At 55.0% G+C, this 60867-nt stretch overlaps 3 protein-coding genes across 4 annotated transcripts; all 3 read right to left on the reverse strand.

The window, feature by feature from the left end:
- Window positions 1-3571: 3571 nt before the first annotated feature.
- On the reverse strand, window positions 3572-5252 carry LOC125927640 (somatotropin). The gene is made up of 4 exons (XM_049638136.1): window positions 4956-5252; window positions 4626-4742; window positions 4305-4466; window positions 3572-4029 (listed from the first exon to the last, which is right to left on the reverse strand). Exons 1-4 carry the CDS (start codon window positions 5037-5039, stop codon window positions 3829-3831), a joined length of 564 nt encoding a protein of 187 aa, XP_049494093.1. The 5' UTR covers window positions 5040-5252; the 3' UTR covers window positions 3572-3828.
- Window positions 5253-13298: 8046 nt separating this feature from the next.
- Window positions 13299-17039, reverse strand: CD79B (CD79b molecule). Of its 2 annotated transcripts, none has more exons than XM_049636364.1 (6): window positions 16923-17039; window positions 16209-16253; window positions 15036-15338; window positions 14673-14791; window positions 14356-14397; window positions 13299-14243 (listed from the first exon to the last, which is right to left on the reverse strand). In XM_049636364.1, the coding sequence occupies exons 1-6, from the start codon at window positions 16987-16989 to the stop codon at window positions 14145-14147; spliced, it is 675 nt and encodes a 224-aa protein (XP_049492321.1). In that variant the 5' UTR covers window positions 16990-17039; the 3' UTR covers window positions 13299-14144. The 2 variants fall into 2 exon arrangements, with proteins under 2 accessions (XP_049492321.1, XP_049492320.1); XM_049636363.1 differs by having other exon boundaries at window positions 16209-16256.
- Window positions 17040-21688: 4649 nt separating this feature from the next.
- Window positions 21689-50205, reverse strand: SCN4A (sodium voltage-gated channel alpha subunit 4). The gene is made up of 24 exons (XM_049636366.1): window positions 49848-50205; window positions 49639-49757; window positions 49411-49500; window positions 49009-49137; window positions 48444-48535; window positions 46562-46858; window positions 45640-45703; window positions 45257-45398; window positions 44267-44476; window positions 43499-43652; window positions 41376-41614; window positions 39460-39633; window positions 38368-38724; window positions 32854-33342; window positions 30840-30972; window positions 30039-30193; window positions 29334-29507; window positions 29087-29209; window positions 27505-27783; window positions 27181-27234; window positions 26775-26912; window positions 26161-26265; window positions 25250-25520; window positions 21689-24485 (listed from the first exon to the last, which is right to left on the reverse strand). The coding sequence occupies exons 1-24, from the start codon at window positions 50118-50120 to the stop codon at window positions 23260-23262; spliced, it is 5487 nt and encodes a 1828-aa protein (XP_049492323.1). The 5' UTR covers window positions 50121-50205; the 3' UTR covers window positions 21689-23259.
- Between the last annotated feature and the right edge of the window lie 10662 nt (window positions 50206-60867).

Raw genomic sequence — 60867 nt, forward strand, 5'->3', positions numbered from 1 at the left:
TTGAGAAGGGGAGCAGAGACATCAATCATATACAAATTGTAACAAAGTAGAGCCTACAGAAAACTTTCTTTCACCCAAATCAGCTTTTAAGATTCATGAAAAGTAAGGAGGACTTGGTGTTGTAACCCTGGGGCTTACCGTCCAGGTGCATTTCCATTCTTCCCCAATGAAAGCAGAAAGGTATTAGCTATCCTTATGAAAGGAATGGTAAAAATGCACTGCATAGATCAATTACAGAGAAAAATTAGCTTTCAGTGAGAACAGACCTCAGTAGCATATGGGGCTTGGGAGCAACAGGTGCCAAGGGATAACAATGTTATTTTTTGCTCAGAGGTCTGGGATAAACCTCCATCTTCAGTATTGGGTTTTCTCACTGGTAAAATGTTGGTATTATAGGGACTAGTACAGGGGATAATGAGGCTCCAAGCCTTATAATCTTCTATTCTGGTCTGGATGCCTTGAAGGGTTTCTTTATATAGTATTAGTTCTGGGAAGGGTTTTTGAGGTATCTACTTGAATCCTGACCAGAGGTGTGCTGTGGATTCTGCCAATATCAGCTGAAGATGTTGCCCATGAAAAGGACGGTAGCTGATCCAAGAGGAACAAATGATATGGCCCCCAGATTCTGCTGTAGTGAGTCTGTTTTCTGTCAAACCCAAGGCCAATACACTTCCAACAGGCACAGTTGCACCAGGGGCAGTCTGGTTCCAAACAGGAGTCAAACTGAAGGCCAAGCAAACACTCTCAGATGGGATAAGGCCTTAAAACAGATCCTGAATAAAGTCTGGAGAACTCAAACACAAAGACAGCGGAGCTCAAAATCCAGGTGAAAACTTACCCTCAAACTCCAGGGTCCTCCAGCCAAGCCCAATTGGCTCTGTGGGTGCCAGCACCTGTTTGCTGAGCAGCCTTAGAGTTGTTGGAGGCTCTTCTCTGGACTAATGTTAACCTTAAAAATAAAATGCCTGTTATTTTGCTAGCAAAAATGGGTTTATATGGGAACATCAGAGCATCACAACTCAGAACAAGCAGGCTGCAGTAAAGCCTTAGGCAAGTCCGCAGAATAAAGGAGAGATTCTGCTCTCCATAATAGAGGAAAGGAGGAAGTTGGGGAGGCTGTTATAAACAAAAAATTCATTGGAGTAAAGTGAGAACTGGAAGTATGGTGGCTTCTCATTGGCTGAGCTGTGACTGTTTCTCACTGGCTGCGCTGTTGCCGGGGCAGGAGGAAAGACCTTCTTCCTCTCGCTGGGTTAGGAAACTAGTTTCCACTTAAGGTCCTTCTCTTCCAGTTGGGTCTGCAATTGCCAAGTGGTAGGGCAGAGAGCTCCCCCTGCTGGGCGCCCAATCCCATTCTAAACTAGGTTTCCTTTTTTTAAATTTTCACAGAAGAAATTCAGGTGAGAGTAAATTTAGGTCATTTTAGATTACAGTAAATTTACAAGATCGCATGGAGTCAGACAAACATTATTGCTAGAAAATCTCACTAATCTTACTTTTGGGAAGAGTTTTCATTAGAAATTAAAAAAAAAATTTTTTTCAATTGGGGTAAATTAGACATAACACAAAAATTACCATCTTAACCATTTTTTAAAAAAGCATTTTATGTTTAAGTAATCTCTACACCCAACTCGAACACCAGGGGCTCGAACTCAACCCTGAGATCAAGAGTTGCATGCTGTAGCATCTAAGCCAGCCAGGTGCCCCCCGACCCCAATCTTAACTATTTTAAGTATTCAGCTCAGTAGTGTCGACTACATTCCCATAGTGTCTGTAGGACCCTTCATTTTGCAAAATTCCACCCATTAAACAACAGCTCGTCATTCCCTCTTCTTCCAGCCCTGGTAACCACCATTCCACTTTCTGGTCTTTATGAATTTAAGTACCTTGCCGAGAGAAATCATACAGTAATTGCCTTTTCGTTACTTGCTTCTCAGAAATTTTTAGTTAGAATTAGAAACGGAGAGCGCCGCAACTGACCCAGGTCTTCATTTCCGGTGGACCCGGCTGTCTCATCTTTGTGGTCCCTAACTCAGTGGTTCTCAACTGCGTTTGCGCATTAGACTCACCCGGGGAGCTTTAAAAACCACTCCTTCCTGGATCCCTTCCAGACCAATTAAATCCGAATTGCAGGGAGTAGGAGCGCCTGGGTCTCTTAAGTGTAGGACTTGGCTCAGGTCCTGATCTCACGGTTCATCTGTTCGAGTCCTGCATCCGGCTCTCTGCTCTCAGCACAGAGACCCTTTTGGATCCTGTGTCCCCCTCTCTCTGTACCCCTTCTCCACTCTTGAATGTGCACATGCTCTCTCTCTCAAAATAAATAAATGAACTTTAATAACAAGTATTTAAGCATTCCATCAGAAAACAGGGAACACCCCCAAAATTCAGTGCAAAACAGCTGATTTCTTGAGTGCTGTAATGTGTCAAACACTTCAGAAACACCATTTTATCTAATCCTGACATTAGCCTTGTAAGGCAATTTATTATCATCTCATTTTATACGCGAGGACCCTGGGTCCCCAAGAGGTTAAGTAATCTACTCGTGAGCATAAATACAAGTCCAACTATTTCTGATTTTTGCCCTTACAAGTTACCCCAATCCACTGTTCTCAGAAGAAATTGCTCAATGACAGCTTGAGGAGAAACTGTGTTTGGATTAATTTTTGTCCTTAAACATGTTTTCAATAGGGATTTGTCACCGATGTTTAAAAACTAGATTTCACATGTGCTGGGGTGCCTGGGTGGCTCAGTTGGTTAAGCAACTGGGTCTTGATTTCGGCTCAGGTCATGATCTCGCAGTTCCTGAGTTCGAGCCCCTCATCGGTGTCTGTGCTGACAGCATGGAACCTGCTTGGGATTCTCTCCCTCCCTCTCTCTCTCTACCCCTCCCTGGCTTGTGCTTGCTCTTTCTCTGTCTCTCAAAATAAATAAATAAACATTAAAAGGAAAAAGTCTGGACGTCCTGTCTGCCTCGAAAAATCAGAAGGTCTGGCAGCCCTTCCCACAGTCCTGAATGGCAACAAGGTTCGATAGGTCCCACCTTAGCTGGGTCCTGAGTTCTCTTGACTTCCCCGGTACCCACATGCTGGCATGTGTCCCTGACAAGGAAGTGGAGTGTCAGTTATGATTTATCCCTTCACACCAAGCCTTCATTACTTTTGTAATTGTCTGCCTGGCACCTGCTGGCCCTGAATTTGCAACCCCAACTTAGTCTTTCTTCCACTTCCCTTGCCACCATCCAGATCCCAAATAGGCTGGTTCTGTTTTTCCCAAAGCCATTTTGCATTGTTCCCCTTTCCTAAGAGTAGGTGGGTCTAATGTGTGTTCGCCTTCAACTTTGTGCACAAAAGTAATTCTAGGATTTCTCTCATAATTTTCTCCCATGTCAGGATGTTTTGCCTCTGTACTTAATAGCTTATTTTGCTTTCCATTTTTTCCCTGCTCTTGGGGGCTAGATTTGGTGTTGTGGTGCCCGCAGGGGAGAGAGGAACACCTCCAGGTACTCGATGGGGGTGCTCCTGACCTATGACTGCCCAGAGAGCTGGGACCTCAGACCTGGGCAGGGACCCGATGTGTGATGGAGAGGAATAAATGTGTCGGTTTCTTTCTAGCCCAGGAGGAATCAGGTCAGGTATCATTCCCAGTCGGCCCCCACAGGATGTCTGCGGCTGTCTTCCCAGCCTGGACCTTGCCCCACATAATAGAATGACACCTACTCAGATGATACGATGCAACTTAATTTTATTAGGAAAGCACAGTGAGCACTGGAGTGGCACTTTCCAGGGTCAGGGGAGGCGCTGGGGAGGGGGCAACCGAGATGCCCACCAACTAGAAAGCACAGCTGCTTTCCACGAAGCGGCGACACTTCATGACCCGCAGGTACGTCTCAGCCTTGTGCAGGTCCTTCTTGAAGCAGGACAGGAGCCCATAGTTCTTGAGCAGCGCGTCGTCACTGCGCAAGTTTGTGTCAAACTTGTCGTAGGTTTGCTTCAGGATCTGCCCGGCCCGGGGGCTGCCATCTTCCAGCTCCTGCAAAAAGGGGAAGAGGGACGGAGAGGCCCAGTCTTTGGCCACTGCTCCTTCCCTGTCCCTCTGTGGGTGGCCCTCCCCTCCAGGGCTCTAACAAGGGCACGGAGGATTCACGGTGGGGAAACGAGTAAGCTTTCTCAGGGGTCAAGGCTGGACTGTTTACTACAAAGAAAGGGGCAGCCTCTCCCAGTGCACGCAAGCCCCCACCCCTCAGTTAAGTCAGCCTGGCTGCCGCCAGGCCCCAAAGAGGGGACCCGCAGCGCCGCGGTCCCCACCCGCATCAGGGCTTGGATGCCTTCCTCCAGGTCCTTGAGCTTCTCGTAGACCCGGTCCGAGGTGCCGAACACCAGGCTATTGGTGAAGACCCTGCTGAGGAATTGCACGGGCCCGAGCCACGACTGGATGAGCAGCAGGGAGAAGCGGAGCAGCTCTACGTCCTGTGGATGGAGGGGGCGGTGGGCACGCCAGCCTCTGCCCGGGGGCCGCCCACCTGCCTCCCTGCACACCCTCGGCCCCAGGGAGAAGGCTGCCCAGGGCCTGACTCCTGCAGACGAGGGAGGCCCCTGATCCTTGGCCGGGCGCCCCTGGCCACTCACGGATCTCTGCTGGGCCTCGTCCTTGCCCGTGGGGGCCGGGATGGTCTCCGAGAAGCAGAAGGCAGCCTGCGCGTTCTGGATGGAATACCTCTGTCCCTCCGGGATGTACGCCCGCTCCTGCAGAAAGAATGCCCGCCCGGGTCTCAGCTGCACGGTCCTCATCACTGCTTCATTCGGAAGCTCCCTCAGTTTGTGCTCAGCTGACAGCCTCTTCACTTGGATGAAATAACCCTGAGCTCCTCAGTTTCCTCCCATTACGTCCCAGGGGTGATATTCACACCTTCTTGCACCCCACCCCCCCCCACCGGCGCCCATTCCTGGGGAACTTACAAACTCTTTGTAGGTGTCGGCGGCCAGCTGGTGCAGGTGCTGGGCCCGGAGCACGGCGTTGGCAAACAGACTGGACAAGGGCATGGCTGGGAAGGCGCCCACCTCCTGGGGCCAGGGCAGGCAGAGCAGGGCAAACGCCAGGAGCACAGAGTTCCGAGGGCCTACAGAGAGGGACCCAGAGGGCGAGGCCGTGGCCCAGACAGCAAGAGGCCTCTGTTTCCCGTCAGCCGTTCCCCTCCCCGCCCGGGGACGGAGAACATTTAAAACTTGGCCAAATGTCTGGGCATAGATGTCTCTGCTCACATTCAGCAGCCCCAAAGCCCAGGGTTAGTGTCCCCATCCACATGCCGGGCCACCGCCTTGTGCCTCAGTATACACTGAACCCAAAGGGATTTTAGGGGCACTTACCTGCAGCCATCACAGCTGGGGATGAGCCGTCCACAGGACCCTGAGCGGTTTGGGGAGCCGGGTGCTGGGATCCTGGAATCAGTCCCTTGCGGGCCCTTTTTATACCCTGGTCCCTTCTCTATCCCCCTCCGCCCCCACTTATTTTCTCTATACATTTATGCATCGGGCCACTGGCCGGCCTGTGCTGATGGATAATTTAGAGTCTCCTCCCTCTTGTCCTGTTCCCGCTCTTCTTGGGGTCATGTCCCCCAGGCCTTCCCTGCCATCTTCCCCTGTCTGCTGTCACCAGCCCTGAGGGTTGTGCACACAGGGTCTCAGCTTGAGAGAACATCCGATCTGTACTCATTTCAAGGGGGAGGCGGCAGAAGGGAGTAGCCTGAGTTCAGGTGCGTTCTGGCAGGTACCATCGGGGGGTTGTCCACTCAGGTGAGGAGGACCCACCCCGGCCCCCAAAAGGGGGGCTATGTCAGGCTGGATGTGCTGTGAGAGCTGCGCTACCTTCCCTCATTCTCTATTCCTATTTTCCTCCCTGCACGGTTCCCCTCCATCTACCAGACAGAATGTGCGTCTGGGGAAAGGGAGCCCAGAACAGCCATGGATTCTGAGGTTTCTGGGCACAATTCAGTCCCAGATTGCCACCTTCGTCGCTGTCACCATCCCCCTACCCTTTACCACCATCTGACCACCTGGTCCGGCCCAAGGCAGCTGGTGCTGGCCTCGACCCCACACTGCCCTCCCATTTCTCTGCCGTGGGGGCTCCTCCAGGTGGCTGAGGCAGAGGACCAAAACCAGAGACATCACTCTGCTCCTCGAACATGCTACAGAGATGCCAACCAAGAAGCAGAAGTCCCAGGAACAGACCCAGGCCACAAGTACTTCCCCCTGGCAACCCAGTCACCATCAGAGGGTCTCAAGATCAGAAGAGCCCATGCGGGCTTGGGTCTCATTCCCAGCACTGAAAGTCCAGGCACAGCACCCTGAAAGATGATCTCCCCAACCACCCTAGGCTCCTCTTAGTCTTTCGTCTACTTAAAAAAAATTTTTTTTTAATACTTATTTATTTTTAGAGAGGGAGAGAGGCAGAGAGAGAATCCCAAGCAGGCTCCGTGCTGTCACTGCACAGCCCAATGTGGGGCTCGAACTCATGAACCATGAGATCATGAAGAGCAGAAATCAAGAGTCAGATGCTTAACCGACTGAGCCACCCAGGAGCCCCTTTCTTCTAATATTCATATAGAGCTCATGAGGGTGCGACAGCATGCCCATGCATTGTCACATTTGACCCTCGCGGCCATCTCGTGAAGGAGGTATTATTACCACCCCATTTTGTAGAGGAGCTGACCGAGGCTCACTTGCACGAGCTGCCTCAGCCAAAGCCGACCTCCCAAACCTTGCTCTTCCTATGTTGCATCATCCCAAATCCTTTCTCCTCAGCAGATTGGGTGGGCCAGTCAGTTATTTTATCTTCTAAATCCCTCTGAATCCAGGGATCCTGCCCCTAATCCCAAGGGTCCCTCTGCCTCATTTCATCCTTCCCCTAAGAGGCAGATTGTTGCCCCTCATTTCCCAGGTGAGACTGGCTCAGAGACTCGGGGTGCATGTTGGAGACCAAGTGGTAGCGCGAGGCTGGGGCCGGGAGGGCTAGGTAGGACTGCTGCCCTCCAGCCTCCCGGTGCCCAGGGTTGGGGCCGTTGCAACATCCACAAGTTACCAGCATCAGATCGCCCCCGGGGCTCAGAGCGGGAAAGAACACATTTCCCCTCCCTTTAAACCTTCCACTCCTTGAGTCTAAGAACATTTAGCACTTGCCCTGTGGGAAAATAAACAAGTGAATGAGGAAACCCTTCTAGGGGCCGTTGGTTATGGTATTGGCAACTAACATCGAAAAGTCACACCCTCATGGCCCAGAAGGGGAGTGCTTGCGTCTTGCCACCTCCCATTTTTGGGATACAGCTTCCTTTTCATCCATCATTCTGGAGCCATTGTCCAACGGTGCCCTGATTCATTATCTGCTAGGGAAGGCACTGGGACCCATGGAGCTGTTCTCCAGGCAGGACAGAGGAAGGATCAGAGTGGGCTGTCATTAAAGATATAGGCCTGGGGCACCTGGGTGACTCAGTCGGTTAAGCGTCTGACTTCAGCTCAGGTCATGATCTCAGAGTTCTAGAGTTTGAGCCCCACATTGGGCTCTCTGCTGTCAGCACAGAGCCTGCTTCGGATCCTCTGTCCCCCTCTCTCTTTGCCCATCCCCAACTCATTCTCACTCTCTGAAAATAAACTTAAAAAAAAATTATAGGCCTGAAGAAGAGGGGGAGCATGGAGAAGGCTTTCCTCTCCTCCTTGCAGCTCTACCAGAGAGGAGGGGCCAGGAGGGAAATGGAGGAAGCTCTCTGAGCCCCACACAGCTTTCTGCCTCCCCACCCCCATCTTTCCACCCTGTGGAGGGGAACTGATGTGAAACCCATCATGACCAGTTTCTAGCTAATGAGACTTGTATGTGAACTATGGACCAGGGGGGAAGCCTCAGACCTCCCCTAGGAGTGAGAGTCCAGGAGCCCAAGTTGGGGACTGCTTGAGAAGCACACAAGGTGGGCACAGGTGAAAGGTGGCTGAGGCTCTGTCTGCATAGGCAGTGTACTGCTGAGAATAGGTGGAACTAGCCAGATCCGGGGAGTGTCTTCTCTCACCAAACCAACTTCTGTTGACCCCAGAACTAGATCGGCTCACAGGACTCTGGGGGTCCCTGGGGATACACCTTTACAGAAAGATTTACCGTGGTGGCAGTCACTGGACCCAAGAGGCAGGCACTGAAGGCTATGGACTTGGGATTTTCCCTCCAGGACTGGGGAGTCACCCATCCTTTCCTGGGGCACCACGGGGCCAACCCCCTGGCTTCTCCAGGTTCAGAGACTGTCCAACCACGGCCTCTGCATGGTGGCTGAAGGGAAGAGGCCATGATTAGCATCTCTGGGGGCAGCCAAAAAAGGCTCAGGATGAACTGCCCATTATCTTGGAATCTGTGAAATTCAGTGTGTTTGGAAGCCCTTCCTATTTCCAGAATTGAAATCTGGAGTTTTCTGTACCTGTTGTGGAAGCTCACAGATTTGCTTTTGATCTAAAAGCGGCCTCTTTCAGGGTTCAGGAGCCCCTCTGAGGTTCAATCCGTGGGGTGCGAGGCCAAATTTTTGGGGGTCTTACTTACCCTGGCTGTAGAAATAGCCTCAGAGGGACTGGTGGCCATTTTTTCCGTTCCCCCCCACTCTGGTCACTTGACGTCCACTAACTCTGTCCTGCCTTCCTTGAGGCTGGAGGCTGGGATTGCCCCTGGGACATACTCCACCTCTTCTTTGCTTCCAGCATGAGTCTGAGCATCGGTCGATCATTCAGCGTGGGGTCAAGGGCTCTAGAGAATATTATATGGGGATTCCCAAAGGCTTCGTCAGGGGAGGTGGGGAAAGGATCACTATTCCTGAGTATGCCAGGCTCTGCACTGGCTGATAGGAGCTGGAGGCCCATTTCGTATGAGGACATGCTCAGACTCAAAGAGACAGAGTGGTTTTCCCACGGTTTCTCTGCTCTAAGTGATAGCTGCTGAAGGCCCCTATCTCCGCCCCCCCCCCCCCCCCCCCCACCGCCGTGTCCCCACCCTCCAGCACGAACTCTTTAGAACTCTCATCCAGGAGAGACAGTGGAGCTGTGGGGTGTGGACAGAACGTTCCTCAGCACAAAGCTAGCAGAGTAAGGTCAAGTCCCCATTCAGAAGATGTTCAGTGAAGTTGGGGGGAATTGAACGGAAGGAACTTCACCCCAGAATGAGGTCCACGGACACCAAGAAAAGCGGCAGAAAAAACAACCCAATGTAGCCCGATTTAATGAACCAAATCACATCATCCTTCACATGTGTATTGCACGTTTCAGTGTACATCACGTTTTCACTTCCTTTATCTCATTGGACCCTTGGGTTTGCCAGAGGGCCCAAGCATGGAGGAAGGGCCTTGGAGGGCTTGGGGGTGGGGGGTCGAATGGGGGTGGGCACTCCTGTGGGTCGATAAGGTTGTTGTTTACACTGGTTGAGGATCTCTGAACCATCTAGAAGTGCATAACAGCCTACATAACTAGACCTATTAAGTCATTTCCACTTTGGGGACTATTCCCCAGGGAGACAGTCCCATTGAAAAAGAAGCAGTAAGTACCCGGCTGTGTCCAGCAGCTGTGGGAAGTCTGGGGTGCTTTCCTGACCGGTGCCCTTCACTGGAAATCATTCTACTCTTTTTGCCTTATTCTATGCTTATTTGTGAACATCTTAGCCCCCTTGTGGGACTGCAAACCCTTTGAAGCTGGATTCATCCCTCTCATCCACTCGTTCGTTCACTGCCACTCTTCTTTGTGCATTACCTGGTTCTAGACGTAGCTGTCGCTTTTTCTGTATGCCAGATACTGTACCAGGCAGATGGGCATACCCTGATGAATGAAAGACATGATCCTTTCTTGGCTAAAGCTTATAGTACCCGGGGAAGAGAGACAATAGGAAACAAATAAATACATAATGGTAAAATATATAAGGAAATTTCATCTTGTGAAAACTGCCATGAAAGAAATAGCCAAGACATAGAGACGAGAGAACAGCCTGGGGAGAGGGGGAAACTGGCAGGGGGGCACAGCCCCAGACCCAGGAACTCAACAAGCATGTGCTAGGTGGATTTGAATGAATGCAAATGCAAGACAATGCCAAGGAAAGAACCCAAACGCCCACCCACCCAGAAACGGTAAGGTAGGCCACGTTGTGCCTCAATGTCCTCCTCATAGAATGAATTCAAATAACTAGTGCCAAAAATATAAATAAAAAGTACAAGATCTTGCAATGCACGGCACTACATCCATGAAAAAATTTAAATGAAAAAAAAAATAGGCAAGGCAGTACGCAGATGCTGATCACAAGTCCACACAAATATTCTGCACGGACTCATGACCTGCTGTGCCTGAGCCCTAAGCGGGTCCTCACGAGGTGTTTAGCACCGCCTCCCCCCGCCCCCCTGCCCCCCTGTTTTCGCCATCTGAGAAAGTGGTGTTAGGTCGGAGAGAAAGAGGTTTTTTTGGTTTTTGGTTTTTTTGGCTTTTTTTTTTTTTTTAATTTGAGAAATGCACTAGGATCCTTCTAAATGTGTTTTTAACACCCTGTACTCTATCTTCAGGATTTAATGCTAGCTAATTTTTGTTCTCTGTGGAGTCACCATTTCCAGGTGAAGGCTTTGGAGCTGGAGGAGCAGCTGAGGTATCCCAAGTGGGTTTGTTGCTTTTTTTTGTTTTCTTAATTTTTTATTAATGTTTATTTTTGAGACAGAGACAGACAGAGTATGAGTGGGGGAGGGGCAGAGAAAGAGGGAGACACAGAATCTGAAGCAGGCTCCAGGCTCCAAGCTGTCATTGCAGAGCCTGATGCAGGGCTTGAACCGGCAAACCCTGAGATCCTGAGCTGAGCCGAAGTCAGGCGCTTAACCGACTGAGCCACTCAGGTGCCCCTGATGCTGTTCTGTTTTTGTTGGCAGCTGAGTCCCCAGCAGATTCGGAAGGTGCCAGAACCAGGAGCACTGTGGCGAGCCGGACACATCTGGTAATTCCACAGGGGTGGGCTCTCATTCCAGCCACTGGGGTCATCTAAAGAGAACACTCGAGGACAGAATCTGGGAATCCCAAACCCCGTGTTCCAAGATGGCCTTTGAGGCCCTTCACAGAAGACCCAGACACCTGCTAAGGGACAAACACTACCTGCCAGTGACATTCAAACAGTGGCAGCTTTTCACATTTTGTTTTGTTTTTCTCTTACCTCTGATTCTGCTGGAAAAACACCCAAACCCTTGAGTCAGAGCACCCCAGGCCTAGCAGCACCTGCGTCGATAAAGGCCGGAAGTCAAGCTAGAACGAAGAAGGAACCAGCCTATGCTTACACCAGGGCCCCGAGGGACTGGGCTGGATTCCCCCAGTGGGCAGTGGGGCATGTGCCCACCGAGGCACCTTGGGGCTGTATTCTGGGGAGGGGGAGGCCTGGAGAAGCCGCCCAGAGCTGGCACCCTGGAAGGATGGCCCAATGGTGTGATCTCCAGCCCAGCTGGGAAGGGAGTGGGTCCTTCAGGGTGTTGAGACTTGCGAACAATGGGAAGTATTTAAAGATGGCCAGAGTTGTCCCAGGATTCTCTCCTCCCTGGTTCTCCTCCTTCTTTACTTCCTCCTCGGTGTCTCAGTGCTGCAAAGTCCTCCGAGGGAGGCAGCTGTGATATAGCGGAAAGAATGCCGGGTTTGGAGTCAGAAGGTCTCTGTGTGATTTTGGCCAGTTGTGATCTTCCTGGGCCTTGATTTGCTCATTTACCAAATGGGGATAATGCTGCCTCCTTCCAGGCTTATGCTGGGGCTCACGCAAGAGTATGTACATGAATATGGAGGTATTCAGTACAATCTTATTGACATTTAAGAGGTGCTCATTATATAAGTATTTTGGGGGCCCAGTAAAAGATTTTGGTTCACGTCCCGTATCCTGATTACAGCGGTGGGGTTACACAAATCTGCACATGTGCTAAAATTCATCAAACTGTACACTGAAAGAAAACATAGTCAATTTTACTACATGGCACAATTTTTTTAAAAAAACAGCATCTGGCTCAACGCCCTTCTCTCAGACAAGTTCTGATGATTCCCATTCTACAGATGAAGCAACTGAGACCCGGGGTTTTCATCATCCCCACCAGGATCATCCAGCTTCATCTCCACTGCCTCAGTCAGTTCTGGGGGCCAGGGACCCATAAGATAGAGACGGCGATACCCATGGCACAAGCCCCTAAGACAGAAAAACAGGCCAGGGAGGTCTTCTACATCATAACCATGGGGGCAGATACCTTTTAGGGGTGTCTGGGGAAGGAGGCAGGCCTTGCTGCTCGAATAGTTCCCTGCCAACAGTACTGCAAAGCATTACGGAAACTCAGTTATTCAGAACTATTAGTCTTTTCGTAAAGTCAGTGCCTCCCTAGACTCAGGGCAGCCCCAGGCTGGGGGAGACCCTGCTTGGGGGAGAAGTGAAGACTCCCTCCCACCCCCAGCCCGGCTGCCAGGGTCCCTCGTGGAGGTAGAAGGACAGAATTAGCGCCCCTATGCAAAGCAGCAGGAGAGGAAGGGCTCTGGCTCAGTGGAGGCAGATGCCAAAACAAACCAGTTTTCTCGGGCAGCCCAGAGACCAGGGAGGGAGAGGGCCCTACCTGGCCTGCCCAGCATGGCTTTGAGGGAGCACCACCGAGCGATGCAGAGAATGACTGTTGGAAACCCCAGGGCCAGGTACCTCAGCCCCCTGCTCCACCTGGAGTTCCAGGGGGAAGCTAGTAAAAATTGATGGCTGCCCTTATTGGCCCCCACATGCTGGGCTTGGTTCTCCAGTTAAGTTGGCAGCACCCTGGGGGCAGAGATTTCTCTGGCCTGAAGCCAGAGCATGAGTGGCAAAGAGGTGTTTCAGGGTCCCCCCAAGGTCAACAGGAAGTAGAGCGAGGCCTGGCTTTGCACATAGAGGTTAATGGCACCTGAGATCCTAGCTGGGAGTCGTTCCCAGTCACTCCTGCAGCTGGCAGGTCGGGGCCCTAATTTGTAGGGCCCTAGGGATCATTTTGTGGGGAGCTTGGGGCCCTAGGGGACCTCTGATGTGGTGCTGGGAAAGGCTGAAGGAGTCACCTGACGAAGGACCCCCAAACTTCACCACCGCAAAGCCTCCCTCTTTAGGAATCTCTCTCTTGCATGGCTCTGGGTCAAACTTAAAAACAAAATTTCCAGGCTTGGTAGGGATTCATTTATCTGGAGAACACGGCCAGCATGGGCAGCACAGGCCAGTAACAGGGCTGGGGCAGGGCCTGGGGATATTTGGGAGGGCTTCTTGTAGGTGGAGGGCATTAAAGGACAGTAGGGTTGGGATGGGTGGGTGAGGGCAAGCTCCTCCAGGGCTGAGACCCCTGCCCTACAGAGCAGGACCCAAGCGCTGCTCGTGGGCTAAAGAGAAGGCAGGATGGGGGCATGCCCGCCAATAAGGGCTATTAGCTTTTCTCCAGGCTGGGCCCAGCTAACGGAAGATGGAAGGCATGTCCACAGATCCCAGCCAGGCCTTCAGAGAGAAGCCCTTGAGCACGGGAGAGGTCCGTGAGCCCTATGGCAGTCATCCTCTCCCGCACCCCATGGGCCCACAGGGGCCCAAACATTTGTGCCCAGAGAGACTCTCACCCACTCCAAACCCATAGATGTCACAAGCCTGTGTGTAGTTTCACGACACACCGTTTATTACATAGGACAATGGGATCAAGGCTAGGAGCTCCCTGGGGTAGCAGAGGGAAGGAGAGAGTGGGAGAGGCAGGTGGCTCTCCCTGGCCCCTCTGTGGCCAAGTGGGACGGGCCACCACCTTTCCCAGGCTCTGCAGGAAGCTGGTCTGCTCTGAGTCCATTTGCAGTTTTCGGATAAGCCTCTGTCTTCCCCGTCCTGAACGTGGGATGGATCCCCACATAGCACCCCCAGAAGGCTGGGTCCAGTCTGTCCCCAGAGAACTCCTCACTCCACATCACCGCCCTGCACCCCTTCTACTCTGGTCTCCTCGGTAAGAGCTGGAAACCAGGGGCTAGAGGGGCAGGCAGATCTGGTGGGCCAGCTTCGGAGGCTGACCGAGGTCCGGGGAAGAGATGAGCTGGGAGCTGGCAGTGGCTCTGAAGCTGTCCACGAAGGCCCAGCTGGCTGGGCCCAGAGGCGTGGGGAGGGCCGGCCCCTCACTCTTGGCCTGGGTGCTCCCCCACTGACCACTTCACCTCTCCCGTCCGTAGAGTCACTATGTCCTCATAGGTGGCTGTCTGGTCAATGTTCAGGCCCTGGAGACATGGAACGGTGCTTAGGCCTTGGTTACTCCTTGACCACGCCAGTGGACGGTGCCATCAAGCACCCCACAGCCCCCAGCGCCGCGGGGGTCCCCCCGTCCCTTACCTCGTAGGTGTGGTCTTCATCCATTCCGGGCTTGCTGTCATCCTGGCGGGGCGAGGGATGGAGAGCAGAGTGTTAGCTTCCCTCCCCCCCCATCCACTGCTGGGCCAGGCCGGGGAGGGCCAGGGAGACTGGCCCGGGGGGAGGGGTTGGGGGTGAGGGGCGAGGGGTGAGGAGGTGAGGTGCCCTCTGCCAGAACAACCGAACGAATGAAGGAGAGTTTGAACAGGTGTCAGTGGGCAGGCTGTGGGCCTGGGGAGATGGAGACCCTGCCCACGTCTGGCCTGCCCCATGGCCGCCCCCCCGGCCCCCGTGGTCACCTTGTCCAACAGCAGGAAGATGGGCACGATGATGAAGAGGATGATGAGCAGGGTCTGGATCATGATGATGCCATCTTTCAGTGTGTTCCTCCTCTTCAACTGTGCTATGGTGCTGAATCCTGTGGGGAGGTGGCAGGGGGTGGTGAGGCTGGGGCCCCCTCTTTGGGCCTGCACCCCTCAGGACCTCCTCAGCGGCTCTCCTGGGTGTTCTGTGGCCGCGGCCACCTTCACCATGTGGCCCCCCCCCAAGGGCGGCAGGCCGGGCTGGGGCAGGGGTGAGGGTGGCTCAGTGAAGGCTCCATGGCCCCATCCCCCCTTCTCCCCCCCCCCCCGCCCCGGCTGGAGGGCAGGCCCCGAACACACCCATGACTCGCAGCTCAGTGCCACAGCCCGTGCCGGGGGACGCCTTCAAGCAGTTCTGCTGGCAGAAGTAGATGCCGTTGTCCTGAAACTGGATGCCCTGGATGGTGAGGGTGGCAAAGGTGCCGTTCTGGCTCCTTAGGATGCGGGCGTCTTCCAGCAGTGGCTTGGGCTCCAAGTCCGTCTCCCGCTTCCGTAGCCAGCTCACCGCTCCCAGGTCCTTTGTGTAGCACCTGATCTCCACCATGGCTCCCCTTTTGCGGGCTATGAAACGTGGGTTCTGCCAGACCCGGGCACAAGTGCTTCCTGTGGGCACCGAGGCCGGGATCAAAATCCCGCTCTGCATCTTCCCGACTGCCATCCCAACCACGGACCCCCGCCCTTGTCTGTCCTTGCTTTTGGGTATAGGACGGTCATGAGGCAGAGGTGTGGAGGAGATGAGCCATGTGAGTGGCCAGAGGCCAAACCACCGGGTCCCGCCCCTTCCTGATTGCACCACCCCCCTGTGCCCCAGCATTTGATTTTCCTTTAGAAGGGCTCTGGAACCTTCCGATTTCTTTCCATGCCTATACAGCAGCCTGATGTAGGCCTCTCCTGCTGGGGTCCAGAGGCCCATAGGACAGCCCCCCACTTGGCCTGGTGCTCTCCCTTCGTTTTTATTCCTATATCTTCTTTCTCTCCCACATACTTACTCCAAGAAGCCTCCCTCCTGCCTCGTTCCCAGTAAGCGAACCGTAGGAATCCCTGAGGCCCTATGGCCTGTCAGAGCCCCTAAAGTTACAGACTCTTTCCCGGGCTGAGTCCGACAACCGCCCCCCCCCCCCCCCCCCCCCACCCCCCCCCCCCCCCCCCCACTAGACAGACCCAGCCTGAGTCCCCAGTGGAACTCCCTCTGGCTCCCCGCCTCCCAGCTTGGGTTTAGTCACACCCCTTAGTCTCTGGGACTGGAACACTTATGTCTAATGAGGATGACAGCTGGCAGGAGGGGTGCTGGGGGGCCCTTGGAGCCAGGCCTCTGAGATGGAGACCCTAAGGTAGCCTAGAGATGGGTGTACCGGCTGGGGAGATGCAGGGGCACAAGGGCACAAGGGGCAGCCATGGCACGGACCCTGGGACTGGGACCAGCACTGGACGCAGACACACTTGCCCCCAGAAGGGGCAGGGGAAGTGGCTGACCTTTGGGATCCTGGTACAGGTCTTCTGTTTTGGCTGCTGGCACACCTGCTGGGTGGGAGGAAGTAGGCGGGGCTGGGTCAGGGCTCTCCCCTGGAAAGTGGCTGCCCCACCCCTGGGGCCCCCAGCATTCCTAGACCCACTTCCTCCTCTCAGAACATCAGCTTCGAGACCCTTCAGCCCCACCGTAGCAGCGCTCCGGAGAGACTGGAATGGAGCAGGGTCACCAGAAATCCACTTCCCGCCCCCTCCTTCTGCCTTTGACCTGACCAACGGCCTTGAGCAGGCACCCTGGATGAGACCAGGAGGGAAGTCACAGCTGGATGGCTGTCCTGTCTTCCAGCCCAGGGGACCATTTCTGGACCATGCACGTCCCAGGGTCTGGTTGGGGGCAGCCTCTCTCCTGTGTCGCCCCCACACAATGCCCTCAAGGGACTGGGGGTGAACCACGTCATGGACACCAACCCCTCACCTCACACCCAGCTCGGCCTGACGCCCTCCAAACAGGAGAGGGGCTGGGGCCACGGACCCCCTGAGCTCCTCAGCGAAGGTGATACGCCAGACCCAGGCCCCGGGGCAGTCAGAGGGAGACAGGAGGCCGAAAGTGTGAGAGACAGAAGGGGGAGGTTGGAGAGAGCAGGACACAGAGCGGTGGAAACAAGCAAACAGGCCGTGACAGAGAGCGAAACCACGGGTCTCGTTTCGGGGGTGCCGTACCTGACAGAAGCAGCAGCAACACCACCAGCCAGTTGCTGGGCATGGGAGACAGCACCAGCTCGGCCATGGTTACCACTCCGTCTCTGTCTCTGACCCCGAGCTGGTGACGAGGACAGAGGCTCCTGGGGGGGAAAACGTGTAACTGCCTGGGCTGCAGCCGGTCCCCTCCCCGCCTCTTCCCCACCAGGCCCCTTCCTGCCATGCAAATTGGGACCCAGGGGAGGCACCAGCTCTCCGGGGACCCTGGGGGAGGGCGGGGGCGGGAGGGCTCTCTTGTCAGCTGTGCTGCTAAGGCTCAAAGGGCATCACAGCTGGGGTCCACCACGGTGGTGGTGGGGGGACCCTGGGAGGCAGGAGCCTCTCAGTCTTCTGAGGGTAGCTTGTGCGTCCCTCCCCTTGTCCCCACCCCGCTGATGGTCATGTCCTGGAGTCCCCCGGCCTCCTATTGTACAGTTCAGATTCCCAGGCACTTAGCTGAGTACACATGGGTCCTGTGGGTGAGTGTGAGCACAGCTCCTTGGCTCGGGCTCAACCTGCGCTCTGCAGGAAGAGAGGCACCAAGGGAGGATGGTACAGGGGTGTGGGGGGCAGCTATGGGCCCAGGCCCGGCACCTGGAGAGGCCCAGAGTGCAGCCTCTTGGCTGGAGTGCAGGCAGCCATGTTGGGGGTTGACGTAGATTTGACCCTGTGGAGGAAGGGAGCCACAGAGGTTCTTGAGCAAGAGCCAGGTGTGACAGCCACCTGGGACAAGACATGGTCCAGACCCTGGCAAGAGGCCTCCCTTCCTCACCTGGTGAGAGAATTTGTTCTCAAAAAGGGGGTGAACTTAGGTAGGTTAGGACAGCTTAGAAAAAACCTACAACTCAGCTAATCAAGGGACTCCCAGGGATTTGTCCATAGCTCTCGGGTCTTGGGCAGGGGGACAGGAGGCTAGTGCTGGGGAATCTTCAGATTCTGAAACTAAGAGGCTCTCTGGCTTTATCTTGCCAGTCAGTAGAGTGGTGGATGAAACCATAGTGTTCTGGAGATGTGTTAGAGAGATGTGGAGCTGCCTCCCACGCCAGGGTTGACAATGAGAAAGGCAGGGATCTGGGTGGTACCCCCTTAGTCCTGGTGGGCATAGGCCCCTAGTAGGGGCTACCCCCAAGGAGTGCCAGCCAGGACCAGAGCTATAGAAAATGGGGACTGGAGAGTTAAGTTTTCATCCGAGGTACAGCTCGTTCCTGGCAGTCCCAGATGTTCTTGCTGTTCCCAGATGTTCCAGATGAAAAAAAAACATTTCTCTGAAAAGGTGTCAGATGTTCAGTTCGCAGAACAAACAGCCCAGGAATATAAACATCACCTGAGGTCAGCCTGGGGACCACAGTCCCCTTGTGCTGGTGGCGGTGGTTGGAGACCCTCCAGAGGAATGGGGAGGGGGGGAATCCAGGGGTCTTTGCATTTAATAAAGTACCTCCTCATAATGGAGGCCTTGGTTAGCTTTGGAGCTAGTGTCCCCCCGACGTTGGGAAGCTAATGGGGGAAGGCTTGGGGTACACACCTGTGTGTGCGCACGGGTGTATGCTCACACGGGTGTGTTGCCTGGGCTGTGTGGTGCGGGCCCTGCTCAGGAGCTGGTCCCGGGGCCCAGGGTGGCCTCATGGGGGATGGAGGCTGGGGGCAGTTGGCATCTTGCAAACACATCCACACATCCACGTCCCCCCCGTGCGCAAGGATGCAGATGTGTCCTTTGGACTTCATTCCCATTCATGCCGGGCGGGGATCCGTTTTCAGGAGCGGGTGGAAGCAATGCCCCCCCGCCACCCGCCCCCTGCGCCTTCGGGGTTATTTGTCACGGTTGGGGCCGTGCTGTTCCCTCTCTGGTGACAACAGTACAGAGTTCTGTCTGGGGCTAGTGACGTCTTTTCTTTCCTGGAACAGGAGGCCTTATAAGCCCACTCCTGCCTCTGCCCCCGGCTTCCCTGGGCTGCAAAAGACCCCAACATCTGGCAGCCCCCACTTCACCTTTCCAGGAAGACAGCATCAAGACAAGAGATGGGGGCATGCGGAGAGGGGACGAGGGGCTTAGGAGTTTGAGGAGGCAAGAGGTCAGGGACCCCCCCCCCAGCAACCCTGGGAAGGGTGGGAGAGGACACAACCTCAATTTGGAAGGAGGGGTTCAGAGTTCTGCCCTCCCCTCGGTCCACGCTTCCTGGCTCTGTTCCGCTGGCTGTTTTGTGGAAGAGGCCTGCTGGCCAAGAAGGTTTGATTCCCGGCCCTGCCGTGTACCAGGTAGAAAGCCGCCCCACGTTCCCTGGTGCTTCTCAACAAGGGGTGATCCTGCCCCCTCCCCCCGCCCCCCTGGGAGCACTCGGAAAGGTACTGGGACCGTTTCAGTGGTCGCAGTGACCAATGGGCACCGCTGGCCTTCACGGACCAGGGGTGCTGAATTCCCTGCAGCGGGAGGGACAGTGTCTCACAAAGCAGATTTCTTGCTCCACATGTCAACAGCGCCCCAGTTACGCAACACCCATTCTTAACCCTCAGAGCCCAAGTTTCCTCATTCGTGTAAGACAGAAGTAATCGTAATAATCCATTCTTCACTTCGGGACCGTCATAAGCGTGGAAGGGAATCCAGTATCTGAGCGTTTGGTGAGAAATCTGGAAGCACAGTTTACCCTCAGGAAGGTGGGGAGTAGCACTGATAACTGGCTCTCCAAAGTGGATAATTTTGAAATATTAGCTTATGTTTTTCATCCAGTATTTTGCCTCTTTTCCTCCACTATTCAAGGCTCAGGGGAAGGGTGGGTCAGGGCACTGCGCGAGATCTCCTGTCCTTGGAGCCAGACAGAGCCCTAGGCACGGTTTGCAGAAACTTACAGTGAGAAGGAGCCCCACCCCCACCTCACGGAGGGAGGTCAGCACCCTGGTGGGGGGCTCAGGACCCTGCAGGGATGCTGAGCCCCTCTCCCCACACAAAGAGAACAGCAAGGTGGGAAGGGGCCTCAGGAAGACGGCTGAGGGATGTCAGGGTGGCCTGTGATGCCACGTAACCTCAGGACCCAGGAAAAGGGGGTGCAGGAATCTTGTAAAGGAGTGTTTACTAGTTTGAACACATACAGCCCTGGGAATCAGAAATCAAGTTGTAGAAAACAAAATTGTATATGAAATTATATTTCACCCACCAGGACTGTGGACTCATCTCACTACATCATATTACTCATTGTCACAGGTCCATAGGGACCCTGGGCTCTCTGAGGTCAGGGTTCAGAGGCAGGGTCTTTAGGGGGGTATCTCTGAGGAGAGGGAGGGGTCACACCAAGTGTCCCTCAGGCACCTCTGGGCCTTTGGCGGGGGTGGGGGGGGTGGTGCACAGAGAAGTGAAGGGTCCAGAGAGGAGGGACTGGGGCCACTGGGTCCCAACACCATTTCCTGGGCACCATCACGGGTGGGGAGAGGGAGCGTGGTGCTGTTAGGAGTGGAGGGCCACGGCCCATGACCTTACCTGGCCTCTTGGACTCCAGCTAAGAGGTGGGAGTTGTAACCTTAAAAATAAAACTGCCAGGTATTTTACCAGCAAAAGACAGGTTGATTCCGGAATGGCAGAAAATTGCAATGCCAAACAAGCAAGGAGGGCAAAACCGCGGGCATGTCCACAAAGGAGAGGACGCGCTCCTTTACAGAGGAAAGGGGGACTTTGGGAAGGCTGTTGTAAACAAAAGTCCATTGGTGTGAAGTGGGAGCTGGAAGTATGGTGGCTTCTCATTGGCCGAGCTGTGACTGTCTCTCATTGGCTGGGCTGTTGCCAGGGCAGGAGGAAAGCTTTTCTTCTCAGCTTCAGGGATAGTAAATTGGTGTCCACCTGCAAGGTCATCTCTGTTGGGTCTACAATGATGATGAGTGGTGGAGCCTGAGCGCTTACTCTGCTGAACCTCACGACTCCATTTTAGTGAGGTTCCCCTTTCTTAATTTTCAGAGTCCAAGCCTCCTTTTGGAGGGGGGCAAGAAAGAGCTGGACTGGGCCAGAGGGGGAATTGGGGCCCTCTCCCCACCCTGAGGCTCCCCGAGCCTTCCTCATTCGGCTTCAATCCCCACCAGCCCTTCTTGTCCTTGCAGCCCTCAGACCCTGTCAGTGTCCACATGCGGAGGTGCGGAAGGAAGAAGCTCGCACATGAGAGGCACCAGGGGGAGGTTTATTATAAGAACTGTACAAAGGAGCCTGCCTGCCAGCCTGGCTTGGGCCTGTTCCCACCCAGAGTGGGAATGGATGTGGACGTGTGGGGGAGGGGGCCACGGGCAGGGGAGGCTCTGCAATCTGGATGCAGTCCAATGGCAAGTATCCCGTCCAACGGATGCTGAGGCTCTTGGGGCCACCCTAGTTTGGGGCCTGAGGAGGGAAGGGGCATGGGCAGGGTGCTGGTCAGGGAGGAGGCTGCCCTCTGTAGGATGCACCTTCTGCAGGAAGAGACAGAACTTGTGCAGGAAGATGGAAGGAGTGGGGCCTCCTTCCACAGAGGACACAGGCAAGAGACAGGGAGCAGGGCTGGGACAAATGGGTGTGATAAAGAGACTAGGAGGAAGGGAGAGCGGGTAGCAAGGAGGCCAGCGAGCAGGGCAGACAGAAAGGAAGGCTCCAGCCACAGGAACGCACGAGCGTGTATGCGCGCGAGCGCGCTCGCACACACACACACACACACACACACACACATTGTTTTGGAGGTTTTGCTGCTTCCTGAGTTTTAATCAAACTGTTCACAAGAAACAAGAAGAAAGAGAAGAGGAACTTAAGGTCAACAGGGACTCAACGTGCAAACCTGCCCACACACGTTCACATTTATCCACATATAGCACAGGCACACCACACCAACAGGCCTGCACAGGAGACACACACACACACACACACACACACACACACCAGTCAGACTACAGGGGCATGCTGACATGGTACACACTTGCAGAGACAGGACGTAGCACTTCACGTACTTGAATGCACACACACAGCTGTACACATAGGTGTGAGGCAGACACAAGGCACACACACAAGTGAATAAATCCAATGACACCTGTGCAGGTGTCTCCCTGCCTCCTCTGAGCTCCGGGAGCCAGCAGAGGCCTGGCTGGTTCTGCCATGCCCGGATCAGTGGTGCCAACAAAAATGGAAGTTGGAAGGTTGGGCCTGAGTCAGGAGAGCTGTGCATGTCCCAGTGTTGAAATCTCTAACACGGGAGCAACAACAACACTCTTAGGATCACTTTGAGGATGGGGAAGAAGAGGATGAGGAGGAAGGAAAAGAGAGATGTGGTGGGGGATGAGGGCATCTCAGGGCTTGGTGAGGCTACAAAGAGCCCTGTGGCACTAATGGAGGAGTGAAGAAGGGAGGGAGGAAACAGAAATCTACCTCCAGAGCTCCAGGGTCCCTGCCCCGCCCCAGGTCTGGGTGTTCAGGCCAAGAAAGCCTCCAGTGCAGTGATGCAGCTGACAACACCCAACCTATCCTAGCCATCCGTGCTTCCTAGAAAAAGACAATTCTCAAGTGGAACCCTCTGTCCGCTCTTCCCCTAGGGGCCAGCCAGGGGAGCCAGGGGCCTGCACAATGGACAAAGCAGGAAATGGTTTCGGGGGCCACAACCCCAGCCAGATGCATTAGGATCCAGGGGCCAATCAGACTTGGGGAGACATTTCTGGACCAGTGACGTTTCCCTTCTCCAGGGAATCCATGAGCTGGCAGGATGAAGCTATGTCCCAGCTGGGGGGCGGACTGGTAGGCCCCTGGGGTCAGGTGTCCACTCTCACTGAGGTTAAGACATCTTTATCCAGGGAGTGCCTGGCTGGCTCAGTCAGTGGAGCCTGCGACTCTTGATCTCGGAGTTGTGAGTTCGAGCCCCACATGAGGTGTGGAGATTACTTAAAAATAAAATCTTTAAAATATATCTTTATCCAGGAGGGGTCTGGAGGGGGGGGGGGCTGAGCCACTTCCTGAGGAGAGGCCTATAGCCCTTAAGACTCTGGTGGCAGGAGAGCAGCTAACCCATCCATCGTAGGCTGGCTCCTCCCCAACGTGGGGGGCAGAGATTCTGGTGTTCTGACCTCCCCCCAAGAGGAGAGGCAGCAGGGCCCACGAGGAGGTGAGGACAACTTGAAATGAGAAATCATGGAAGCTGGGGCCTCAGGCCCAGTGTGGAGCCTCTGAGCGCAATTCCCATTTTCCATGGCCTGGGTGTCAGCCCCAGCGTGACCAAATCCTGTCCCCAACAGAGAGCCGATCAGTCGCAGACTCAAAGCCCTGCTCCCTCAGTGAGCAGGCACCATGAGGGAGCTTTGGGGCTGTGCCAGGCTCAGCTGGCCACCTCGTTACTGCCTAGACGAGAGATTCCTTGACCCCCGGGCGCACTGTCTGCCCTGGGGATGGGGAAGGAGGGAGGGCAGCGTCTGAGGGGCTGATGGGTATGAGTCCTATGGAAGGTCCAGAGTCCCCTGATGAGCCCTTTTCCTCACCTGTGCTCTGCACACTGCTGTTCCCATTCTCGTGGCCATACATCTTGCTCATGGTGTTGGCGATCAGGCCCTCCTTCTCAGGACCCCCATCCCCACTGCCATCCTGGCTGTGGCGGTACATGTAGGATGCCTGCTTCACAGTGCGCTGGAGCAGGTGCCGGCGGTAGGCCCTCTGGATCTTGATGGCACACACCTCCTCATGCTTCCTCTTGAGGGTGGTGGTGATGGGCTCATAGGAGACTTTGGAGGGGTTGGCTGCCATGAACTTCTCCTCCATGGTCTCCTTGAGGGCGTCCATTTCCCCAGAGTCACCTAGGACTTCCTTGGTGAGGGCAAAGAGGATGTCCAGGCAGTGGATCTTGTCCCCTGGCACCATGGGCAGGTCCAGCGTGATGAGCTTGATCTTGTTGGGCTTGGCGATTCTCAGTGGCTCCTGCAGGGTGTCCACAAAGTCAGAGAGGCGGCTGTAGGCAATGAACTGCGTGGCGTCAGGGTCAAACTTCTCCCACGTTTCGTAGAACATCTCAAAGTCGTCCTCGCCAAGGGGCTCGCTGCTCTCCTCAGTGGCCACGTTGAAGTTCTCCAGGATGATGGCAATGTACATGTTGACCACGATGAGGAAGGAGATGATGATGTAGCTGCAGAAGAAGCAGATGCCGATGGAGGGGTTGCCACAGTCGCCCCTGACACTGGTGCCTGGGTTTTCGAGTGTAGGGTCACAGTCAGGGGGCCCGCTGTTGAGGATGGGGTTGAGGAGCCCATCCCAGCCAGCCGACGTGGTGATCTCGAAGAGGCAGATGATGCTGTTGCCAAAGGTCTCAAAGTTGAACATGTCGTCGATGCCCGACTCCTTCTTGACATAGGCAAAGTTGGACATGCCGAAGATGGAGTAGATAAACATGACCAGGAAGAGGAGGAGGCCGATGTTGAAGAGGGCAGGCAGGGACATCATGAGGGCAAAGAGCAGAGTCCGGATGCCCTTGGCCCCGCGGATCAGCCGCAGGACACGCCCGATCCGCGCCAGGCGGATCACTCGGAACAGTGTGGGTGACACGAAGTATTTCTGGATCAGATCGGAGAGCGCGAGTCCTGCAGGGAGGAAGTGGTGAGGACCACTGCCCTTGGGTAGGAGGCTGGGTCAGGGAGTAGGGGGCATGCAGGGCTCAAGGGGGCCTAGCCTGGTGTGCTCTTCCCCATAAGGGAGAGGTAGAAGCATGGTCCGAATGGCATGACCCATTAGGCCGGGCTCTTCCAGGGCCCTGGGGCCAGGGGCCACATCTCTGCCCTGACACAGCTAGATGGGGGTGGGATATGCCCAAGGTGATGGGGTGAGGGTATGGCTGACTCCCAAGGCTATTTGCAGATGCCACAGATGAGACAGAGGGAGGACAGCTCTGTGTGTGACTCTGGGCATGACATTTAACTTGTTTGTGACTCAGTTTCCTCATCTGTAAAGCAGACGCGGCAACAGTACCTGCCTCCCAGGATAGCACAGTGTCAGGTGTGTAATAACTGATCAATAAATATTAGCTAGTTGCTATCATAATTACACACACGTCTCCGCACTTCCCCTGTGTGTATGGATAGTGGCACCATCTTATGTCTTCCGCTTAGCACATGGGCACCTGAGTGTGCATCTACCGGTCAGGTAAATGTTTCTAGCTGTGCATTCACGTGTGCGCAGGTGACGGACTGCCCGTGAGCCCACCCTGGGTGACTTTGTGAATGCCAGGTGCATGGGCACACGTGTGGGTGTAAGTGTGCGTGTGAGCTTTCCAGGTGCACGAGCAGGTGCACGAGAACGGGAGCACCCGGTCCTCCTGGATGACTCAGCCCGGCCTGGCCCCGCTCACCCACAATGGACAGGATGACAACCACAAAGTCGAAGATGTTCCAGCCGACGGTGAAATAGTACTGGCGCAGGGCGAGCATCTTGAGCACACACTCCCCGGTGAAGATGATGATGAAGACCATGTTGATGTTGTACAGGATGTCCACTTTGAGCTGGCTCTGGTCGTCTGTCTCCACCATCATGGTGACCATGTTGAGGCAGATGAGGATCATGATCGTGATGTCGAACACCTGCTTAGTCACGCAGTCGTACACCATGCCCTGGATCTTGTTCTGCAGCATGGGTAGGAGTGCAGGGGTGCACGTGGGTGGATGTGGGGGGGCAGTGGTAAGGACCCACACAGGATGTGGACAGGAGGGAGACACAAGATGACACAACAGCATGACAGAGAGACAGACAGAGAGAGAGAGAGAAGAGGTGTGTCAGAGCTTGTGGCAGAGTTGGCCAGGGCAGTGGGGGAGAGGGGGCGGGATCCCTCAGAGCAGATCATCCTGTGGGGTCTGTGGGTATCTTCCTCACTCTAGGACCGTTCCTCCCATAAAGGTCCCCCAGCAACCTCTCATCCTTCTCCCAAAGTCACTGCTCACTCAGGAGGGTCCTCTTCCTTCCACTTCTAGGGGCCCTTGCCCCTGAGGCCACCAGCTGGAGGGGTGGGCGGACACTGGGGGGCTGTGGAGGGCCAAGTGAGGGGTAAAGCAGTGACTGGGGTTTATCAGGCAGCTGCCGCTCCTGCACGCGGTGCCTCTGTGCAGTTATAAAGAGGCCCCATTCCTCCTGGCTGGTGACCCCAGCTTCCCTGCAGGTGGACCTGGCCTCACACCAGCGACACAGCCTGGTGGGCAGAGTGCAGCCTGCATTTTGCCCTCATTGGTTCATAGAGGCTTCCAGAGGAGGGGCTCAGAGGGCTGGTACCTGGGGCCGAGGAATTGGCTTCTGAGGCTTCTTGGAGCCAAGCTTCTTCATGGCATTATAGTATTTCTTCTGTTCCTCCGTCATGAAGATGTCTTTCCCTCCAAAGTATAATGAGATGGGGCCTGTAAGGTTGGAGGTCCCTCTTCTCTGCCTCCAGGACCTCCCTACCTCCGGCACCACCCTTAAAGCAACCCCCATGCCAGGAGGGGGGACCTGGAGGGGCCAGAGATGGGGGCTGAGGGAAGAAGTGAAGGGGGACTGAGGGGTCTGGAGAAGGGAGGGAGGGAGGGGAGGGAGGTGACAGACAGAGGGGAGAGGATCAGCACTGCCCCATAGCTTGTTTGGGGCCAGATGCTCTCCATCAGTATCGTGTTGGGTCCTCTGAATGGCCTAGTCAGGCAGGTAGCATCAACCACATTTTTAAATAAGGTTCTTAGAGGTCAAATCACTACCTTCAAAGTCGCTGGGTAGGATGTGAACCCAGGCTTGCTGCCCCAATCACGCAGCCAGCCACAGCACAGCAGGTGCTGAGGTGGCATGAGTGAGTATATGAAGGGACGGGTGAGCAGAGGGAGGGAGGACAGAGCCCCGGGATGGCCGGGCTGGATACTCATCTTCTTCTTCTGCTGGTTGAAGTTGTCGATGATGACGCCAATAAAGAGGTTGAGGGTGAAGAAGGACCCGAAGATGATGAAGATGACAAAATAGAGGTACATGTAGATGTTCACCTCATACTGTGGCTGTTCCTCCTTCTGCAGAGTCCACAGGACAGGACGGGATGGAATGGGGAGGTCTGGGGGGACATGCTGGCTGCCCCTTGCTTCCCATCTCACTGTGGGCAGAAAGGGCCTGGGGCCCAGGGGTGGACCCTTCCACCCACCCCCCCAGGCTGCTGAGTTTGGGGGCTCCTGAGGAGGCGGCACGGGGGTGGGGATGGGCAGAATGTGCCTTTGTGCGTGTCTGGTCTGAGTCCTCTTCCCTGGCTGGCTCACCAGCCGTATCTCAGGGAGCCCCACTCACCTCCCGGGAGTCCACAGCTGCATACATGATGTCCATCCAGCCCTTGAAGGTGGCCTGTGAGAGTGTGGTTGGGCGTGAGGGGAGGGGCTGCTTCCTGTTTCCACCATCCATAAGTCTCCCTCCTCACCCCTGCCTGGTCCTCCCCAGAGCCCCAAGGGGCAGGCATCAAATAGAGACCAGAGTGGTCTAGATAGTACGTCAGGGTCCCACAGCACCAGAAGCAGGGTGGGCGGCCTCCTAACAAGGAGCAGTGGGCTTAGGGACAATGACAGTCTAGGAGCACCTCCATGCCAGTTTTGTGCAAGGGCAGCAGGTTACACTCACCACCTGCAGGAGGGAGAGGTAGCCTAGACCCACATTGTCATAGTTGACCTTGACGTTGAGCCAGCGGACCTGGCCCGTGTGCATCAGGCTTTCACACTCAGACTTGTTGTTGACCTCAGAGATGTCAAACCTCTCAGAGGTGGTGGTATTGATGCAGTAGTAGAACTTGCCGGCAAACAGGTTGACGCCCATGATGCTGAAGATGAGCCAGAAGATGAGGCAGACAAGCAGCACGTTCATGATGGAGGGGATGGCTCCCAAGAGGGCATTCACCACCACCTGGGGGGCCGGGGGAAGGGGTCATTGCCAGGTCTTTACCCAATCCCCTTTAGGACAGGGCCCTCCACCTACACTAACAAGGGGACCAGACAGGGCTGGGCATTGTTATTCAGGGACAGCTTCCTGGAGGAGGGTTGATCTGGGCCAGGCCAGGGGGAGAAGTCTGCTGGGCTGTATGTTGGGGGTGGGGGTGGGTGATGGGGAACTGAAGAGTAGGGTTGGGGGTGCTGCTGGCCTAGTGGTTGAAGAGGGCTCTCTGCTTGGCTGGAGCCATCAGCCCAGAGTCAGGGCACTAGGCTTCTCTGGAAGCAGCCTGGCCACGGGTCACTAGGCAGGAGACAAACACTCCTTCCTCAGCCCCCATAGGAAACTCAGCCCCCGTGACCCGGCCCCCTGCTCATCTGCTCATAGCATCAGAGACACAGACACAGAAAAGAAGCCACTGGGGTCTTCAAAGCAGAAGGAACCTGAGACTGGAGCCCTGTGGCCAGGGCTGGCCACACAGGCCAACCTCACTATGTCAGGCCAGGCTAAATCTGAGAGCTGTCCTTTTTCAAGGAGAGGCTCTTTAGGACCTCCAGATAGAGTAGGTGGCACAAACCTGGTGATGCCTGGGGTAGCTCTATTCTTGGCTGCATGGCCATGGGGAGGCCATTTCCCCTTGGTGGGAAAGGATCCCTGGTTTTGGTGGGGTGGGGGTGGGGGTTGGGGAGGTGTCCAGCATTGGCCAGCCCCTAGCATGAACAGGAGGGAGTCACCTGGGCTGAGTGCACTGCTGGCCTACAACCAGCTGCTTCACAGAAGTTTGTCCCTCTGAGTGGGTTTTATTCCCAACAGACCTCTCTTGGCTGGGGAAATCCCATTTGTCTTGGCCAAACCCTGTATTTACTGTCACTTCTATTCTCAAGGGCCTGAGGGAAGGACGGGCAGGCACAAGCACCTGCCGGCTCATCCAGGTCTCAGAGCCCTGGCAGGCCCCAGTCTGAGGCTCAGAGGGACACCTATACACCCCAGACCTGCTTTCCTTCTTCTTCTCTCAGGCCTCGGTGCCCTCATGGCCCCTCCTGGGAGCTGATGCAGTCTCTGCTGCCTCCCAGTGATGGCAGAGATAAGCTACGGAGGGGCACTTGGGTGGTGTGGGATGTCTGGGGGCCCTCAAGTCTGGCCTTCAGCAGAGCCCAGAGCCCAAGGCCTCTCCTTCCCCAGTGGTGGCTGGAGTATAGACCTGCGCCCCCTTCACCTTGCCCTGCACTGGCTGCTCCCCCGATCCCTTGCCCTACTCAGAGTCCCCCTCAGTACCCACCCTCATGCCCTCAAATCGGGACAGCGCCCTCAGGGGACGCAGGGCTCGCAGCGTCCTCAGGGATTTGATGGGTCCCAGCTCCGAGTAGCCCAGCCAGTTGGCCACCAGGCTGATGATGGAGACCTGCAAAGGAAGGGTGGGGTGATCAGGAGGTGCAGAGCCTCCGAGTCAGGGCTCCCTAAGGTCCTTGGCCACAGGAATGCTTCTGGATCTGGCCGCGGGGCTGGGGGGTGGGGGGCACACTCACATCCACAATGAGGAAGTCAAGCCAGCACCAGGCATTGGTGAAGTACACCTTGAAGCCGTAGGCCACCCACTTGAGCAGCATTTCCAGGATGAAGATGTAGGTGAAAACCTTGTCGGCATACTCCAAGATGGTGCGGATGGTCCGCCGCTGCTCGATGTAAATGTCCTCGAAGGCCTGGGGGCCAGCACAGCCAGGGGTGGCCGGGGCGGGGGGCTGGGGCAACAGCCACGCGCCCCCCCCCAAACCTGCCCTATGCTGCTGCCTCCCAGCAGCACTGGGGGCCAGGCCAGGGGCAGGCTGCTGGCTTCTCGCAGACTCCCCGGGCCCACCGTGGGGGCAAGTGAGCTCTCCCACGGGAGGAGCCCTTCAGCTCCCCTTCCCCAGGGGCAACACTCAGTCATCTGCTCGGAGGGACTTCACAGTGCCACATCTTCAACCCTGGCCCCCTCCCCCCACCTCAACCTTCCCAGGGCCTTCCCGCCTCTGTGCTGGTTGGCACCTGTTGCTGGGGGTGCACTGGAGCTGGACCCCATCTGTCGCTATAAGAAAATTCACACATTCTACCTCATATCCTGCAACCACAGGTAGGTCATTTTAGGATTCTCTGGGGGCCCAGACTGCCCAGGTCTCGTCCCTCCCACGGTGTGGAAAGGAGGGAGCCCTGGGAGGTCCTCTGCCCATGCCCGTCCCCAGGGCCGTGCCTACCAAGGCCCCGCTGCTGAGCAGGATCATGAAGACAATGAAGGTCTCGAACCAGTTATGCTCGACGATCTTGAAGCAGGCCCTGCGGAGGGTCCACCACATCTTCCCGCGGCCCTGGGAGATGTCCACGTAGAGGAAAGGGCAGCGTTGCACACAGGCTGGAGGAGGGAAGGGGGCAAGGGCGCCATGTCACAGGACTGGGGGCGGCCTCTGGACGCACAATCAGCGTGTTCCCACCACCTTCCCAGGTGCAGCCGTCCTCATCTTCTCCGCCTCTCCCAAGCAGCCTTCAGGCTGCCCAGCCCAGCCCCAGTGTTTCTGCAGGGCTATCTCCTGAAGGGCTGGGCTGGGCAGGCCTCTCCCCGGATAAGGCCAAGGAGGAGACTGGTCTTAAAGCAGCCATTCCCAGGCACTTGCTTTGGGCCGGGTCACACTCAGAGCCCTGCGGGGATTCTGCAAGGCAGCCCTCAGGGGCTGCGTGTACTTGAGGTTCAGGGGATCAGGGGCTGGGAGGCATCCCAGGCTCTGACACCCCTCCCTGGGGTTGTATTCCCTCTGGGGTGTGTCAGAACAGGCGGCATCAGGTGGGGGGGTGGGGAAGGCTCTGCATGGTTTCTGTGATGCACAGAAGATGTCCTCCTGAGATGTCCTCAAGGGCACAATTGGCTGTGGCCAGGCCAGGGCTGTTGTCCACCACCACCCCCCCGCCCCAGGCCCCTGGCATGGCCTGTCCCTTCCAGGGGCTGCCGGGCTGGGGGAGGCACCAGGTGAGGTGGGGGTGCATGCACACAGGCTTGTCCTCACCCTCTGTGAAGCACTCCTCAGGCTGCTCCCCTTCGGGGTTCTCTTCAGCCTGCTCCTCGGGGTCTTCCTCGGGGGGCTTATAGTCGGCGGTGCTGCAGACGGAGGAGTTCCCATCGAGGGGCTGCGGTGGCTGCTGCAGGGGCCACAGGGTCACATGACCCCTGGGTCCTCCCACCAGGTGCGCGGAGGAGGTCAGGATGGGAGACCAGGAGGCAGAGGAGAAAGAGGGGGTGGAGCAGACCTACTCATTCATTCATCATTCTTTCATTCATTCATCCACTCAACCCTGGATTATAGAGCCAGCACTGCGGCCCTTGCAGAAGAACCACAGTGACCATGGCACTTAGATGTGGATCAGGGCAGGGCTGAGGCCTGGGAAGGGATGGTGAGGGCACAAGGAGGCAGGGGAGGGCCTCAGGTAAGGGAGGAGGCTGGAGACAAGCAGGCTGGGGGGTGGCTGAGCCAGGCTGGGGGTCCTAGGAGGCACAGGGTGGGATAGTAGAGGAATGAGAGGCCTGAAGGGACTTTTGAGGGAGCAAGAAAGGGGCCAGGATGGCACTGGGGCTGCCACAGCCTGCAGGTATGAAGGTCTAAGCCTTCCCATTCCCAGGGTCTGTTGGGCTGAGGAATCCAGAAAGAAAGGAAAACTCTCCTCAGCTGAAGCTCCAGCCTGGGGCCAAAGGAACCTGGGGGTGGGAGTGGGGGGTGGGGAGGCTGGTGCTCTGGCCTGGCCGGGGCTCTGCCACATCCTGCTGGCACTGTCCCAGGCCAGGCTCCTAGCCCTAGGCTCCCTCATCAAGGGGACCCCTTCATGGCTGGAGGTGAGGCCTCTGAAGGCCCCTGCAGGCAGTTTGGGGGGCAGTTCTGGATCCAGAATGGTGACCAGAAAATTACAGAGGTCCTTGTGCCCAGTTGACAGAAAGAGAAACTGAGGCAGACATTAGTTCACGCACTGAGTCATTTGTCCTGCCTGTGTGTCCCAGCTGCCACAATCCCCCTTGGAGCCATGCTTGCCCCTCTCAGAGTCCCCAGAGCCTTGGCCCTCCAAGCTCTCCAGCACTCCCCCACCCCCGCTCCTCAGACCGAGGTTGGTGCCACATTTCCCTGGGTATTTATAGCTTGGCAGGCATACGGCCCCCTGGTAAGACAGCATGCCACATATTTAGGGGGAATAAGGAGTCAAGAGCTTTTAGGGCAAAGTTCTTTCAGGCTCCAGTACCCAGCCAGGCCCAAGGCCGATAGGGTGGGGGTGGGCAGGGGGCTCTGCCCTAGCTGATCTGCTAGCCCTTCCCCTGCCAGGCGAGGGGAAGCCTGGGGGCTCAGAACCAGCTCCCCGGGGAGGTCCAGGCAAGGCCCTAGCCTCAGCCTGAGCTGCTGGGGCATGACTACCAGTCCCTCTGTCACCCCTGCAGGGGAGGGGCAGGAGGAAGGGGCATCTCCTGGGTGGGTGGGTCAAGGCTCCTGCTGAGGCTGTGCCCAGCCCTCTGCTCTCCTTATACCCAACCTGATTGGCCCCCAACCCCCTCCACCCCTCAGACCGCAGACCCAGCACTTTGGCCCACACTGGGAGATTGGGACTAGCCCCAGTGGGGACTAAACAGAAACACATGATAATGGCAAGGACTTCAAGCCCAGAGGGGGATTGAGAGAGGCCTCTGGGGTCCCAATCCTGGAGCTAAGGTGTCACAGGTAAGAACATCCTGTCCAAGAGCACCACCTGCTGGTGAGATGGGGCCCAGGTGGCATTGCAGAGCGAAGGGACACTAGGGAAGGCCCATCAGAATCACTGTATTGACAGCAGTAACAGCAGTCACCAGGCACAGAGAGCGTACCATGTGCTTTATACACAGCATCTCACCAAATGCTCACCGAGGTAGGTGCCATTACCCTCATTTTACAGATGGAGAAAGTGAGGCTCAGAGAAGAGTTGGGACTTGTCCAAGGTCACACAAAGTTTGAAGCCATATCTATCTCACCCCTGACCCCGTCAAGCCAGGCCCCGTGATGGGCTTACCTTGCCATCCTCAGGCTCTGAGAAAGTGTCAGTGTCCTCCTCCGTGGGCATCTCCAGGTCGGACTCCTCGGAGGCAATGGGCACGTGAATGGTCAGGTAGGGGTTGTTGATGAAGTTGAGGTGATCCAGCTCAATGCTGGGGGGAGAGCCGTCCACCAGGCCCACGTGGCTCAGGATGTGATTGTCCTTCTTCAGGTCCTTGTCATCCTGCTCGGGCGGCGGCTCCTTCTTCTCATCCTCTGAGGCACTCTCCCCAGCCTCCTCTGCCTCCCCGGCCTCCTCGGGCCCCCCGAGGCTGAGCATGATTTCCTTGGGGCTCAGGATCTTGCCGCGCAGCAGCCCCAGGAGAAAGGCTTTGGCAAAGCCGATGCCCCACTTGATGCGCCCAATGGCGATCTGCAGGTTGTTCATCTCACCGTCCTCATCTGAGGCTGCCAGGCTGTCGGCGCTGAAGGAGCTCAGCAGCAGCGCCAAGAAGAGGTTCAGGACCTGGGGGGCAGAGGTTGGAGGAAGCTCAGCTCAACCCCTGGGCCCGTGAGGGTGCCGCCTTCGGCCAGCCTGAGGGGCCTCAGGCCTCCAGATCAGAACGGCCACATGCTGGGCGTTTGAAAGAATATTACCTAATGGGATTCTCACAGCTGCTTGGGGAAGTGAGGAGTGTTACTATCTCCCCGCTTTGTAGATAAGGGAACTGAGGCCTAGGCGCACGAAAGGATTCCGTAAGACCATGGCAGAGGCAGGATTTGGGGAGGCCCACTGGGTGACAGGGACTCTTTCCATGATCCTGTCTTCTAACTCCACTGCTGGGGAATGCAGAACAAAGAACAGAGCTCATGTCTCTGAGTTTCCAGGACTTATTGAGACCCTGAATCTGTTGAGCCTTCTTTTTTCTGTCTGGTTTATTTATTTATTTATTTTTAATGTTTATTTACTTTTGAGAGACAGAGAGTCAGAGAGACAGAGTGGGGGTGGGGGAGGGGCAGAGAATCCGAAGCGGGTTCCAGGCTCCCAGCTGTCAGCACAGAGCCCAGCACAGGGCTTGAACCTGTGAACCGCGAGATCATGACCTGAGCCGAAGTCAGACGCTTAACTGCCTGAGCCACCCAGGCGCTCCTTTTTCCTGTCTGTTAATAGAGGCTGTGCTCCCTGGTGTTCATATCCCTGTACGCTATTGCTCTGGGAAGGGCATTTGACCTACTGTTATTCACCCCCTTCTCTTTCTTTGGGATTCCCTGCTCCATCTAATTTCCTTCCCATATTCCTATTGAAGGCCTTAAGAGGTGACTGGTCTACCCCTCTGGTCTCTAGCTTTATTTTTCAGGGACAGGCATGTGCTGAGTCTCTCCCACTGCGGTGTCGTGGCTCTCCAACCTAGTAGAGACAGACATTCGATCAGTGCCATGAATACAATGCAGTGGGTTTTCATGGCAGTAGAGATGGGGCTGCACAGGCTTTGAAACCATTCTGCTTGGGGTAAAACCCCAGTTTACTAGCTATGTGTCCTGAAGCAAATCATATCACTGCTCTGTACCTCGGTTTCCTCATCTGTATGATGGGGATGATTCCAGTGCCCACTTCCCGGCATTGTTGTCAGGATTAAAAGATCAATAGAGCACACAGTAGGCACTCAAAACTTGTTGGCTGTTATGCGTGCAATGACAGAAGGTACAAGGTACACAGAAGACTATGGTTAACTCTGAGGCCAGCTCAGCATATTATTAATAAGGAGACTGAGCCCAGAGTGGTGGAGTGACTTGCCCTACGACACACAACACAACCAGGACTAGACCCAGGCTTCCAGTCATTGCACATCTTTAGAGGACATCATTCGTTTAGGCTACAGTGTGAATGGTAACCTCAGAAGTTGCACAGTATGGTGGCCCTACCATCCACCACTCTATCCCCCCGCCCCCAGGGAATGAGGAGGAAGGTGAAGTTCAGCTGGGGTGGCAGGGCTGGGTCGTACCGGGGGCCTTGGGTCAGGGCTTGGTGTGTGAGTGGACACGAAAGAGTAGGGGAGCCTGTACATGTCCACATGCCACCCTTGACCAACTTCGCCATGCGTCTCTCACTGCCTGGCTTTCACCGGGTCCTCCAAGGTCTTTTTTTTTTATTTTTTTTTTATTTTTTTTTATTTTTGAGACAGAGAGAGACAGAGCATGAATGGGGGAGGGGCAGAGAGAGAGGGAGACACAGAATCGGAAGCAGGCTCCAGGCTCTGAGCCATCAGCCCAGAGCCCGACGCGGGGCTCGAACTCACGGACCGTGAGATCGTGACCTGAGCTGAAGTCGGACGCTTAACCGACTGAGCCACCCAGGCGCCCCTCCTCCAAGGTCTTTTTATCATTGCCTTAAAAATCATGTTAGGATAAGATCTTTAAAGTGCGTGCGTGTGTGCGTGTGTGTGTGTGTGTATACATATATAACTCTCTTGGGGAGAACATGCGAGGGGGATTCCTCCCCATCTCTATACTCCCTAGAGACTTTTCTGCTTTTGCCCCCAACCAAAATTTATTGGTCTTTCTTTCCCTTTGTCGGGGGGAAGCATCCAGTTGCCAGAAACACATCTGAGATGGGAATTAGCTGCTCTCTGGGTCAGCAGGGTTTGCACACGGCTCCTTCCTGGGACAGAAATAGCTGCCTCGGGCAAGGCGTGGGGAGGAGGGCTGGAGGGAAGGGGGATGGACACCATGTTCCCCCCAGGGGCTCTGAGGGGCGGGTTACCTATGACCTCGGTCATTTCCTCTTCTTCACAGTAACCCAGAGGAAGTGCTCAAGTGCCATGATGCAGGGGACATGGGTCCCCACACTCTCTGGCAGGATGCCGCAGTGTCCTCTGGCAGACATCACCTCCCATGAGACTGGGGGGGGGGGCAGTGGGCGGGGACAGTGCCGCCTCCCTGGGCCGCTCCACTCCCTCTGAGCAGAGTGAGAGAGCCACAGAGCTGGGCTGGAAAAGGGTATCAGTGGCGTGTGTGCATGTGTGTGTGTGCACGTGTGTGCGTGTGTGTGTGGTGGGGGTGAGAGTGACATGCACACAAAGGCAGTGCAGTGGTTCCAGACTCTGGAGCCACACTGCTTGGGTTCAAATCCTGTGCAGGTTCCTAGCTTACCTCCCTGAGCCTTTGCTTCCCCATCTACAAGACAGAGATAAAACAGCATGTCTCCATCGGGCGGTGGCGAGGATTTAGAGAGAAATACTCAGAAAGTGCTCAGAATGCTAGACAAATGTAAATAGAGGTCAGTCGTCACCGTTGTTATTGCTGGTATTGACACCGTCATTCTTACCACTGCTGCTATTACTGATGTTGTTGGCGTGACGTAGGCCCAGGTTCCAGTCTGGGCTCAGTTTCACACTAGCTGTGTGGTTCCAGGCTTGCCTCCTCGGAGCACAGCACCAACGTTACCTGCCTCCCAGGGTTGTGGAGAGCATTAGGGATAACGCATGTAAAGCCCTTTGTGCAGGGACCGGCACATGGTAGGAGCCTAATACTTGGGGGTGTGATGCCAACGGCGGGTACCTAAAACACCACTCCCTCTTCCCCCACAGGCCTGTAACATTTGGACTTCCCTGGCCTTGTAGACCATGCGCTTTGGTGAGCACTCATACCATCCTGTGAAATAGGTCATCACCATCATCGTCCCCATTTTCCAGATGAGAAAATCTGAGGCCAGAGAGAGGTTAAATAATTTGCTCAAGGTCTCCTAGTCAGTAAGTGGCAAAGCAGGGGCTTGGAATGTTTTTGAGTTTACACACTTTCAGACAGAAACCCACAGCAGACCCTTTTGGTCACCCTCGCCTCTTAAACTTACCTTCACAAACTTCTCAGACCCAGCTACCCCCTCCCCAATCCTGCCTCGAAGTTCTGATGGGGCATCTTCTGTCTCTCTGCAAGCCCTCGACAGCCAGCCTGGGTTCTCCTGCCTAGCTCTCCCTGGGGGCTCAGGACCTCGTCCCATGGTCTCTTCCCCAGTGGAGGTGACACCCCTCCCCATCGGTCTACCCCTGCCCCCAGACAGAGCTCAGCGATATCTGAGAAGCGCTGACCCAGCAGCCCAAGGATTCCTCAAGACTTTGCGGAACGTGGGGACTGGACGTGTGGCTTCCTACCCCGGTTGCCCAGGGCAGTGTCGGCTGCTGCAGGGGGCAGCCAGGCACTGCAGGGGGCAGCCAGGCACAGCAGTCCTGGCAGGAACACCACCCACCCCGACCAGGGGAGGAGTCGTGGGTGTCAGGACGAGGAGACACGCCTTCCCGGGCCCTACCACAGAAATGTTGGTCACAGCCCCCACCCTTGTGCCTCGTGGCCTCCTGCAGCTCCTCCTCTGCGCCAGCCCCACAGGCCAAGCCCTGAGCCACAGAAAGTGGCAGGATGGAGGCAGTTTATGCCATCTCTGGATTCTCCCTGCTCCCGGGTGATTCCAGGAACGGAGAGGGGTGAGCCGGTGGGAGAAGGACAGGAGGCCCAGAAGTTCTGGTGCCAACACTATGTGGCACCTTCCTGCACATTGTCACAGTCAAGCCTCTCAGCCTCCCCATGAGGTGCCCGCCATTTTTCTTCCATGTGAAGTCAGAGAAACCAGCTGACCAGAGAGCAGTAACTTATTCAAGGTCACACAGATGACAACGGAGCTGGGACTGGAGCGTGGGTCTGACTCCAGTTATCATGTTACTTTGTCCCAAACACTAAGTTTCAACAGTACTATTCACAGTGTGGTCTCTGCACCGGCAGCAGCCGCATTCGTTAGAAATGCAGATTCCCAGGCCCTGGCTCAGAGCTGCTGAATCACTCTGCAGGAGTGGGGCCAGGCATCTGGGTTTTAAGAAACTCCCAGGTGATCCTCAAGCAGGTCAAAATTAGAGAGCCACTGGGTTGGGGCGCCTGGGTGGCTCAGTCGGTTAAGCGTCCGACTTCAGCTCAGGTCATGATCTCACGGTCCGTGAGTTCGAGCCCCGCGTCGGGCTCTGTGCTGACGGCTCAGAGCCTGGAGCCTGTTTCAGATTCTGTGTCTCCCTCTCTCTCTGACCCTCCCCTGTTCATGCTCTGTCTCTCTCTGTCTCAAAAATAAATAAAAACGTTAAAAAATAAATAAATAAATAAATAAATAAATAAATAAAAGATATTTAGAGAGCCACTGGGTTAAACCATATAAAATTGCCTTCTTGGGTGGGAGAGGTAGGACACAGGCAAGTATTAGGGATTTCATACAGTGTGACCACATGGGGAAAAAAAGTCCTTGAAGGACAGCCCGATTAAAGGAAATAAAGCGTGGGGGCTGTTAAGAGTCTGACTCTTGATTTTGGCTCAGGTCATGACCTCACAGTTCATGAGTTCGAGCTCCATGTCGGGCTCTGTGCTGCCAGCGCAGAGCCTGCTTGGGATTCTCTTTCCCACTTTCTCTGCCTTTCCCCTGCTTGCTCTCTCAAAAATAAATTTAAAAAAAATAAAGGAAAAGGATATGTGTGGGTTTCCCGGGTGGGGGTGGGGGAGCCACCCAGTGGGTGTAACTCACCACTAGGTTGCCGATGACCATGACCATGAGGAAGACGGTGAGGCACATGGCCTGGCCGGCCACCTCCATGCAGTCCCACATGGTCTCGATCCACTCCCCGCACAGGATGCGGAAGACGATGAGGAAGGAGTGGAAGAAGTCATGCATGTGCCAGCGGGGCAGGCTACAGTCCGCGGCGATCTTGCACACACACTCCTTGTAGCTCTTGCCGAACAGCTGCATGCCCACGACGGCAAAGATGAACACGATGATGGCCAGCACCAGCGTCAGGTTGCCCAGCGCGCCCACTGAGTTGCCGATGATCTTGATGAGCATGTTCAGCGTTGGCCACGACTTGGCCAGCTTAAAGACACGCAGCTGCCGGGCAGGGGGAGGGCAGGGGACAATGAGGCCCAGGGACCCCCGGCCCAACCGGAGGGAGCTGCATCTTTAGGAGAAAGAACTCTCCCATGAGTGATCTGAGGCCTCAGTCTGCCTCTCTATTAAATGGGAATACTCCTATCCGATCACCTCATCCTCTTTATGTGTTCAAAAGAAAGAGTCCCTCATCTCTTAAAGATACAGACTGAAGTATTTACAAGTGACATTGTGTCAGGAGTTGCTTTCACCTACTTCCCCTCCCCCCCCCCCAGAAGTGGGGGATGGATGGAACATGAATGACAGAAGGTTAATGGCCATTGGAGTAGGTGACAGGTACACAGAGGTTCATTATACTCTATACGTTTGTGCATGAACGAAAGGCCCCATAATGAAGTTAAAAAAATACAGAAGCACTCCTATAGGGTGGTAGACAGGATACTAAATTGGACTCCCAATTCTACTACTGATGCTTCCTGAGTCCCAGGCTTCAGGTCTGCAATATGGTCCCTGCTCCACTGTCACCCAAGGTCACTAGGGGTCAGCTCCTGGGGCTGTCATTTCGGCCCCCGGCAGCCATCTGTGATAAGGGGGGTGCTCTCTTTCTCCCCATTTCTAGGAAGAGAGGTTCCCAGTGTTCTGAGAAGCACAAGTGGCTTCTTGGGGATCTCTCCTCTGACCCTCCTGGCACCGCCACCCCACCCCTCCTCAGCCTGGCCCCGGGGCCTCACGCACCAGCCGAAAGGAGCGGAGCACGGACAGTCCCTGCACGTTGGCCAGGCCCAGCTCCACCAGGCTGAGGGTGACGATGATACTGTCGAAGATGTTCCAGCCCTGCTGGAAGTACTCGTAGGGGTCCAGGGCGATGAGCTTCAGTACCATCTCTGCTGTGAAGATGCCTGTGAAAACCTGTGGGGTGGGGTGCCATCCGGGTCACAGAGCCTCAGGGAGCCCGGGGCCTTTGGAGTCTCCCCGTGACTTCCACCTCCTGGCAGAGCCCACGGGGCCTGAGGGGGGCGGTCCAGAGCCCTGAGTGGGGGGGGGGGGGCAGGCAGCGGAACCCACCGCCCACGTGTGTGTGTGGATGTGAGTGAAGAGTGCAATGGCTGGGCCACAGAGCAGAGACAGACCCGAACCCATGCACTTCTGGCCTTGTGACCATGGGCCAGTCACTTAACTTCTCGGGGCCGACCTCCACCACAGTACTTAGAACTCATAGAGCACTCTGTGGTTCACATCATGACCTCACTGGTGTGCCGCTCCCTACGCAGCTGGGAGTGACTGTCACTTGTCCCAGAGATGAGAACGTTGAGGGCTCAGAGAGAGAAACAGCAAGTGCTCGCTCCTGCCACCCATCCGGGAACGAGTCAGATCTCAAAGTCAGGTGTTGGGGTGCTTAGTTCAGTCTTCCTGTCTCTACACCCTACCCTCTCTACCCTGACTGGCAGGGGTCCCAGAACTCAGCAAATCTCAGTGGACTCAGAAGTCTACGGTAGGGGCCAAAAGGGGGCGAGGTCAGGGATCCATGGGAAGACCAGAGCTGCTCCCCACAAACCTGGCACAGGGGTGCACGGGCTGCCTAGCCTCTGAAAGCTCCCTGGGCATGGCCCCCTCCTGCCGGGCACCAGCTGCCCTGGTCCACAGCCTGCCTGTGCACATGCTGAGCCCCTCCCAGTAGCTGTCCCTGGCCGTGGCAGGTGCCCAGACGGCAGCAGAGTGTGGGCAGGGGGTGAGCAGGCAGCGGGCGAGGCCCATCACGCACACCCCAGCAGCTGCACGCCCAGAGCACGCCCTTGCCCCTCCAGCCCAGCCTGGCATGGCTGCCACAGGCATCTCCATGGGATAGAAGTGCCCGCCTCGCACAGGCTGGGAAGTCTAGGGTCTGATGCCCATGCCACCCACACAGTCCTCCTACTGCTGCTGGCCCCCAAATTTTATTCTCCCTGGGCTCCCCGCACCCTCAGGGTGGGGAGAACATCTTGCCCATCTGCCATCTGGAAAAATGTCTAAGGGAATTGGGAAGGGCGGGGCAGGGCTGGAGGATGAGGCGGCTTTTTCCCTTTGTCAGGCTCCACAGAGGCTGGAAACGAGGTGATAATGCTCCTAATGGGCAGGGATAAGCGGGCGGATCAGTGTGTGTCAACAATAGCAGGGCAGGAAAGGCCGGAGGGGAGCTGGCCTGACCATGCTGGAGAAATGGTAGTGGGCAGGGGGTTAGGGTTGGGCTACTATGCCCCGGGGCCTCATGGGCCTGGGTGCCCATGGCTATACGCCCCCACTTTCAGGTCTCTTGGTCCCTCTTAGGCCCACAACAACCTCTGAAAGTGGAGACCTGTCAACCATCCCCCCACCTCTGCCTCCAGGGCATGACCTAGACCCCAGATCCCCTGACTCTGGGTCTTAAAATGTCCAGCACTTCATCCCCACTCTCTCTGCCTGCAAATACCCTAAAACCCAAACTCCACGTCCCATGGATCACCCCATATATCTCCCTGTACATCAGCTCATGCCCCCCCTATGCTGGGAAAATGACCCTTGTATGCCCCCCAATAGTGCCACATATTTCCAAACAGCCCAGCTGGCCCCATAGGGCCCTGTGGCCCCTCTCCTGTCCTGCGTGGGAGAGATACCTCTCCCTCTCTCCTCCCTACCAGGTTGCCCACGGTGAGCACGTTGTCAAACTCCTCTGTCATGGGGTAATGCTCCATGGCCATGAAGAGGGTGTTGAGCACGATGCAGATGGTGATGCCCAGGTCCACAAAGGGGTCCATGACAATCAGGTGGATGATGTTCTTGAACTTCACCCATGGGGTGCAGCAGTTCCATATGAGCACTTTGTGGGCACACTTGTACCACCACGGTGGGCACTTCTGGTGGGCCTCTTCCAGCTCTGGGAACAGGGTAGAAACACACCTGATGAGGATCCCACCCATGTCCTCCTTCCCGGGCCTGTATCTTAGGTCCCACCTTCTAGGCCTGCCCCTTGAACTCCACCTCTCCAACCCATACCCTTCAGCCAGGCCTACACCAAGCCCCTCTCTCAGCCAGTCACCCTCAAGACCTGCCCCTGCAGGCCCCGCCCACGGGGTCCAACCCCCAAAGCCCAGCCCATTTGCTCTGGCCCTGAAAACTCCACCCCTTTAGCCAGGCTTGTCTGAAGCCCCTTCTCTTAAGGCTCCACCTGCAGCTGCTCCTTCTCAGGGCACCCACCGCACAAAGCCTGCCCCTCAATGACTCTCACTCCCTGACGGAGGTCTGGAGCTGTGATCTCTGGCTGGGCGCGAGGGTCCCTAGGGAGAGGTGGGAGGCCACTGTAGAGGGCTGGGTCCCATTCCACCTGCTGCTGGCCAGGGCCACTCAGGAGCAGACCGAGGTTCCCCCTGAGGGCTCTCCCTCCCATTCCCAGTAAAGCTGACACCACCAGAGTGTCTCCAGCCAGTCTGTCCTTTCCCACCACAGTGGCTTTCTGGAATCACTGTCTATTCTTGCCACCTTAGCACTAGAACGCTGTTAGGCCCATGGATAAAGCTGCCCTTCCTCCTGGCCTTCAAGGCCTCTGTTGCCTGTGGGTGTCCTCAGCCTAGGCATGCTGTCACTTCGTTACCACCAGAAGTTTATGAGCCAATAAACTTGTAGATGAGGAAAGGGGACTGGAGGGGGGGCAGTCCCATGGGGACCTGGGTTTGACAGTATGACTGGGACACCCCAGGGAATTAGCAGGGAATTGGACCTCTCAAAGGCTGCAGATTCTAGTCTGATGGTAACATCCCTACCCCCAAGCTGGGTGCTTAGGGCAGGTGCCTCAAACAATGTCTGACACCCAAAACTTCTCGCAAGGGTCCCAGCAAGGGCAGTGTTGAGTGATCTCCTCAGCTAGTGATGCTGAGCATCTCCTGGGGCATTCTCTGACAGAGCACAGATTCCTGGATGCCTGTCACACAAAATCAGGTGAGATGGTGCCCTCCAGAGGTCTGCAAAGTTCTCGGCCCTCCAAGTCCTTCCTGGCACAAGGAAGGGGAGGGGGACATGGGAAGGGGACCAGATCTCTTCTTTGTCAGATTTCCTTTATTCTTCCTTCTCTTGCTTCCTCCTTCCCTTCCCTTCACTCCCTCCCCTTTTCCCTCCCTCCCCCCTTTCCTTTCATCTATCCATACACTTATGTCTCTTCCCATTCATTAACCTTTCAGCCCATCCATATATCTATTCATCCATCCATCCATCCATCTGCCCACCCACCTATCCAAACACCCATCCACCCATCCATCCAACTTTCCATCCATCATCCATCCATCCATCTATCCATGTTGTGTCTATCCACCCTGCCCTTGTTACCGTATCCTGTTCTTTCCCTGAGACTTATAAGGGCAGTACAGGGATTTAGTATGGAGAATCTGTGACTCTACCCAGGCAGAGTTTGATCTTTGACCTTTAACTTTCACCCAGAAGACACCGAGGAGCAGGGTTTCCGATTAGCAGAACACTGGGCCTTGCTGGTTAGTATTATTATCCTGTCCTTCCCCATTGCCTTGGCAGCCCCCCAGGCTCTCCTGGAAAGCCCCAGTTCCCACAGCAGCCTGGCATTGCAGTCAGGACTGGGCCAAGCTAAGCCAGCACTATATTTATCACAGCCATTTCTTCCACACCTGTATAAAGTACTGTCCTCCCAATGCTGGGCCCAGCCAGGTCCCCAAGTGCACCCCCCTACCAGGAGCCCGAGTGGCCTGATGGGCAGGACAGGCAGAACAGGATGTCTACAGGGGTGTTGAGCACTCACCTTCCATAGCATCAGAGATACCGCTGTCTGCGCTGCAGCTCTGCCTTGGAGGCCCCTTCTCCACCGGTGATGTGTCTAGGCTGCCATTGCAGTCTTTACCATGGGCTGGGTCCCCATGTGCCTCTCCGCCTTCCAGAGCCTGGGCGGCCTTGGCCTGTGGGTCAGCAAGGGTGGCGTGCATGGAGTCCATCTCTGAGCCCAGTGGATGGACTGACTCTCAGAGTTTCTTTCCAAGTGCTTTAGGATGGGGGCCCCTCTTCTTTTCCTGCACTGAGCCCGGTGCAGTTTGGGGGGCAATCTCTGCGGCAGTGGGGCTGACAGGGTAGGGGCCAAAGTGACTGAAGACCTTCATCCCCAAAGACCCTCCATTCTCTGAAGCTTTGACTGACCCCACACTTGATGAGATGGTAAGAAATGGGCAGCTGCTCCCTGGGGCCTCATCAGGACCCACCTCTCCCTCAGCACAGACCCATTTCCTGCCCCAAAAGAATCACAAAACCGTAGATATTTGAGCTGGAAGGCTACTTCAGGTTTAACTGCTCCAGATCCCTGTTGTTTATGGGGAAACAGAGGCACAAAGCTGCAAACTACTCTTTCTACTGCCTAGACCTCCCATCCCACCAAAGCCCCCAGCCTGGGGCCTAGCGCTCGCCCTGCCTTGCAGCCTCTACCCCATGACTCTCCCTCACCCTCTGCCTGCCCGGGAGAACCCAGGCTGAGGGGCAGGGAGCTCCCTGGATCCTCGGCCTCCTCTCCCTGAGTTCAGACCTTCTCCAGCTCCTCCTGCTGCTTTTTGAATTTCTCCAGCATCTGCTGAAACTCTTCTTCTTTCTCCTGATCCTCAGCCAGGGTGGCCTCGTTCTGCTCTGCATATGCCATGGCCACCACTGCCAGGATCAGATTGATGAGGTAGAAGGAGCCCAGGAAAATGATGACCACGAAGAAGATCATGTAGGTCTTCCCAGCTGCTCGGAGGGTCTAAGAGGTGGGGGGAGGAAGAGAGGGGGTGTCACATGGTACCCTGCCGGATTTCACCCACCACCCCTCTCCACATACCCATTGCCCAGATAGGTAAACAGGTCCCTCACAGAGCCTGGCGATTTGAGGACCTTGAGGCAGGGTATGGTCATCTTTGGCAGGCTAAGCCACATTCTGGGGAGCTTCAAAATATATACTTGGGATCCAGACTTCCCTGGTCTCCTGGCTCAGAGATCCCTGAGGACCTGAGATAGACATCTTGAGATCAGAGAGCCAGGATTTAAAAAATGGTGAACATGAGCTTTGGGGTCCGTTGAATCCTACAGTTCTACAGTTCCTGGCAGCTAGTAAGAGCTCAACAAATAGTAGTTGTCATTATTACTATCATTAATATCGTCAGTGTTAGAAACATTATCAGTGGCCAGAAGGCATTGTTGCTCTAGACTCAACCTGCCTTCCATGCAAACAGTAGAAGCTAAATAACTGTGTAAGAGCAGAGTTGAATTTCTAAGCGGCCCGACTGCTTCCTGTGAGGCCTGGGGGTCTGTGCCAGGCCCAGATCTCAGTACTTAAGGCAAAACTGGTAAAGGGAGAAAAGGCTGTGGCTCGGATGTGGCTGGGTCCCCAGTGTCAGAGGGCTCCAAGAACCTGTGTGTAGGGGCACTGAGGGGAGTCTCAGGGAGGAGGTGGCCTTGCTCTGGGTCCCGCCAAGCCCTGAGAAGACTGTAGGGATGGGAGAGGTGGCCGTAGGGCTGAGAGGCAGGGTGGGGGCAGTTGTACCAGCTGGAAGAGGTTCTCCCAATAATCCTGTGTCATGAGGCGGAAGAGAGCCAGGAAGGCCCAGCTGAAGGTGTCATAGCTGGTGTAGCCATAGTTGGGGTTCCGCCCAGCCTTGATACACTCGTAACCCTCGGGGCAGTGCCTGGGGATAAAATGGGGTGCTGGCTTTAGGGAGGGAAGAGAATACCAGCTGAGGGACAGATGGGGGAGCCCAAGGGGAAAAAAATCCTATAGTTCTGTCTGTATCCCCCAAACAGGGAAGTGTTTCAGTCATGTCCATGGGTCTTCCTCAAATTCCCATCACCCCCACGTTCCTGTCCCTAATCAGCTCCCATCTTCCAACACCCCTGGAACAGTTTTTCCCACTCCCCAGTATCACTCACCCAGCATCACTGCTGTTCCCACAAAGCAGGGCGTCATTGGCACCCTCCAGGAAATAGAAGTTCCCTTTGGGAGTCAGAGGCCACAAAGGAAACATGTCACCCACGTGGACACACTGTGGACACATGCACCCATTGCACTCCTGTGGACACATCTGTGTGGACCACATACACCAAATGGATGCTCTCTGGGTGCCCCTCCCCCTCCTTTAAGGTCTCTGGGTAGATGCACTATAGGGATCTCGGCCGCAAGCAGTCAGCTCAGTGCCCTGCTGTGGTTGTGGCTGGGCAGTCGGGATACAGCAGGGGCACAGAGAGGCGGCAGGATCATACATGCAATGCGCATGCCTGGGGCCACCACGCACCTGAGCAGGGCCCCTGACTGAGGGGTGAGCAGGCCGGGGGGGGGGGGGGGGGGGAGCTAGAATCCAGGGGCCAGATTGAAGAAGGGGTACCTTTCTCTAATTTGCTAGAAGGCATTGTGTAGACTAAGTGTGGCTGGCGAGACTGTGTGGCTTGCGCGTGTGTGCCCGTGAAGTATGGCATGTGAATAGGCGAGCGTGCGGGTGCCTGGTGGTGACCCTGCCAGGGTGCCAGCACATAGTGTTATGGAGGAAAACAAGGAACGTGTAGGTTAGGGAATACGGACTATGGGCTGCTGCTTTTCATAGCAGAAGCTTTAGGATTTTCAGAGCAATTGGTCATTTATTGTCACGCTCACCCTTTGAGAAAGGTATTGTTGCCTCAGTTTCATAGGGGAGGGTACTGAGGGTTAGGGAGACCGAGGGACGTGTCAGCGGATACCCAAGCTGGTAAGTGATGGATTTAAGCTCAGGTCTCCCCTGCTGCTTATCTCACAAGGGGCTGCCCTAGGGGCTGGGGCAGATCCCACCGGCCTTCCCCCTCCCCCCCCCCCCTTCCTTACCTTCATCATTGATGTAGGCGTCCCAGTCAAAGGTATAGTTGCTGGCCCAGCTCTCGTGGCCGGTCCACGTCTCATTACCATACCACGTCTCATTACCATACCACGTATCGTTGCCGTACCACGTGGTGTTGGTGTCGTTGAAGGGTGGGGGCCAGCGCACGCACTTCTGCCGCAGGTTTCCCATAAAGAGCTGCAGCCCGACCAGGGCGAAGACACTCAGGCAGAAGACAGTGAGGATCATCACATCCGACAGCTTTTTCACCGACTGGATCAGGGCCCCCACGATCGTCTTCAGCCCTGACCATAGGGAGGAGGGTAAGAGAAGGGGGTGGGTGGGGTGATAACTCACTCCGCTATCCTCTGGAGCCTCTGCCTACTGCATCTCTCCTTCAAGGCGTGAGTTACTAGGGGCACCACTTCCTTGAAGCCTTCCCAGATTAACCCCACCCTCCTCCGATCACATCCTTGATGTGGAGCCTTCGAATGGCCACAGGGCCTCGGCCACCAGAAGAATGCACTTTACATAAGGACTTTCCAGGCTGTTGCCTGACTCGTAGAGTAACACACGGGCACACGGTGGAGTTGCATGAATGTCACTAGGTCAACACTCCCAAAGTGTGTTCTACACAACACTGATCTCCCAAGCTGTGCCCTTAAAAGAAGGGGTTCAATCATGTTTGGGAAGGGCTCAGCTCTAGATTCTGCTCTTGGAGAGTCACTGTAAATTATCCCATCAAAGGCTCTGACAAGTCCTACAGAAACAAGCGAAAACTTTAATACCATGTTTCCTTAACTTACTTAACAGAACCCCCTTTCTTTTTTCATTTTTTAAATGTTTGTTTATTTTTGAGAGTGTGAACAAGAGTGAGTGGGGGAGGGCCAGAGAGAGAGGGAGACAGAGGATCTGAAGCAGGCTCTGTGCTGAGAGCCGAGAGAGTGATGTGGGGCTCGAACTCACGACCTGGGAGATCATGACCTGAGCCGAAGTCGGACCCTCAACCACTGAGCCACTCAGGTGCCCCAGAACCCCTTTTCTTATTAACATCTAAGGAACAGCAGGATTCACTCTGAGAAGCTCTAGACTGAGTTGGAGATAATAATATATATCTATAATATAGATATAATATATATCTATATATAATAATATCTATGTATAATAATAATAACATCTCCAAACCTGCCTCTTTGGGCAAAGGCATAAAACATCTTACAGAATTCCAGGGACAGATTCCCATCATTTATAGAAGAGCCATAACTTCTTTGGGCCTAATCAGAGTGTCTCTCGCTTCCATATTAGTTCATTTCCTTATCTTAGCCTGTTGGGAAAACAGGTGCTCAACCGCCCTCTTATCAAAACACTCTGAGCTCTGAGGATGCTGGAAGCTGGCGTCGAGGAAAGGCACGGTGGCTTCCCTCGGTGGCCAGCGAGCAGTATGGCCTTTGGTAGGCACTTCCCCTCCCAGGGTCTCTCAGGGTCTCACCTTCCTCAGCCACAGTTTGAGGGGGTTGGACTAGGGGAGAACATGCCCATGTAACCCTCCTAACAACCCAATGAGTGGTGCCATTATTATCCATATTTTACAGGGGAGGAAACTGAGGCATAGACAGGTGAAACCACTTGCGTAAAGCCCAAGTTAGCTAGTGAGACTTGAGCTCAGGCAGTCTGGCTCAGAGTCTGTGCTGGGCTTCCTCTCCAGTGCCCATCTTCCAGCCTCTGGCCCCTTCTCTTCCCTGGCAGTGGGGGCCTCCCTGTGTATCCAGGTTTTGGTGTGAGAGTGTTATGACCCTAGGTCAGCCTCCTGGAGCTGTGTGTCACGTTCCAGGCCTGGGCATGGGGCGAGGCCTGCTGGCCCAGGCAGGGGGTCCCCCAGCTCCCCAGTACCTGGGATGACTGTGATGGTTTTCAGGGCCCGCAGCACCCGGAAGGTTCTCAGGGCTGAGATATTGCCCAAGTCCACAAACTCTGTCAGGTACCTGGGCAGGGGGGATGAGGTGAAGGCTGTGTCAGAGTCAGAAGTGGGTGTTAGGGCAGAAATCGCAGCTTCTCCAGGCCCAGAATGAGGATTCCCATGGAATCTTTGTGGTTGGGTTACCACAGGGGTTGGGGGAAAGGCCAGGTCAGACACCCCAAGGTTCCTGTTGGGGCCCGAGAGCTGGGAAAGACAGTGCAGGAACTTTGCTGGGCATAGCCCAGCTGTCCCAGTGTTGGAGGGCCTGTGGGACTGGGGTCCAGGGCTGCCATGTGTGTTTGCACATGCGCTGGGAGAGCCTCCAAGCCAGACTCCAGAAATGGCAGCTCCTGGAATTGGACAGCTCACTGCACACTTGCCTGTGATCCCCACGGTTCACCCCACCCAAAGGGTCAGCCCACTCAGCTGCCCTCTTTGAAGCCTGGCCCCCTCCCCTCCCCCTTCTCAGCCTTGGGACGCCCTCTGGGCCCCGCTCACGCCATCATGATGACACTGAAGTCCAGCCAGTTCCAGGGGTCCCGGAGGAATGTGAAGTCGTCAATGCAGAAGCCTCGGGCCAGCATCTTGATGAGGGACTCAAAGGTATAGATCCCTGTGAATGTGTACCTGGTGGGGAGAGGGCAGGCAGGGGCAGGTGTGGCAAGGACAGACCTCCCAGGAGGGAGGTCACAAAAAAGAAATATGCCACCCAGGGGGTTGAGGATATTGGTGAGAGGGACAATGTGCACCACCCTTACGGTGTTGATGGGGTGACAGTTACAGAGTGTGTGTCTTCCTGGAAGACAAGAGCAGTATCCTCAAAGTACAGCCCCCCGGGGTGAGCTGTGTCCCAAGCCTGGGGTTGGGGGGGGCGGGTACTCCGAGAAGGGGAAGACTTACTCCACATGCTTGGACCAGGAAGGCGGGTCGCTCATGGTCATGAATACACAGTTCGTCAGGATGGTGATCATGATGAACATGCTGAACAGCGTCAGGGGGAGGGTCAAGGAAAGTGAGGGAGCAGGTGGGGAGGGGAGGTGGACGGAGGGCCTCCTCACCCACAGCACCTGGCTTTGCCCATCCCCAACCCCTTCGTGCCCCTGCTCTCGCTCCATTTGGGCAGGATATGAGTGAATGAGCACCCTGATGGCACCACGTCTGATGATGCTGAAAGGGCTCAGCATGTAGAGAGCTGGTGTAGCGGAGAAGCGAAAGATGGCCTTGCCCTTGTTAAGCACGATGAAGGTCTGAGGCAGAGAGAGAGCTGTGAGCTGTACGGACAGGCAGACAGACGGATGATGGACAGACGGGTAGAGGGAACCCTCCTAGGCCCAGACCTTCTTGTCGCTGTAGTAGGGGTCCAGGTCCTCCAGGGGGATGCCGATGACCTCCGGTGGGGGGTCCCCATAAATAAGGGGCAGGCTCTTGCCAGCCTCCAGGTCGCTGCGTGGCTTCCTTTCAGGCTCCTCAATCTCCATCTGCTTGTTCCGCTGCTGCCGGGCCTCCTCCTCCACTGCCCGGCGTTCTATGGCTGCCAGGGACTCCCGGGTGAAGGGGCGCAGGCTCTCAGGGCCCAGAGGCACCAGAGTGGGCAGAGATGAGCTGGCCATCCTCGCATCCTGGGCTCAGCGGCCAGGAGGGTGGCAGGTAGCCAGGAAAGCTGCTGTGCGCAGCCCCCCGGGGAACTGGGCGGCTACCCCGCCCTGGGCCTGCTGTCCGCTACTCACCTCCTGCCTGCCCCGGAGGCCAGGCCGGAGAGGTCGGTGTGCAAGCCTTGTCGGGACTGGGAGATGCACCTGCAAGGCCTGGGTGCTGCTGCCGCACAGGTGCTGGACGTAAGCGCATCACCCCCAGCCCTGCACCACACTCTCCCCAGCAGGGGGTTGGCTGCCCTCGGGACTGACAGCAGACCAACCTCTTCGGTCTTGAGGACTTGGGGCCAATGCCCCAGTGCCCTCAACCACTTCCTGGGTCCACGCTCCGGAACTGAGTGGCTTCAGCCTATGGGGACAGAGAGAACCACAGCTGGCCATGCTTAAGAGTGGCCTCTATTGTGTAGGGAGGTGGAAAGGAGTCAGATGTGAATGTGCAGGTGGGCCCAGAGGATGCACCAAGATGAAGGGCCTGTTTGGGAGGAGCCTAAAGCAGGAAGGGCACATGAATTTCATCTTGAGGGCTGACCTGGATCAGCTGCTATTGGCTGCCTGGAGATGCGGGCAGATACCATCGAGGTTGCGGCCAGACTTGGTGCAAAAAGACTGCCATGATTGATTAGTGATGTCTGCCAGGGCACGAGAAAGGAGAATGTAGTGAATCTGCCTGTATTTGCCATTCCTGGCCTGGAGGGAAGGGGAAAGAAAGATGTAGGGTGTGGACTACCTTGTCCTGAGGTTTGGGGAAGCATGATGTCGGGCTGGGAGAGGGAAGCAGGAAGGGATCCCGGCTCCACAGAGGGTTCCAGCAGCCCCCTCCGATGGAACCTGTGGGATCTAACCCACGGGCAAGCAGGGGAGCTGGAACAGGAAGATGCAAGGTGTGTGCGGGGGGCCACATCAGGAGAGCCTGCAGATACTAATGTGGAAGAGGAGGGTACAAAGGAAAGGTTATGGGGACAAAGTCAAGGACAGTTTCAATGGTGGGGGCAGGGCTAGAGCTCCCAGAGACGGTTTTTGGCTGGTGGTCCCCGTACGGACCGGGTGGATGAAGGGGCACCCATCCAGAGCCTTAGAGGCCTGTGGAAACTGTGTGGACTGTCCTCTGGCCTCTCCTGGCAGCCTCACTCCTGCCCAGCCTTCCCTGTGGAAGGGAGGTGGTAGGTCACTTATCAGAAAGGCCCTGGGGAATGACCCACATCCAAAGGCAGGCCCAGGGAGACCTCTGCGGTCCGGTCACACAAACCATGCAAGGTCTGCACAGATAGACACCCCAGAGCCACGTCTCCACCCAGAGGGCTTGGACAGACCCCGCCAGAGACATCCAGAGCTACACTGGAGGGCAGCTCTTTTTCAGAGGGTGCAGATGCCTCTGCAGTGCCCCTGCTCTGGCCGGCACGGCACTTCCTCAGGCTTGGTCAACAGGTGGGGAGGGTGGCCCAGGGAGAGGCCAGAGCCATTGGGCAGAGCCAGCCACGCCCCCGGGCCTGGCTGCCCAGCTGCTCCCTACCATCACCCAGGGAGTCGTGTTTCCACGGGGATGACTCTGCTCATCCCTGCTGACCCCGTCCTCAGCTGCTCATCGGCCCCATCGTGTGCATGGGAGCGCGTGTGTGAGCACACACATGTGCACACACACACACGCACACCCCACAGTCATACCCTACCATTTGCTACACACCTTCCCGCCTTCAGCCCGTCGCTGCCCTACAGACACGCCCACACAGAAGACACTGACCTGCCGGATGGCCCTGGAGAGAGACCCCCATGGCTGCTGGGCTCCCTCCCAGTTCACAGCCACGCCTGGCAACAATCCTCTGGCCTGATGCTGTCCACTCTGCCCTTCACAGGGGCCCAAGCGGGACGACAGAGAACCAGAGACAGTCTGGCTCCGCCCCAGCATTCGTGGAAACTACACTCACTGGAGTCCCTGGAGGCCCCCAGAGGACAGACCCAGCAGTGTCTCCTCAGCTGGCCCTCCTGGTCCCCCTCAGGCACCTCACACTGCCACTGCCTTTCTTCCTGAGAGGAGGGCCTGTCCTATCCCTCTGGCTACTGTCTCCACCTCAGCTTTGTGAACTCCTCCTTCCCACTCCTGGAAAACACTGCTTCTCCAGGGCCTGGTCTGTAGCCCCGTTTTCCTTTTTTTTTTTTTTTTTTATTTTTTTTTTTTCCAACGTTATTTATTTATTTATTTTTGGGACAGAGAGAGACAGAGCATGAACGGGGGAGGGGCAGAGAGAGAGGGAGACACAGAATCGGAAGCAGGCTCCAGGCTCCGAGCCATCAGCCCAGAGCCCGACGCGGGGCTCGAACTCACGGACCGCGAGATCGTGACCTGAGCTGAAGTCGGACGCTCGACCGACTGCGCCACCCAGGCGCCCCAGCCCCGTTTTCCTTTTGACAGCACGGACCCCTCCTCGTTGTGTCCGTCCCTGCCCCGGGGGGTAGCCACCACCCACCTCCTTTCCATGGTCACTATGGCTTTGCCGCGTCTGTTCCCACTTCCCCAATGGCCCCAGACCGGTCAGGTCAGAGCTTTGTGCAGCCAGAGCCTTCAAAGCTCTAAGATAAATGGTAATTCATGCCCTGCCTATGTGATTGCCTGGTGGTATCCGTCTCCCCCACCAGACTCCTCACAGCCTGGGGTTTGGGGTCACCACTGATTCTGGTGCCTGGCACGTTGGTACAGGTCTGTTTAACGACTGCCGCCCGGTCCCCGCCTCTCTCCGCTCACCTGGGCTCAACCCTGGGCTCCAGACCCACAGATGGCACAGCCAGCCTGGCACCTCCTCCCGCTGATCCCAGCGGCCCCAGACGGACTCCTTGTCTCTCCCTTCAAAATCTGCACTTCACCCTAAATTTCTCTCCTGCCCTCTTCACCAGCCCTGAGGCCCCTTCGCATCTGGATGTCTTGGTATGTGAGAGGGAAAGTGCCCTCCCTGGCTAGGCCAGTTGAGGCACAGTTTTGGTTGGTGTATACCTGCTCCGTTCCCAGGCCCAGCACCCACGAGGCTCTCCATCCTCCAGGCTTCATCACCCCTCACCTGCTCCATCCAAACACCCCACCTGCCTCCCTACTCCCCACTGGGCTCCCCTGCAATCCACCGTCCGCACTGCCAAAGCCACAAATCTGATCAAACCCGCCTCCTCCTTCAGTGGCTTCTCACTGCTTAGTAGTGTGTCCACACCCTTCCACCTGGCTCCCCAGGCTTGCCACGATCCAATCCCTACCTGACCCCCTCCTCCTGCCCCACACGCGCCCATCCTCTGGCCGTGCTACGTCCGTCCTCACAAATGGGCCAAGCTGTTTCACACCTACCCCCACACCTTTGCTTATGGTCTGCTTGCCTCCTGGAACACTGCTTCTTTTTGTCACCCCAGAGAACTTTAGTCTTTCTAGACTCAACCTACCTGGGCACCCTGGCTGAATGGATTGCTTCTTTGTACCACCAAAGTGCCTAATACGGAGCAAAAAGGTTATTGAATGAGTCAATGAATGAATGAGTGAGTGAGTGAATGAATGAATTCGAGAAACCCTCCACCTTTGCCCCTTTCTCCTGTAAGCACACCCTGTACCTAAATCATGACCAGAGACCACATCTGCTCTGATATCCCCTCCCCCCACCTCCTTCCTCAGTTCACCCTCAGGTGCAAGTGCCCCTTGTCACTGTGATCCTTGGGCTGCTTCCTGCCCTCACGCCTTTTTTTCTGCATTTTCTCCCTCTCCTACAGAGCCCTCTGACCTCACTTCCCTACGTGTTGTCTCAATGACAAGAGCCATCCTTATAAACCCTCCTCGAAAATACCTTCAACTCTTGCCTTCTCTCTCCTTCCATTCCACTCACCTGGGGAAACCCCAGCCCCCCTCTCCCAGCTGTGTTTCTGAATCAGCCCCTGGGCAGCCGGACGTTGCCAGAGCAAAGACCAGGCCTGGCTGGATTCACAGGTGACTTTGTGGTTACAAACTCTACCTTTATCCTCACTTCTGCCCTGGGGAGTGCAGGTTTCTCTGATGGTCTCACCTCACTTTTCCACTTAAAAAAAATTTTTTTGAGGGTGGGTGATGGGTATTGAGGAGGGCACCTTTTGGGATGAGCACTGGGTGTTGTATGGAAACCAATTTAACAATACATTTCATATTAAAAAAAAAAAAAAAGAAAAGCCCACATAAGTAATAGTGAAAAAAAATTTTTTTAATGTTTATTTTTGAGAGAGACAGTGAGTGGGGAGGGGTAAAGAAAGAGGGAGACACGGAATCTGAAGCAGGCTCCAGGCTCTGAGCTATCGGCACAGAGCCTGACACAGGACTCGAACTCATGAGCTGTGAAATCGTGACCTGAGCTGAAGTTGGCCGCTTACCCAACTGGGCCACCCAGGCGCCTCTTGCTTTTCCACTTTTTGAGAAAACTATTCCATGCCTTCTCTTCTTTCCTCTAATCCACCACCCCCCTCCCCGTGATGCTCTCAGCTGGTGACTTTGCCTCAGTCTTCGATGAGAACATAGCATCGCACCCTATCTAACCAACAAAACCATCTTCATGCCCGGCCCCTTGCCTTCACCATCCCGCAAAACTGGAAGAAGAATCACCAAAGGCGAGGCCTTCCACATGGGCTCAGCCCTGACCCCTCTTGCCTTCCCAAGGACCGCATTCTCTAGCTATCTTCTCTCTACCACTGTGAACCTCCTCCTGGCTATGACCAGGATCTCCCATCTTGAAAATAATGGCAGTGGTGACAAAAGCTCTCCCGGTCTCATGCCCCTTCATCCATTGCCCTATTTTTCTATTTCCTTTCATGGAGAAGCTTCTTAGAAAGTGTCTACACCAGCTGTCTTTACTTCCTTACCTTTTGTTTGCTCTCTAACCCACTCCAACCTGGCTTCCATTTCCCCCACTCAACTGAAATGGCTTTTGTCAAGTCACTAGCACCCTCTCTGCTGCCAAGTCTGCTGAACACTTTTCTGTCTTCACCTCCCTCAACCTCTCAGAAGCATTCAACCCAGTTGGCTGCAGCCCCCTTCTGGAAAGCCTCTACTCGCTCAGCCTCCATGAGAGCATAGCCACGGCTTCCCTCCTACCTCTCTGGCTGCTCCTTCTCAGTTTCTTTGCTTGTTCCTCTTCCTCTCTTCAATCTCTAAAGCTTCTCAGGGCCCAGTCTGGGTCTGGATGGCATCATTCTTAGGACTGTAAATTGTGTTATAGGAATATCGTAACATCTCCTTTGAACTCCAGACTGATATATCCAACTGCCTACTGAACCACTCTGTGTGGATAGCTAACAGGCATCCCAACCTATGATATCTGGAATGAAACATTTGCCTTCCTCAACTGTTCCAACCCGCAGGCTTCCCCAACCCAGAAAACATCTATCCATCCATCTGGTTCCTCCAGTCAAATATCAGGGTGCCTCTTTGAATGCTCTTTTTTTCCTCGCCTTCTACGTCCAGCCCATCCAAGGTTCCATTAATACCATCTCCAAAATATACACGTCCTCCACCTTTTCCCCTTAGACCATATCACAATAAGCTCTCACAATAACCTGTTTCCTGATAACTGCTTTTGCCCTGCCCCCCTGCAAACCTGCTCCATAGAGCAGTTAGTGATCTTTTAAGAATAAGAAACTAATCATGTTGTTTCTCCTGCTTAAATTTCTCCAGCAACTTCCTGTTGTGCTTAGAACAAGACCTAAATGTCTTATGGTAGCCTACAAGGCCCTGGGGATCCAGCCCCTGTCTCCCTCTCCACCCTGTCTCCTGATTCTTCCCTGCTCCCTCTGCCCCAGTCCCACTGGCCTCCTTCCAGCTCCTGGACCACTGGGCTTATGCTTGCCTTTGGCTTTTACCTGGCCCTGTGCTCCCCTCCCTCTTCACATGGCTCTTCCATCTTATCCCCCCCCCCCACCCCCACCCCAGTCTAGGCTCAAATGTCTCTTCTCCAAGTGGCTTTCTCCTTCTCTACTCTCTATCACAGTCCTCTGTATTTTCCTTGACATCATATGTCATAATTGGTAATTACTTAAACAAGTAACTTGCCTAATTTATTTGTCTAGACTGAAATGCCAAGAGGACAGGAACTGTCTGTCTAGGTCACCATGCCCAGTCCCAGGATTGGGCACAGAGTAGGCGCTCAGTACATGTTTGCTGAAAGAATGAGCGGATTAAAACTTGGATGCAGACCTTTCCATAGTTAAAATGGATTCCGATATGTTTTATTGTTTCATCCATTTGCTCATTTATTTATCCATCCATCCATCCATCCTGTTAATAAGCCAGAAGCTAAGCTAGCCCCGAACAGGACTCGAAGATGCACCAGTCGGGCATCTTGCTTTCTGAGAGCTGGTAGTTAGGGGAAAGGGGACCTGGGGACATATAACTATGACATGAGGAGAAATCAATGCTTACTCTAAACAGGGGAGTTCGTCGTGCTATGGAAGTTCAGGTGAATGAATGGCTACTTCCAGGTCAGAGAAGGAAAGATGTGGCTTTTCAGTTGGGCCTCAAAGGATGCTTAAGTTATAAACACAGAGGAATGGAGGGGAATAGTACTCCAGGGAGAAGGAGCAGCCAGAACAAAGACAGAAGCAGGACATAGGGAGATGCATTTGTGTCAGTCTTTGTGGGGCACAGAATCTATTCAGGGATTGGGGGAAGGTGGGTTGGGCAGCTGGCTGGCTATAGCAGGCCTGGGCATCTGGACTTCACCCTGCAACCCTGGAGAGCCCCTCACATGGGGCAGTGTGTCCACCCTTTCGATATGTCTAGAGTAGACAGGACAAACTGTGCTATTTCCAGTGGACACCAGTGGAGGAATGAAAGGTTTCCTGGGATATGTGCACGGTGGCTTCCTGGCAGGGACAAGCAAAACAATGCCCCATAGCATGGGTTGGGTGTCATGCTGGCCCATCTCCACGTGGCTCTTCCAGCTACAACCTGGAGTAAACGGGGCCAACGTGACAGCTTAAATCTTCCTTCCACCAGCCAGAGATTAGACTCTGGTCTCCACCCCAGTCTGTTCCTGAGATGTAGCAGCTGAGGGCCTGCAGGGGGCTCTACGCAACCTCTTCCCACGGAATTTAAGAACCTTGGAGTTGCAAGGACCCAAGAGATCAAGGAGTCCAGCTTCCTCATTTTACAGATGGGGAACCTGAGGCCCAGAGAGGAGCAGCAACCCCCCACCCCCACCCTAGATCATGCATTTATTCATTCAACCAACATTTCTTGAGCATCTGCTCTGTGCTGGGCTCGTGCTAGGAGCCAGAATGTAACAATGGCAAACTCCCTGTCCTCATTGAGCTTGCATTCCAGAGGGAGGAGGCAGATAATAAATAGGGAAGCAAATAAGATAATTTTAGAGAGTGATAAATGAGAGGCCATGCCAAGAATAAAACCCAGCTCCCTGAGTGCCAGGGCTAGAGCCCGTTTAGCAAGTGAGAAGCCCCAACGGAACCTGCACTGAAACGGAAGTTTGGGCGGAAGTGGTGCGTAAAGTGAGGCCATCTTGGGGGCCTGGAGATGGTGAGCAGACAGGGGTGAGGGTGGGGAAAGAAGGGTGAGGAGTCGGGGAGCCAGGCTGGGGCCAGCTGTCCATAGGCAGGGAGCCGAGAGTAAGGACGCTAGAGGGTGAGGCGGCCCTTCTCTGGAGCAGGTCCAGCCCAGCATTGTCTTTCTCTGTGGGGCTGCCAGATTGGAACACTCAATTCCAGATATAGTCTGACCACAGAGAGAGAGGACTTTTCTCCCCAGCCTAGACACCCTTTGTATTCATTCATCCCAAGATGGCATTCTTTAGCCACCTCCTCATAAGGTGGCATTTACAATCACTCCTGATCTTCTCCTCATGAACTATAGTCCGATTAGATCTTCCCCCATCCTATACGTTGTGCAATTGATTTTTCTCTTTTAAATCCAGGTGGACCCCAAACAAAATATCAGCAAGTCAAATCCAACAGTGTATAAAAAGAAGTATACACTACAACCGAGTGGGATTTATCCCAAGTGTGCAAGCACGTTCAACATTAGAAAATCAGTTGGGGCACCTGGGTGCCCCGGTCAGTTGAGCGTCTGACTTTGGTTCAGCTCATGATCTCTCGGTTCGTGAGTTTGAGCCCCACATCAGGTTCACCGATGTCAGCACAGAGCCAGCTTCAGATCCTCTGTCCTCCCCACCTCTCAAAAATAAACATTTAAAAAAGAAAAAGAAAGCAGTTAATGTAATCTATTACATCAATAGGTTAAAGGAGAAAAACCACATAATCATATAAAGAGATGCAGGAAAAGAATTTGACAAAATCCAACACCCATTCATGATTTAAAACAAAACAAAACAAAACAAAAAAACAGGAACAACTCAGCAATAGTGGAGAGTTTCCTCAACCTAATAAAGAACATTTACAAAAAAACCTGCAGCTCGGGCACCTGGGTGGCTCAGTCAGTTAAGCATCTGACTTCAGCTCAGGTCATGATCTCACAGTTTGTCAGTTGGAGCCCCACGTTGGGCTCTGTACTGACAGCTCAGAGCCTGGAGCCTGCTTCAGATTCTGTGTCTCCCTCTCTCTCTGCCCCTCCCCTGCTTGTGCTCTCTCTGCCTCTCTCAAAAAAAAACATTAAAAAAAAAAAAAAAACCCTACAGCTAACCTAGTACTTAATGATGAGAAACTAGAAGATTTCCATAAAGATCAGGAACAAGGTAAGGATGTTGCCTCTCACCACGCCTTTCCAAAATATATTGGAAGTCCTAGCTAATGCAATAAGACAAGAAAAGGTAATAAAAGGTATGCTGATTGGAAGTGAAGAAATAAAACTGTGTTTGTTCACAGATGACATGATTGTCTATGTATAAAATCCAAAAGAACTGAAAAAAACAAACTGAAACTAATAATCGTTTCAGGATGCAAGGTTAAAATAAATCAAAGTATAGGACTTTACATCCTACAAGTTGCCCTTGTTCATTATACCTCTTCACCTCTAGTCTTTTGTGAAAGCCTATCAGATCTTGATTTTTTTCCTCTCAGTTCAACACTCTAACAGCTATGTATCTATGATCCTGACTATCCCAAATTATTGGCCAAACACAGCTCAGGATAGACACCATCACCACCATCCCCCCCCCGCTCCCACCATATGCTTCTAGAACCTTCTCTCCTAGGATACCTATGCCTTCAAAGAGGCTCTTTCAAACATCCAGAAACCCACCAAATTGCACTGCATTGGCCTGGAATCCTCCGATAAGTATTAGCCATGCTGTACCACCCTGAGATGTGAAAACCACTGTGAGAAGCTCTCCATACCAGCCTGAGAACAGATGTGACCTGCCCCTCACAGCCTTCCCTGTTCTCTCTAGGGTGCATCCCTGTGGATGCAGAGATGGCAGGTGGCTTGCTGGCCTTCCTTGGGCCCCAGTCACCATGCCTCTTGCCAACCAACCATGCCTTTCATCTGCTGCAAAGCTGCATTCCAGGGTTAGGCTGTTTTGTTTCTCTGTGGATTGGAAACAAGACTACTTTAGAGCTGCATGTGGCCAGCGGAGATGCCTCCTTAGCTTCACCTGCAGTGGGGGCTCAGACTCACACCTTTCTGGGAGATTGAAAGAGATCAAACTTTTTCTATCCTGGCCAAAGACAGCACCGGGCATCTGGGTGGACTCCTTCCCAAATTCCTGCATTCCTATTGTGGCCCAGCTCCAAAACACAAAATAGAGCCCCATGCCCCCTAGTTATAAATCTCAAGTCACAGCTTTTTCTCAGCTGGGGCAGTCTGGGGGAAGGGGGGATGGGAAAGGGGTAGCTGTGTTATTTCTCTGCCAGCACTTAGGGCTGAGGCGCTGGCAGGCCAGGGGCCTGGAGGAAGTCACCCCGGGTGCCCTCCCCTCCTGATCTAACACTCTGCAGAGGAAATCTGCTCCAAGAGGTCTTGGAGGGAGGCCTAGAGCCGGGAGCGGAAACCTCCGGACACTCAGGAGCCCCGAGAGTTCCGGAAACAATCAGGGTCACATGAGGGGTGTTTCTAGGCAAGGGGTGGGCTAATGTTGATTGCGCTTTCCATGTGGGGCTCACTGGATCAACGCATGCCTCCTCCTTTATGCACCCGATTTTACCAACCTAATTATGTGTCCTTCTCGAGGGGTAAGAAAGAGAGGCGTGGCCACATTTATTTTGTACTTACTATATGCCAAGGTTATTTTGTTGTTCAGGATATGTCAGCAGCCCCTCCCCCACCCCCACAATTAGATCCATTCTCTGCCCGTCCCCAGTAGCTCTCAAAAAACATCAGTTAGTTTTCCCCAAACTGCCTCCTCCTCCTCTCAAACCTGACTCTTTTCCTTCCCCCAGGGTGTTTCTGGTTGGCTTGGGGCCAGATGAAGTAAAAACCCACAAATGGGAAATAGATCCTCAAATGGACTGTGTTTGGGTTTTGTGAGCTGTGCCCCCTTCCTTCTAACCCCTCCCAGCTCATCTTTTGGCAGCCCTAGACGCCTTTTCTCCTAGAAGCAAAGGCCCAAGAGTGGGTTTACCCTCGCAAGACTGAGCCTCAAATCAAAGGAATTCATCTTAAGATGTAGAATTCCAACTCAGTCAGCTTGAGGAAGAGTCTGTTAGGAGTGAAGGAGGTTGGTTCCTCTGGCTCCCAAATCTCAGTAGCTTCACTCGGCATCCTGACATGCATAGGCCCATGAGGTGGAGGCTTCAGAATTATTTCTTGAGGAAA

The sequence above is a fragment of the Panthera uncia genome, chromosome E1 (genome assembly GCF_023721935.1).
Source record: "Panthera uncia isolate 11264 chromosome E1, Puncia_PCG_1.0, whole genome shotgun sequence".
Lineage (NCBI taxonomy): Eukaryota > Metazoa > Chordata > Mammalia > Carnivora > Felidae > Panthera > Panthera uncia.

Excerpts from the sequence above, each read along its gene's own strand:
- LOC125927640 (XM_049638136.1), bottom strand. The coding sequence starts at position 5,039 with ATGCCCTTGTCCAGTCTGTTTGCCAACGCCGTGCTCCGGGCCCAGCAC. Across the intron at positions 4,467-4,625 it reads ACGAGGCCCAGCAGAGATCC|GACGTAGAGCTGCTCCGCTT; the intron begins GTGAGTGGCCAG and ends CTCCATCCACAG. Across the intron at positions 4,030-4,304 it reads GCATCCAAGCCCTGATGCGG|GAGCTGGAAGATGGCAGCCC; the intron begins GTGGGGACCGCG and ends CCCTTTTTGCAG.
- CD79B (XM_049636363.1), bottom strand. The coding sequence starts at position 16,989 with ATGGCCGAGCTGGTGCTGTCTCCCATGCCCAGCAACTGGCTGGTGGTG. Across the intron at positions 16,257-16,922 it reads GTTGCTGCTGCTTCTGTCAG|CAGGTGTGCCAGCAGCCAAA; the intron begins GTACGGCACCCC and ends CCTCCCACCCAG. Across the intron at positions 14,398-14,672 it reads TCTTCCTGCTGTTGGACAAG|GATGACAGCAAGCCCGGAAT; the intron begins GTGACCACGGGG and ends TCGCCCCGCCAG.
- SCN4A (XM_049636366.1), bottom strand. The coding sequence starts at position 50,120 with ATGGCCAGCTCATCTCTGCCCACTCTGGTGCCTCTGGGCCCTGAGAGC. Across the intron at positions 44,477-45,256 it reads GGGAGAACCTCTTCCAGCTG|ACCCTCCGAGCAGCTGGGAA; the intron begins GTACAACTGCCC and ends CCCACCTCTTAG. Across the intron at positions 26,266-26,774 it reads TCAACCAGCAGAAGAAGAAG|TTTGGAGGGAAAGACATCTT; the intron begins ATGAGTATCCAG and ends ATCTCATTATAC.